Source organism: Suricata suricatta, chromosome 14, assembly GCF_006229205.1.
Source record: "Suricata suricatta isolate VVHF042 chromosome 14, meerkat_22Aug2017_6uvM2_HiC, whole genome shotgun sequence".
In the NCBI taxonomy this organism is placed as follows: Eukaryota; Metazoa; Chordata; class Mammalia; order Carnivora; family Herpestidae; genus Suricata; species Suricata suricatta.
Window position 1 is genome coordinate 44,270,886 of NC_043713.1, and position 66,507 is coordinate 44,337,392.

The 66,507-nt window shown below is 42.0% G+C and overlaps 1 long non-coding RNA gene across 1 annotated transcript; it reads left to right on the forward strand.

The window, feature by feature from the left end:
* Positions 1-36,735: 36,735 nt before the first annotated feature.
* Positions 36,736-40,577, forward strand: LOC115278437. Its single transcript, XR_003902890.1, has 3 exons — positions 36,736-36,804; positions 38,114-38,249; positions 39,979-40,577. It is a non-coding gene; the product is annotated as an uncharacterized LOC115278437 (long non-coding RNA).
* Positions 40,578-66,507: the final 25,930 nt, after the last annotated feature.

The following is a 66,507-nucleotide window of genomic DNA, read 5'->3' on the forward strand; positions in this document are numbered from 1 at the left end:
GGCACCTGGGTGGCTCAGTGGGTTAAGCCTCCGACTTCGGCACAGGTCATATCTCACGTTTGTGGGTTCGAGCCCCGCGTCAGGCTCTGTGCTGACAGCCAGCTCAGAGCCTGGAGCCTGCTTCTAGTTCTGTGTCTCCTTCTCTCTCTGCCCCTCCCCCTCTCATGCTCTGTCTCTCTCAGTATCAAAAATAAATTGAAAAAAACATTAAAAAATTTTTAATATAAATAAATAAATAAATAAATAAATAAATAAATAGAATTTTTTAGGACTCCCTACAGTACCAACTCCCCAAGAGCTGGCCTTTTGGAGGCTGAAGCTCATACAGAAGAAGCCTTATTGCCACCCGATTTATTCCTCCTCCTAGATCTTTTCTGGAGACTTTTTTTTTTTTTCCTGGACACCACTCAAGGCACTAGTCCTCCGCTCAGTGGCACCACAACACCTGGGAACTTGTCTGAAATTCAGAGACTCAAGCCTCACTCCAGACCTACTGAATCAGGAGGAACTTTTCACAAAAAGAGTATAAAAACATAGAGGAAGACAAGCCATAAGAGACTCTTCAATACGGAGAACAAACTGAGGGTGGCTGGAGGGGTGTTGGGGGGGGTGGCTTAAATGGACAGTGGGCTTTACGGAGGACACTTTCTGGGATGAGTGCTGGCTGTTACATGTAAGTGATGAGTCGCTGCATTCTGTTCCTGAACTCTTTATTCCACTGTGTGTTAACCCACTTGGATGTAAATTAAGACAAAGAAGGAGCTTTTCAACAAAAAGCTATGTACAGGCAATCTGAAGTACTGTTCTAATTCCTTTTGGAGGGTTTTCAGGACCAAATGAATTGGCCTACCCATTTGCATTAGAAAAAGACTCTGGTGATGCAAAAGTTTGTTCAAAAAGGACGAAAGTGCATAATAAACCGGAATCGCTATAGAAAGACTTTTGGAAATTGGATCCTCTTGGGTATTGCCATTGCCACTTCCTTCCAAATTCCACCACACAGAGGACCCTCTAGTCCATCTCAGTTCAAGGTTGAGTCTTGGGAAAAGCCAAGGTTGCCAACAAGCCAACCACAGCCCACCATGATGTTTGAATTAAAAAAATGTTTTTGATGTATGCATCTGTTTTTCTATGGAGCCAGAGATTAGCACAATTATTCAGCAAATATTTCTAAAACTTAGGGCCAGAAAAACAGTAAGCAGTGTGACAATGGCATTAATAACACTGGACTGGGAATCTGAAGATCTAGTTTCCAGTCCCAGCTTAGCACTGACCGGCTGTGTCATGGGGGACGTGACTTAATTGAACCAACATTTGTGGTGTTCCTATTAGATCAAAACAATGCAGGCGATAGGAAAGTGAAAGCCATCTAGTGGCTTTTGTAAAGAAGTGTACTGCTGTTGATCAGGGTTTTGTTTCCAAGAGGAACTCTTTAGAGGGAAAAAAATGTTTTGTTGAAGGCCAATAAATAGGAAAAATTTGAGCCGTTTGGTTTTGAAGCTGAAGCAGAAAGTCCTGAACCATGTGCTCAAATTCAGAAAATCAGTATCAAAAAGATAAATCCCACTAGAAAAGTAGACCAAAATGAGAGCGAGCGAGAGCGCAATGCTTCAAGGAATAGACACAAATGGATAAAGTTTAGTCAACCTCAAATTAAGCAACATTAGGATGCTATTTTTAATTTTTCAGATTAGAATAAGAATGCCAATTTGTGTTGCTGATAAGCGTTGGGGAGAGGGCATCCGTAAACACTTCTGGCATTTCTTTCTGGAGGACAGTCTGCTTTACAGCTTCGAAAATCTGCATTCTCTCATGTACAATTCTGTTTCTATGATTTTGTTACTAGAAATCAGAAATACAGGATGCAAAGATGTACAAGTGTATTCACTGCAGTACAGAAATGTTCACTGGCAAGGCAGATAAACTTGAAACGACCTAAATTTCTAACAATTTGAGAATGGTGATATCTACATTTTGCTAACCTAGTGCAACCAAATAGTATATAGTGACTAAAATGAAGTGAACAACTAATAGTCAGCATGAAAAGAAGTTTTTGCAAAAACAACGTATACATCAAGATGCTAGCTTTGAAAAACAAGTATGGTGTGCCACATGTATTTTGTAATTTTACAAATATTTTAAAAAAAATCATAGAGCCATTGTTATGAAGGGGGCCACATTCAGCTGGGGACCAAGACATTTATGTTCCTGTGTTGACTTGACTTCTAACTCACTGCATGATTTGGGGGGCAGGATCTCTTCTCTTAGTTTAGGTTTCCTCATTTCTAAAATGGCCCATGTAGTAGGCTGAATAATGGCCTTTAGAGAGATCAAGTCCTAATCTGTGGAACATGGAAATGTTACCTTACATGGAAAAAAAGTGTTTTTTTTAAAGCTTATTTATCTATTTTGAGAGAGAAGGGAGTGCAAGTGGGTGGTGGAGGAGCAGAGAGAGAGAGAGAGAGAGAGAGAGAGAGAGAGAGAGAAAGAGAGAGTCCTAAGCAGGCTCTGTGCTGTCAGTGCAGAGCCCGATGTGGGGCTCCAACTCCCAAACCTTGAGATCATGACCTGAGCCAAAGTTGACGCTTAACTGACTGAGCCACCCAAGCACCCCTGGAAAAAGAATTCGTGATAGATGTGATTAAATTAAAGATTTTGAGAAGAGAGGTTGTCCTGGATGATGCCAAATGTAGTCATACATGTCCTTGTAAGAGAGAGGCAGAGGGGGATGTCACACAGAAGAGGAAGAGGCACTGTGACCCTGGAGACAGATCTCAGTGACGCGGCACAGCTGTGGAGTGCTGGCAGGCCCCAGAGGCTGCAAGAAGCATATACAGACTCTGCCCTGCTCCTCTGGAGGGGCTCAGACCTGCCAGCACCTTGACTTTGGCCCAGGGATACTCATTTCAGATATGTGGCCTGCAGAACGGTGAGAGAGAGAATTCTGTTGGTTGTAAGCCTTGAAGTGTGTGGTCATGTGTTACAGCAACTATCAGAAACTTACACAGGCAGTTTGGAGCAAATTATTCCTAAAGTCTGTTTTGTTCCCCAAGTATTAGAATCCTATAATCTGCTTTGTTAGATGGAGAGAAATGAAGGGATAAATAGTGCCATGCAGTAATTTGGGAAGGACAGATTCTCCTTCCCCTATCTTATGTATTCTCTTTCTTTTAAAACATAAGTGAAGGAAACTAAATATTAACAAATACAAAGTTACCTATGGAAGGGAATAGCTTTATTTTATAGAGAACCAAATTGTGTGATGTTGATACCTGTTAATCATCAGGTCGACTTTATTTGCGATTACTTGTAGACCGTATTTCGCTATTTCTAGGCAGATTGGAGAGGAGCAAGAAAGCGCATAAAAGGTAGAGTGGTTTTCCGGGGTCTGTGCTCGTTCCCCACATTTCTCGTGGCAAAGAAATTCTTCACTCAGTACCACCTCAGGGGCTGCAAGTCCTTTGGAGGTGGTCCTGTAGAGCTTTGTGGCAGAACGTGAAGGCATCTGGTCATGTGGTAATGGTAGATGGAAGTCATCTTTTAATAACTATCTTTTAATAGTTTCACTAGAATTTTGTGTAGTAATAGGACCTCTCAGGCCTGTTAATCTTGGTATCAAAATGTCTTATGTATTTCTCTCTCCTTCTAGATTTACTCATACATGTATATTGTGCCTAAAAATATTGTATTAAGACAGTATAAGCCTAATGCTTACTACCACATTTTCCAGTCCTGGCTTTGTTACAGTCCAATGTAATTGTAATTATCTCAGCAGATATTGCAAAACTATTAAGAACAAGATAAGATGTTCAAAATGTGATCAGTTCTGGCTCAGGTCACAGGAAAATAGGTGCCAACTACTCCCAAGTTCCAGACTAGCAACTTGGGAATCATGAAGGGGTTGTCGGCAAACTGGTTTCATAACTCTCAGCTGTTCTAGTCTATCCAAGCTGTGGGACAGACTAACAGGAAAGTTGGGGGTGGGGGTGGGGAGGAACTTTGGGGGGAGTTTAGGAAATATTCTACAATTCCAAAGGGAAAGGAGAAGGGGTATTCATTGTCACATCATGCCTAGGGAAATATACTTCAGCAGGGCTGACACTGGTTGCTTGCTCGGACAGAATGGGGAATATTAGTTACTGGGTAGGGGACAGCCCTCACACTCAGGGCTTGTGGAGCAACAGATGCCTGATGGTTTCTCTGGAACCAATGTGGGCCACGAAAGCGTGAGAGCTGGTGTGGGATTGTCCAAGGTCCCGTGGTCCAGCTGGAGGGATAAGGAGACCTTGACTGGCAGAGGCTGGATGGATACAGCCAGATGCAGAGACTGAGGGAGGAGGTGTAAGCTCCCAGCCTAAAATGATCCTTTCTCCAACGTGTTAGAATTGCAGATAGGAGGTCCTCCATTGCCCAAGATCCCACTGAAGAGCCCAATGGGTGAAAGAGTCTGCCGTAAGTCTTCTGGAAGGCAATTTCACACTATATTGCTGTTCTTGCCTGTCTCCCCTCCCCCTCTCCTCCATGCTGAAGCATTGGCCAGTGTTGAGTATGGTCAGGGGGTGACGACAGTGCTGGATGAGTACATGATGAAGTCACCCCGTCGCCATTGTTGATGTCCAGCTGAACCAGCCCTTGCTGCAGAAGGGAAGGAAAAGTAACTTTTAGTTGGAGAATTTGACAGGTATCAGGATTGAACATTATTAATGAGCTGAGACTGTTTGGGGGACTAGGGTCATGAGAGGAACTTTTGTTGCCAGAGTATCCAGGAAAGCTATTGGAGCTGCTCTAATTTTCATCCAATGATGTAGGAAAAACTAGCTCCAGACAGGGCTGATTTAAAGAACCATAGGGAGAAAAAAAAAAAAAAAAAGAACCACAGGAAACAAATATAGTTGCTTTATCACTACTGGTCCTATTTGTTTAACTGAACAGTTTTACTTTAAAAATTTCTTAATACATTAATAGATTCTTTTTTTTAAGTCTAGAAAAGGTATTGCAAAATCAAACAACAATGGTGTGAAATTCTTTTTTTAAATTTTTAATGTTTGTTTACTTTTAAAAAGAGAGAGAGAGAGAGAGAGAGAGAGAGAGAGAGAGAGAGAGAGAGAGAGAGAGAGGGAATAAGTGGGGGAGGGGCAGAAAGAGAGGGAGACACAGAACCTGAAGCAGGCTCCAGGCTCTGAGCTAGCTGTCAGCACAGAGCCCACTGTGGGGCTTGAAGCCGTGAACCTCGAGATCATGACCTGTGCCAAAGTTGGACGCTTAACCGACTGAGCCACCGAGGTGCCGCTGTGTGAAATTCTTAAATCTTGTGAATTTTAGACTTTGTAAGCATAATAAATAGTTGCATATGTTACTAGAGGACATGTAATCTGGGTAACTTAAGAACATGCTACTGAAAATTCTCATTTTAAGTTATGGATTCCATTGTCTCCAAACTTTCCAAACCACTGACAGGTGAGTCTTTTTAAAGCTTCCGCTGGGTTACTTAGTCATATTTGAGTCATGGGAGGAAAAAAATACATTTTTTCTATAAGTGACCTGACATTTTGGGGCTTATATAACTCAAGAGCTAAAACCATAAACTTCAAACTGAATGTGAGTAGAGTTTTCATTGAGCAAGGAAAATGAAGTCAAATTAGAAAAAGAAATGGTGTCAGATTTTTTAGATGGGGCTATTAAAAATTTAGGCCTGTGTTCTTGACAGTTCACAAGGCTTTTTAGAGATATTCAGGGCTAAAACACGCCACCACTTGGATTAACTTTTAAATTTGCTTTGTTCTCTACTGAGGAGTTTTTGTACTCATAAAATTAAAGGCAAATATATATGTTAATAAAATGTTTAGATTGGGAAATGAAGCACTTTGGTTTGAAATTTTACTGAAATTGAAAATAAAAGATAGGATTGGTAATGTGGCCATATTATTTGTGTTTAATGAGTTCCTCTCATTTTAGTCTGGAGAACTTTAAGGGGATGCGGGGACCAACCCGTTCTCCTAGACATTAATGTGAAAGCTATGGACATTTTAGAAAGTGATGTTATTAAGTTTATGACAAAACTATTAATATTAAATATGGAAAACATAACCCAGGAGGTATATGCTCTTCTTGGTTTTGCCACTGGATTTTACAGACTGTGCAGTGCCAATACTTGGCCTCTTTGTTCCAATTAAATCCTCTGCAGGATATTTTTATTTATTCGGTGGTTTAGAGTTAAAAGGGGAGAGACTCATCTTTTAGAAGGAGGGATCCACTGCCTAGGGTAAAGGAGATTGAGGGACTATTCAGTGCTCCTTAAAAATGATTTGTTAAAGCAATCACCCAGTGAACCCACGGCTAAAATCCAGCTGAAGGCATTTTTGCGCTGGGACTTCTATCAGTGATGGGTGTTGCAACTTCCATTCCCATCAATTTCTTGTCCCCAAATTTCTTCTTTGTTTACCACGGTAGAGAGAGGAGAGAAATTTCTCTCTTTTAAAAGGTATTGATATCAACAATAACCAAAACATGGAAAGAGCCTAAATATCCATCACCTGACGAATGGATCAAGAAGATGTGGTATATATACACAATGGAGTACTACATGGCAATGAGAAAGAATGAAATATGGCCATTTGTAGGAAAGTGGATGGACCTCGAGGGGGTCATGCTAAGCGAAATAAGTCAGGCAGAGAAGGACAGATACCATATGTTTGCACTCATAGGTCTAACAAGAGAACAGGAGAAACCTAATGGAGGACCAGGGGGAGGGGAAGAGGGAAAGAGAGCTGGGGAGAGAGAGGGATACAAAACTTGAGAGACTATTGAATGCTGAAAGTGAAGGGGAAGGGGGAGAGAGGAAAAGAAGTCGTGGTGATTGAGGAGGGCACTTATGTGGAAGAACACTGGGTGTTGTATGGAAACCAATTTGACAATAAACTATTAAAACAATAAAATAAAAAAATAAAAGGTATTGATATTTTGGAGGGGTGATTCTTTCCTTCAATAAAAATGTTCCCCCCCTTTTTTAAAAACTTATTTATTTTTTTATTTTTGAGAGACAGAATGGGCAGGGGAGGGTCAGATACAGAGGGAGACACAGAATCTGAAGCAGGCTCCAGGCTCTGAGCTAGCTGTCAACACAGAGCCTGATTCGGGGCTCAGACCCACGAACTGTGAGATCATGACCTGAGCCAAAGCCGGACGCTCAACCGACTGAGCCACCCAGGCGCCCCTGTTTCCCCCTTTTCTGAAATAAGTAAGCTTTAGATTTTAAAATCTGTTTCTTGCTAACCTGTAAAGAACTTATATCTATGCAAAAGCCTTTTTCCGGATATCGGGCTGTGACTGTAATGATTTCTTTTCTATCTTTTTTTTTTTAACTTCCTATTGTTAGACATTTCCTTCTTGAAATAAAGCTCCTTCATACATAATTTTAGGATGAAATACCATAGTAGAGTCTTGACCTTTTAATATATTCTTCTTATAAAATACTGCTAAAGGCCATGTAGGAATGTAGGTAGTAAAATTTAATCTTATACATTTTTATTTAAAAATATTTTTATTCACTCTTTATTTTGACATCATGACAGGTTTATAGACACCTTATAAGCATAATACATAAGAATTCCTGTATGCCCTATAGTTAGATTCTCTACGTTTTTATGTTATACCACATTTGTTGTATACCTCCTCATTCCATGTGTATGTGTATATAATGCATGTCTACACACATATATGCATTTTATTAATTTTTTCTGAACTGTGTTTTTAAAAAAATTTTTTTAATGTTTGTTTATTTTTAAGAGAGGGTACAGGCTGGGGAGGAACAGAGAGAGAGGGAGACATAGAATCCGAAGCAGGCTCCAGGCTCTGTGCTGACAGTTCAGAGCCTGACACAGGACTCAAACCCACGAATCTTGAGATCATGATCTGAGCTGAAGTCAGACACTTAACCAACTGAGCCACCCAGGTGCCCCTTCTGAGCTGTGTTTTGAAGACTGTTGCAGACATGATGCTCCTTTACCCTTAAATACTTCAATGTATATTTCCTAAAGCAAGGCTCTTACATAACCACAGCCAATCATCAAAATCATACAGTTAGCATTGATGTAATACTGTTATCTAATCTGACTTATTCAACTTGCTGATTTTCCCAGTAATTTCCTTTATACCCAAAGAAAATCCCAGATGATGCATCACGTTCAACTCTCAAGTGTCTTTAATCTCCTTCAATCTGGACCAATCTCTAGTCTGTCTTTGTCATGACCTTGACATTTTGATGAGTGCAAACCAGGTATTTTGTAGAATGTCTCTCAATTTGGTTTTGCATATTTTTAAAAGTATAAAGTATTCGCTGTGGCGGAGTTGCAAAATTCTTGTTGCTCTAGAAACCCATGACTTCAAAGTTTGTTGATTACGTGAGCTCAAATATGTGAAACACCAAAGGGAGTTAATCTCAGAATTTATACATATGCTTCCTGAGCCATTTGCACATGTGAACATTCTGCAGATTCTGTACATTTTGTTCTTAAATAAAAATAACAAATGGCCAGACTTAAGATTTGAAAAATCTGTGATTCATTTTTAAGGGGAAAGTCCTAAATTTTTGATTTTAGTAAGTGTTGCTATACAATTTTTTTTCCCATTTGGGCTCTCTGTCTCATTTTGTCTTAAATAACAGAGATGAGTGGAAAGTTGTTCATGAAAGGTTCAGGAGAAGTTTAATAGATAATTGAACTAGTTTATGAAAAAAGTCTGCAAAAACATGCCATCAACTGAACGCCTTTTTTTTTGAGGGACAGCTGGCCCATTGCCATCCAGGGATTCTTTGTCTCCCTTGAAATAAAAACTTCTCTTCTTCCGTTGTGTCTTTTTTTTTTTTTTTTAATGAGTCCCTAACATTCAGGCCTGTTCGATAGACATGACTTACCACATACAACATTGCAGGATTTTTTAAATCATCAAATGAAGTTTTGGAATCTTGAGATTTCCTAGAAATACAGTGAGGGCTTGAGATCAACATTCTCTCTCCTTTGCCACAATAAATAAATGGAAGCCTGACAACTGTCTCCCGGATCATGTCTATTTCTGAACAATAGACTTTTAGTGTGGACTTGAGCAGGGGGCTGCTAGGGTAATACAGATGTTGTTATTGTTATTGTCAAAATATATGAGCATAAAGCTCTTTCCCACTGAGATTAAAAATTACCTCCTGAGATACAAGAAGTTGACCGACCCTCTCTGCCTCCCAGCTCTCACCCTTCCCCCTCCCACCTTCCCTCTCTCTTTCTTCCATTTTTTAGAAGGGCAAAAAGAAATTATGACAAATAAATTTAAAAAACACAAGTAACAAGGGACATCCAAGCACCAGATGGCTGTTGACTTTGGTAGAACTGTCAACCAGACGTCAGCAACGTTTTTGCGTTGGAACTTCCATAGGTCTCCTACCTCTATGACCATCAATTTCCTCTTCCCAAAGATTTTCCCTATAACAGCAAACAGTGTAAGAATTATTGAATAAATGTCTTGGAAAAACAATTGTAGCTCTCTTTGCCATTAAAAAGTGTGACGGAACACTTAAAATGCTGTGTTTCTGATTAAAAAAAAATAACAATAAGCCTTTGTACACACCTTTCTTTTGGATTTATTCTTCTTTGCAAGCGAAGTGATTAACATCAGAATTCTTTTAATTGGGCTCAAGCACTGCAGTGCTTTTTCTCGCAGAAAAATCAATGCAAAAAACCCAAACCCCACTCCTTTGTTCTCCTGTTAATTGCTACCACCTGCTTTCTGGAGGTGCTTGAATTATTTTGTTTTTTGGTGGTCTTAATATTTCCCTGCTTTTGAGCAACAGTAAGTTAGTTTGCCACTAATTTTATTCCCGCCACCTAATGCCATCCAGAATTTTCTTGCTGAATCAACTCTTTGTGCTCTCAACTTTCCTTTTCAATCCTCTCACCTCTGCTGCTGACCTGTCAGACTCAGGGATTGGGCTTTGTTGCACCAATGCACACTTCAAAGATGTTTTAGAATTCACACTTCAAAATTAAAATATACATTTTCTTTTCAGTGACTGAGCCATGAAACAGAGTCACATGGGATAAGGAAGTGGTAGAGTAGAACAGAAAAAAAAAAAAAAAACTACAACATAGAAGCAAGTACTTCCCAGGGAATTAACTTTCTCAAACATGTGTTTCCCAGAGCTCAGAAAACACTAATTTCTGTGTTGTTGGTATTGTTTCTTTGTTCTACTCTGCCACTTCCTGATCCCATATGATTCCATTTTATGCCTCAGTCACCAAGTAAAAAAATGTATATTTTAGGTTAGATTTTAACTTCAAGCACATTTTTGAAGTGAGCACCCCCCGCCCCCAGTCCTGACAATGGTAGCACTTGGGGTATGAGCTGGAAGCTGGGGGAGAGTATCTGAGGGGCTCCTCACAGTCAGAAAAACAGAAGCCACTGTGTTGCCTGGGGACAGAATGGCTCCTTGCTCAAGCTGTAGATGATTTAACTAGAGTCCTGGAGGGACCAGTGCGACCTTGGTGCTGAGTTGTCTGATGTCTACTACGGAAAGGTTCCATGTTTCAGAACACTGCAGAACTGTAAGGCTGTCATGGGGAGGATGTGTGCCACAGCTGTCCTGATGGGCGGCCGAGTTTCGAATGATTCCATATGGTCCCTGCCTCTTAGGGGGCTCTCCCTTTTCACCATCATCCTGAAGATGATGATTCATACTCACTCCCCGTTCTGAGAGGAGCTTGCTAACGTCCTGGACATTCGTGGGGCAAGGGTTGTTTAAAAGGACGGGTGAGGAAGAAAGACAGACAAAAGCCTCATGCCTTTATGAGATCACAGCAACCCAGAGAATGCCTGGGTGCACGGTTGGCTGCTGTCAGCTGAGGGTCCTCGAACACAGGAGCACGAGGGCGGGCCCAGTGCCCTCAGAGGTAGTGGTTTTCTTCTCTAATGCCGCCCCTCCACCCCCGTGTGGTTGCTTTTCTCCCATTCCTGGCTGAGAAAGGAACATTTTCCTCTTTCTCTTTTCTTTCTTTTCTTAAATTTAATTAGAGGGAGAGAGAGAGAGAGAGAGAGAGAGAGAGAGAGAGAGAGAGAGAGAGAGGGAGAATATACCAAGCAGGCTCCATGCTCAGCGCTGAGCCCAATGCAGGGCTCGATCCCACAATCCTGGGATCATGACCTGAACCGAAATCAAGAGTCAGACACTCAACCGACTGCACCACCCAGGCTCCCCACATTTTCTTCTAAGAACAGAGAAACCCACTTTTTTACATACGCATTTGAATCTTTCTCCTTGGATTGGAAAAAAGATGCTCCTTTTTGCCAAAAATAGTTCAGTGCCTTCATGAATCTTTTCCTATTGGTTCTATTAAAGAAAAAAAAATAGTCAATGATAATTTATAAAAGATGGCCAAGCAGACTCTGTTCCGAACCATCATTGTAGGTGTAGGTCCAGTGCACTGGCATTTTGCCGTGGGGGAGAGAGATTGGGCTCAACTTGGAATACAGCATGGGCAAGTGGCAGTTAATAGCCAAAGAGCAGGCTGGGGGCAGTGAATGGGAAGGGATGATGTTTACTGAGAGGAAACATCAGGGCAAAAGGGGAGTTCTGGCTAACCTGACCTGACAGGATGCTTGGTACAGTCAGGCCAAGGTGATCAGCCATCCCCTGCTAGGTGAAGGAGCGTGGGGAACCCAATCAGATGTCAAGGGTGATCAGATATCAAGGGTGCGGGGTTCTTGCTTAAACTAGATTTCACAAGAAGGAACGTAGATGGACCCAGGAGAAGGTTCAGGAGCCTGACTGAAGTTAGGTCAAGCAAAGAATCTTTGTCAGAGAGACTGAGAGACTTTTTGTCATGGGCTGAGGAGAAAGGAGGCTCTCAGTAATATAAAGTGGAAGAATTCAGTGGGCCTGGGGTGAGAATGGGGAGAAGCAAGGAACAATAGAGAAAATATTTAAAAACACTTTCCTTCTACACGTTCTATAACATCAGTGAGCATACAATCCCTCCTTATCCCGACTTGTCACCAGCACAGGTCTTGAATTATAAAAGATCAGCTTTCGCAACTTAAGAAGCTAATTTGAAGTATGGTAGACTCCACTGAAAGTATGAAGACCTTACCCAGGCCATTTGGTAACCCAGCAAACCCTGAACGTGACACTCGGGATTTGTAATCATGCTTGAAACGCTTGATCAGGTAGTTCAACAAACCCTCCTTGGGCTCCTCGGAAATGTTAAGCCTCTGCTAGCACTGAGGGTTACAAAGAATACAAAGAAGGGTAAACACCTCTGCCCCTGTGGAGTTTAGAGTCGAACATGAGAAATACATACATGAAATGATAGAGGCAATCCTGGAGTCTGTACAAAGTGAAGAAAAAGGGTAGAACTGGGAGTGATTTGTTTGGAGAGAGGCAATTGTCAGGGACGTGTTTCCAGAAGTGATGATGCCTGGCCTGGGTTTTGAAGGATGAATAAGATTTTGACAGATGAATAAGAGAGGGATAGGTCTATCCAACTGGAAGGGGCACATTACAAAGACATAACTCTCCATCCTGCACTGCTGGCTGTCCTTTGGATCTTTGAGACCCAGAGCAATTTAGGGAAAGAAGTTTAAAGCCCTCTGCATGTGATTTGTAGATCTAGGGGAATCTGAGGACTCAGGGTAAGAAGTAGGTTCTACATCCTCCAGAAAACTCTTGCGAAGCCAAGTTTGGCAACCAGTTGCTGGAATCCTGTCTTTCTCTGGAAGGTTTGCTTTTGGTCTCCGGAGTCCTTGTTCCTTGAGTAGCATTGGGGGCTGAGAGCTGTTACTCCTTTCTTAGTGGTGAGAAGCGAGGTAGCCCGTGGGCAGATGTCTGGTGATCAAGGATGGACCAAACCTGAGATGTCAGAGGGACAAACCAGCACCCATTGGAGGACTAGAGGAATCTGTGCTCTTGAACTTTGAGACAGACAATGAGGAAGCATCAGCAGCCCTGTCTGTCACCTGCCATTGTGGAAGTGCACCTGGTCCATTTGGGAAGCTATCCAGTGCTGCCGGTGGTGGTCAGTGGGATTCAGGGCACTTGGAGTTTGGGATGAGCCAGCAGAGAATGAGGGCTGTTTCTGCCAGAGAATTCTTTGTGATCCTGTATAGCAGCACTTGGTGGACTGGTTTGTCATACTTTGGTCAAGTGGTTGGCAGTTATTGACTGAGAATTCAGAGAACCCCTCACAGTCCTGTTGCAAATTTCCAGGCCACACAGAAGTTTATCTGTGCAAAGTGACAATAAGCAATTAAGCTTAGGACATTCAGTTTTACAAGAGTCTCTAGCACTGGACTTTCATTCCTTCCAAAAATAGGTTTCTGTAGTTAGCAGCTACAGACTTTATTCTGTGCCTTAGTGTTTTATCGAGCACTGATTTAAAGTGTTTATAAATCTACCCTTGAACATATTCTCTAAGTGTTCAGTGTCCCTCTCATAAAGCTCTATCCAATAAATACTCCTCAAAATTTAAAAAGAGAACCTTTTTAAATGAGCAAAGATCTGAATAGCCATTTTTCTGAGGAAGACATACAGATGGCCTATTGGTACACGAAAAGATGCTCAACATCATTAAGGACCAGAGAAATGCAAGCCAAAGCCACCATGAGATACCACTTCATGCCATTTAGAATGCTGTTATCAAAACAAAAAACAAAAAACAAAAAACAAGAAATAACGTGTGTTGGCAAGGATGTGGAGAGAAGGAAACCCTTTCTGCAACACTGCTGGTGGAAATATAAATTGGTGCAGCCACTGTGGAGAAGAGCATGGAGGTTCCTCGAAAAATTAAAAATAGAACTACCATATGAGTCAGCAATTTCACTTCTAGGTATTTATCTGATGAAAACAAAAACACTAATTCAGAAACATACATGTGCCTCCATGTTCACTGCAATATTATTGACAGTAGTGAAGACATGGAAACAACCTAAGGGTTCCTCGATGGATGCTTGGATAAGGAAACTGTGTGTGTGTGTGTCTGTGTGTGTGTAAAGCGGAATATTATTAAGCCACAAACAAAGAATGAAATCTCGCTATTTGTGACAGTATTGATGGACCTTAAGGGTATTATGCTAAGTGAAATGAATCAGAGAAAGACAAATGCTGTATGATCTTTCTTATATTTGGAACCTAAAAAACAAAAACAACCCACCCATAATCCCCAAAACAAAAAGCCCACAGATACAGAGAACAGACTGGCGGTTGTCAGAGGCAGAGTGTAGGGATGGAAGGAAAAAAAAGAGCTCCTAATAAACGGATATCCTTCTTTTTATCAGTTAATGAGAGCTCTGTAATCCGTGATGTTTTACATTTTGCCTTAGCTGCTACCAGGAAGCTTAGCAGTAAATATTCAATCCATTCAGTCGTTCTGATTTAGTCTTCTGTTACAAGTCACTCACTCCCATCCTTTACAAAATCCTGTTTTTCATGATAAGTGGTTTCAAATCCATTTTTATAAAGGGGAGGTATATAGAAGATAAATATGTGCAATGAAACCATAATATTTTATTAACTAGTATTGTCTTATTTTCTAATGATATGTGGTAACTTTTTGTATTAAGCGCAGCGAGGGTTCTGATAGTGGCTGTTCCTCATGTGAAAGTATTATTGACAGGAACACGCTCTCATTCCTACTGGGATGCTCTGGACGGTTCCTCTGTGGAACCTCCTAGATTAACTCACTCGTCTCCAGACACGCCTCACACTCTAAGCTCCTCTAAGCACTCCTATGTATCTGTGTCTGGGTAGCTGTAACTGTCATTAGTTATGTATTTCACAGAACATAGAAACTTAGAGCTGGAAGGAATGTAATCACCCAAATCCCATTTATCTAAAACGATAGATAGCATTTTGCAACCGCTAAGAGATTATAACAGAAGTTAGCAGGCTGTAGGTTATTGCCTGGGCTCTAGGGGACCCTCTTCCAAATGTGCAGTCTGGGCCTAAGAGATTCTGGGTGGTGTTTGCATTGTTCTTCCTTGAATGGCAAGCAGAAACTTAGCTTGGGGACTTTCTTCTTGAAAATAAATTTTCATCTAGTTATTTGTTTCTGGTTTCCATTTATCCATGATGCTCTTCTCCCCTAGAGAGGATAGTCCTTGAGGGTAGGGGCAATGTCTCGGTCACCTCTCTATCTTTTGGCACCAGCTCAGGTTCTGGCTGAAAACAAACATGGAATAAAAGTTGAGTGACTGAATGAATGAATGGCGTAGTGTCTCTTGCGGGACAGTGCATTCATCGGAGGAAGGTTTGAACCCTGCCATTTCTTTTCTGCCTTGTCAGAGGCTCTCTCACTACCAATCAGATAACTGCTCAGGCAGAGCCAGGCCAGGTGGGAAGAGTCAAATCAGTCAGTGATGAAAGGATCAGAAAGATGTGGTGAAGGATTTGCTATCTGGTGACAAATAGGGGAGCTGGAGATGATGCCAAAGTATGAGTAGTTTTTTTTGTCTGGGAAGGTAGCAATGCGACATGTGGAGATTAGGAAAGCCAAGATGGAGAAAGTTTTGCGGGAAACCAAAATCATATATGGGGGTCTGTACTGAGTTCTCAGAAGTCCTCTTCCCTAAGGAGTGGCCTTTGTCTGAGTAATCCAAAATGGTTGCTTGCACTTCATCTGCCACACTGGAGTTAGACATCACAGTGGAGAAAAGGCGAAAAGGGGGAAGGAAAAGGCCATGGGCGAAGGCCAGCTTTTAAAGAGGCTTCCTGAAAGGCACACACTTATTCCTAAATGTTATTGGCCAGAACTTTGTCACATGGCTGTATCTATCTACATGGAAGTTTTAATTAAGCACATGCCCTAAATGATATTAGGTCTTTAACTATGGAAAAAGTGAGGCTGAATACTGAGGGGCTGCTAATGGTCTGTGTATCACAAAGCTAGACATAAACTTGGGCTCTGACACCTAATTCAATGCTCTTTTAACTCTACTGCACAACTGACGGTGGGAACTCCGTATTGTGAGGGCAGAACGGGGAGCTGGGATATGCCTGAGGTTTCGTGGTCAGTGTCCTGCCTATGCTGGTTACAGGTGTCTTGGATGTGGCAGATCCTTTCTCTGAATCCTTGCCTCTGTAAAACTGTTGGATAAGATGATCTCTACATTTCTATCAGGTAAAATTTCTTATGACTAAAAAAATTAGGTAGCAAATACTGAGTAAGTGATTTGAGTCTGTAGTCCTTCACGAATGGCCCTTCTGGTTTGTGATCCATAATGGAGCTCCATGATGAGCATGGATTACAAACATCCCTCTTCTCTGCAGAGATGATTTAACCAAATAAAAGCTGAAATGGTGGCCTACTCAGCACCTATTTTCCCACCTTTTCCTTGTCAACAGGATCCCATTTTATTTGAATATTGGTCAGAAATCCAGCCGTAACTTGACTCCAAAGGTAGTTGCCATGAATTCCTTCTCTTTTTGTGCACACATGTCATTCTCCCACTGAAAAGTTGGAGGCACTAGAATCCGGGTTGGACTGATTTGATCTACAGAACATGGCTAGTTCCAGATTTGGTGTTAGAAAGCACTGGCAGTCCTGCTCCCTGTCTTCTGTGGCTGCATGTGGGAAGTTTGGGCTACTCTGCTTGACAGAGAGACCTGAAGGATCAGATACGTGAGCAAGGAAGCCATCCTGGAGAATATCCAGCCAGCTGAGCCTTCAGCAGACTCCAACCCCAGTCATTTTCTGACTGTAGCCACATGAAAGCCCCAGAAATGCCTAACCAAGTCCAGTCAGATCACAAAACAATGAGAGATAATAATAAATTGTTTTAAGCCATCAAATTTTTGGGTGGTTTGTCATATAATAATTGATAACCAGAATAAATGTGCTTAGGAAATGGTCCCTTCTCAGTCCCAGGAGGCAAATCATGATGGATTTAAGCCTGTTTTGATAATTCAGTTCTTTTGCCGAAATATTTTAGGGGGATATGTGTGACCAGTTCCAATCAGTGGGATGCTGGATAGCATTTCCTTACAGATAAAAAGAGACTTAGGGAAGAAAATGTGAGTTTTGCAGTCTGACATTGTTGTATCTACATTTGACTTCTGGAACTATGGCAAATATATTGCACCCATAAGAAAACATCTCTAAGGACCAAGCCAGAAAGCTGAGGCTGACAGAGCCAAAAAGATGGAGAGGCTTGTGCCCTTGAAGTCAGTCTCCAGAATTCATGGTAGATAATAGAAGAAATCCTTTTTGTTTAAATCATTTTGAATTGAATTTTCTACTACTTGCAGTTGATACAGTGGCGGGGGGGGGGCAGCGAATCTCTGTGCAACTACCTTCTCCTGATGGAGAAAGAAGCACATGAAATTATGAAGTCTCTTCTCTTTCTTGTATGCCATTCAGATAGTCCTTCCAGTCTTGGACAAAGTGACTTGTGGGTGAGACCTAAGGTGCTTTGCATAAGGATGAAAGGAATTGGGTTTCGAGAGAAGGGGCAGAGAACAGAGAGGAGGGGAGGATGAGTATTGAGCTTGTGTGTGTGTGTGTGTGTGTGTGTGTGTGTGTGTGTGTGTGTGCGTGCGCGTGCATGCGCTCACATGTTTGCATGCATGAACAGGGGATTGAGAAGTAGGATGGGAAGCTGAATTTCAAGGAAAAAGGTGTCTGTCCATGAAGTCCGGTAGCCTGAAGCCTTCATGAGCATGAGGATGATTTCCATGATTAGTTTGGTGCGGGGCAGGTGACGTGCAGTACAGGTGACGCGGTGAGTTAGTGGAAGAGGAAGTCAGTGCCTCAGTGGCCCTGGCAAGTTTGAACCTTCAGGATTTATAGGAATCTTGGACCTGCCCTGGGGGTAGGAAGTGGATATGTGAGTTTTAAAAAATCTTTAGTTCTGGAAGTGCCAAGTGACCTCTTCTGACCTATTGATTGAGGACTGGCTTCTTAGACAACAATTATGTGCTAAAAGCATGTTTTTCAAAGTTTTGAGTATTCAAATGCAACATGAAGGTTTTTTCAGGTCCTTGCTGCTGTTTAGCTCTTAGGCTGTATCACGCTGTTTTAGGACATGTCAAGACAGCCTGAAGCCATAGTAAATGGTCTGCGTGAATGGGAAGTAGCATGGCTCAGTGGGAATTGGGTGAAACTTTACCAGGAGGACTGGCAAGCTCTCTTACTACGTTCCGTGTCACCCTGACTGAGCAAGTTGCTCAACTTTACCATTTTTTAAATTAAAAAAATCATTTTAAAATGACCAAAGTAATACACCATTGTTATTAGAAAAAAAATATATAAGCAATAGACTGGAAGACTTGATTCTCATATTTTTAGGTCCTGACAAGAAAATAAATAGAGTTCCACATGTAGTATGTATGAATATCTAAAGATTTTATTTACTTATGTTTTAATTTTTTTGAACGTTTATTTACTTTGTGGGGGTTGTGGGCAGAAAGAGGGAGGTGGAGGATCTGAAGCTCCATGCAGTGAATGCAGAGCCTGATGTGGGGCTTGAACTCACGAACCCTGTGAAATCATGGCCTGAGCCAAAATCAAGAGTTGGCTTCTTAACCAACTGAGCCACCCAGGTGCCTCAAGATTTTAAACTGAAGTAGCAAACTACTGAGTAAAACATGTTCTATTGTAAGGACAAATGTTAAAAATAACGGGTTTGATTTTTCCTGTTAAAAATAAGGAAGAGAGGGGTCCCTGGGTCCCTGGGTGGCTTGGTCAGTTAAGTGTCTGACTCTTGATTTCGAGTCAGGTCATGATCTCATGGTTCATGAGTTCGAGCCCCATGTTGGCCTACTTGCTGTCAACTTGGAATTCTCTGTTTCTCTCTCCACCTCCCCCCCACTTGCACCCTCTCTCTCAAAATAAATAAAGAAGCTTAAAAAATGTGATCATCCAGGAAATAGCCCCCACTGTTTCTGCAGGAGGATAGGCACTTAATTTTGGTGGCCACCTTGCTCCCTGTTGGCAGGCTACCTTTTGTCATGAAGATAGTTTGTTTTTCCTTTGTATACTACCATTTAGCTAACACAAATGGTTACCCCAGTTACCAGGTGAATTTAGGATGAACCCTGTGTAATAAATGGTGCTGTCAAGTCTTCTGACCTGAGGAGTAGGTGCTGTTTATCTTGAGAACATGTAGGTAGTGAGTTGTGTCTGCCTGGCTATGTAAATGGGTGGAATTTCCTTCTGTCCCTTAGTTTCTTGGCACGGTGCCTGTGATGCAAATCCCATTCTGCTTTAATACTTATTCAGCATAAAACTCTTCTTTCTTGACTACCTTTGTGGAAAGGTTCTGGGTTAGGAGAAGACTTGGTTTTAATTACATTTCCGTAATGTAATTCCGTGGATGACCGTTGGATTTGACCTGCAACTCTTCCTTGAATCTTTGGCCTGCCAGCTTCCCCTCATAAGATTTTGAAATCACAGGACTCCACAATAACAAGACATTTCCTTAAAATACATCTCTCTCTCTCTCCACACACACACACACACACCATGCTTATTTTGTTTATTTTTAATTTAAATGGGATCTTATTGTTCTGTAGTTTCTTTATCAACTTGGTGTCATATTTCTCTGACAGCATCTATAGTTTAAGCGATAAAAAATGCAATGAAGTGTTCAGCATGGTGCTGGGCAAAATTAGCCATTGATAAATGTTAATGCATCTGTACATAGAGCACACAGGCTGTATCAGAAAGCAGTTTGTTCATTATCTCCTGACCACTTGAACTTTATTCAGCGGGGGATGTAGTTTCCCCTGCTACTGGAGAAAAGTTCTGGTAGTCCACAACTCTTTGACCATCCTTAGGTAATAAAAGATCCTGAAGTCATTTAGGGGCACCTGGGCGGCTCAGTCTGCTAGGCGTCTGACTTTGGCTCAAGTCATGATCTCACCGTTTGTGAGTTAGAGCCCCCATTGGGCTGTGTGCTGACAGCTCGGAGCCTAGAGCCTGGACCCTGGAGCCTTCTTCAGATTCTCTCTGCCCCACCCCCGCTTGCGCTCTGTCTCTGTCTCTCAAAAATGAATAAACGTTAAAAAAATTAAAAGATTCTGAAGTCATTTAAAGTTGTAAACACAGTGTCGATTGAGAAGTTAGAACGTCAGGACCTTGTGAGAAATCAACTTGCCGTACTTGCTTGCCTTCGAGCTAAACTATGAACCCTGGCCCTCATCCATCTAGGACCTGCTGTAGGTGGGAAACCACTCCTGGAAAAGGTAGGTTGAGATCAGGTTCTTTCTCCATCTTACCCTCCCAAGCTTCTTCTGGCATCTTCTGAGGCCTCCGACATTTCCAGGGCTGAGGCAGGGAGAAGTAGTGGCAACAAGGAGACAGGAAAGCTACTTCGTGGGTGGATGATTTTGTGCTTTTGGAATCTGGCAGCTTTGCACAATGGACTCTTTTCTTATGGATGTTTGTGTGGGTTCTTTGGGGATACCCAGCCACTGGGGGCTTCCCACCTATATTTCTCTTGACAAGAATGATGAACTGGCCTTCACCTGGCTGCTTTCCCACATGTGGTCCTTAGAAATACATTGCTACCTTCTGCTTCTCTGTGCTGAGACCTGCCCACCCGCCCTCTCAGGTGGCCCAGTTAGGCCCCAAAAAGACATCAGGCTGGTTGTTTCTCCCTCACAGCGCACATCTGGCCCTTGGAAATCACTAAGTCTTCCTGCTTCCGTAAACCCTGGCGTTGCAGACATCCCCAACAGCCACGTCTCCTTCAGTTCATCCGTCAGCGGCTAGACAGCCTGCCTCTCCTTTTTGATCTCTCAGACGGGATCAGACCCCACATCACTGTATCCTCCATCCTGCTAACCTCAGATGTTTCTTTCTTTCTCAGAGTACTCTTTCTGTAGCCCCTCTCCCTTAACATGAGGTACACAGTGAGCACCTTGGACCCTCCTCCCCCTTGGCGGTGCTCACTGTACACCAGTGGATTTCAGAAAGGAAGTACTCTTCAAATCCTCTTAATTTCCCATAAATTCATCCCTTTGTATCTTTGAATAGGGTGAGGAAGTTGAGTAATAGGTTTTTAAGATTATTCTTTATTGAGGGGGGCCTGGATGGCTCAGTTGGTTCAGCGTCTAACTTCTGCTTTCGGCTCAGGTCATGATCTTGGGGTTCCTGAGACTGAGCCCCGTGTAGGGCTCCGTGCTGACAGAGTGGAGCCTGCTTGGGATTCTCTGTCTCCTCTTCTCTCTGTCCCTCCCCTGCTTGCTGTCTCTCTCAAATACATAAACATTAAAAATATTATTTTTATTGAAAATTCAATTGATACTGACTTTGGTATGCTATATTTACTGCATTTTGGTGCCTTGGTTAAAACTTCCACCCTAACAGCTCTTACTTTTGTTGCTTTTATTATCTACCATTTAAAAAATGATTTCATAATGTTCCATGGTGAGACTATTACGATTTATTTAAATCTTCTTCTACTGATAGTCATCGAGGTTCTTGCTAAAGTTTTTTACATTAAAAATAATGCACAAAAAGAGATGAAGAAAGACAAATACCGTGTAATTTCACTTATATATGGAATCTGAAAAGAAAAAAACCAAATGCACAAACAAAACAGACTGGAGAGATGGGAGAAATAGGTGAAAGGGAGTAAGAGGTACAAACTTCCAGTTACAAAAAAAGTCACAAGTGTCCAGCGTAGGGAATGTGGTCAATAATACTGTCGTAACACTCTGTGGGGACAGCTGGTGACTCACCTGTCGTGGTGTGTGCTGAGCACTGTACAGAACTGTTGAATCACTGTGTTGTGCACCACAAGTTAATAACACATTGTATATCAACCATACTTCAATAGTACATTTAAAAATAAAAAGGACTGCTGGGACACCTGGGTGGCTCAGTCGGTTGAGCATCCGGCTTCGGCTCAGGTCATGATCTCATGGTTCGTGGGTTCGAGCCTCGTGTTGGGCTCTGTGCTGACAGCTAACTCAGAACCTGGAGCCTGCTTCGTATTCTGTGTCTCCCTCTCTCTCTGACCCTCCCCTGCTCGCACTGTCTCTCTCTGTCTCTCAAAAATGAATAAACATTAAAAAAAAAAAAGAAAAACAAGGAGTGCTAGCAAGTATGCTTATAACAAAAAATGTTTTAAATTGGACATGAAGTACAGTTTGGAAATGGATTGTGTTTCATGGCACTGGCATGATGTAGAACTTTCCTAAAACACCTTTATCTGACTCACTTGAAAGACTTTATACCATATTAATATGAAAATTTGTGAGGTCTATATTTTTCTTTTGTTTTAAAGTGTTTATGTACCTGACAGATACCATGCAATTTTATTTTTGGGAGAAGTAAACTGATACGTGTTTCAACAAATAGATTAAAACTTTTTTTAGCGTTTTATTTTTATTTTTAAGAGAGAGACACATAGCGTGTGAGCGAGGGAGGGTCAGAGAGAGAGGGAGACACAGAATTAGAAGCAGGCTCCAGGCTCTGAACTGTCAGCACAGAGCCTGATGCAGGGCTTGAACCTACAAGCTGTGAGATCATGACCTGAGCTGAAGTTGGGTGCTTAACTGACTGAGCCACCCAGGCGCCCCTCAACAAATAGATTTTAAAATTACAAGAAAATAATTGGTTAAATATAAACATACCTTAAAGTTAGAGCTGACTCTAAGGAAAATGTCCTCTTTTTTATTAATGTTTATTTATTTTTGAGAGAGAGAGAGGGGGGGAGAGAGAGAATGAGTGGGGGAGGGGAAGAGAGAGAGGGAGACAGAGAATCCCAAGCAGGCTCTGCACTGTCAGTGTAGAGCCTGACATGGAGTTTGAACTCACAAACTGTGAGATCATGATCTGAGCCAAAATCCAGAGCCAGATGCTTAACAGACTGAGCTGTCCAGTGCCCTGGAAAAAGTTGTTTTAAACTTGGCCTTTTGCTTATATCCCCTTTTGCCCATACGTGTTTGCAAACTTTTACAACAAGAAATACAACAAAGGTTGAAATTTGCATCTAAAGATAAAAGCACAAAGATATGTTCAAGGATGTTTATCTATGTACATGTTTGGAATTTCTGTAGAATGGATTCTTAGAAGTAATGTTTCTGGGTCACAGGCCAAATACAACTTAAGATAGGAATTGCTGCTCAATTTCCACCTCCATAACAGTGCTTTTTTTTTTTTTTACCTTCTTGATCATATAAATATTTGCACCTTACTAGTATTATGGGTGATGTGTTTTTTCTTGTTATTTCAACCTACATTTTCCTGATTAGTAGAAGGTTCATCATCTTTACATATCTTTTCCAATAAGTTACCCTTTCATAAACTTTGTGTGCTTCTCTTCCTCTCCCTCAACCCTCATTGGTTAACTTGTCATTTTTCTTGGTGCTTTCCAGGTGCTTTTAGTATATTGTGGATATTAATGCAGTCTCATGGTTTTCAAGTTGTCATCCACTAAGTCCCAACTGCCGGTGGAGCTGTGTTAGGTGTGTGTGGGTGCACTGTCTTGAAAATGAGGGGCAGAACAGACAGGGTTCTGGTTCTCTCAACTGTGTTTCAACCAGAGCAGCTCTACCTCACTCAAAAATTAGTGTCTTTACTGCTAGGAATTTACCCAAGGGGTACAGGATGCTGATGCATAGGAGCACATGTACCCCAATGTGCACAGCAGCACTGTTAACAATAGCCAGATCATGGAAACAGCCTAAATGTCCATCAACTGACGAATAGATCAAGAAGATGTGGTTTATCTATACAATGGAATACTACACGGCAATAAGAATGAAATCTGGCCATTTGCAGCAACATCGATGGAACTCGAGGGTATTATGCTAAGTGAATTAAGTCATGCAGAAAAAGACAGATACCATATGTTTTCACTCATATGTGTAAAAGGAGAAACCTAACAGAGGACCATAAGTGGGGAAGGGGGAAAAATAGTTAAGGAGAGGGAGGGAGGCAAACCATAAGAGACTTTTGTTCAAGTGAACAAACTGAGGGTTGATGGAGAAGGGGGAGCGGGGAAAATGGGTGATGGGCACGGAGGAGGGTACTTGTGATGGGCATTGGGTGTTATAGGAAACCAACCTGATAATAAACTATAATAAAAATTTTTTTAATTAAAAAAAGAAATTGGTGTCTTTAGAAGATTATGTTTTGAAAAGAAAAATCTTTTGCTAAAAATAAGTGTTTAAACCAAATCATCTTTAATATTATTGTTGCTCCAGAGTACTATGATCTTTGTTACCACAAATTAAAAAAATAATGCTGTAATTTATCAGAAACAGGAGACAGAACCAGGATTGATAGATGACCACCTTTTTCAGAGCATTATGTATTTATTCACTTACTATTATTGGGCATCTACTTTATGCTAGACACTATGCAAAATATTGACACAGTTGTATATTAGAGAGCCATGGTTCTTAGTCTCTTAGACTATTGGTTGGTGGGGAAGACAGACAATAAATAAATAATTGCAATAAAGGATGTCTAGGAGTATGAAAATCTAATATGGCGTATTATCCCAACCCAGTTTAAAGGGCAGTCATGGCAAAGTGATGTTCAACTATAACCTGACCATGACCATGACAGATGCAGGGAAAGGGGCTAGCGATTGGAGACTGGTGGGCAAAACACTGAACAATCAATAATGTAAGTAAGTTTAAATTTTCTTGAAGTATCGTCTTGATTAATGAAATGACCAAGTCTTCAAAGGAACAAATCTAGAGGGGGTTTTTATTTACTTCCTTGTGTATATGAAGTGAGTTGCCATTCCTCTCTCTGTTTTTCCCACCTTCCTCTCTTCCCCCTTCTCTGCCTTTTTTTAAAGATGAAAGCAGACTTTTACTTTCTAAGTTACAAATTAAAATTGTATTTCTCAGATGGAATATACCTAAATCAACAGCCTTCTCAATAACATAAAATGGAAATTTGAATGAGAGATGAGACTTTTGACAACATTCCAGTAACACAAAGAACCACTTGACTTGAATTCAAGTGAAACAGTTGGTCCAGAATATACAATCACTGAGACACTTCAAACAAGTTAACATGCTGTAGGTTATTATATGGGCTCTGTTGGGCTCTCTCCAAAATGAATGGACAGAGCCCATGAGAATCAGGTGGTTTTCATGTAGTTCTTACCTGGGTAGAGAACATGAATTTAGCTTTAGAATTTTGTTATTGGAAATATGCTTTCTGGACAGGGTTGTGTCATCCTGCACGCCCCCCTGCCCCCCCCCCCCCCCCCCCCCCCCCCCCCGCCCCCTTGTCTTACCTTCTTGCAATGTAGCTTTACCTCCCAGGTCTCTAAAGAGATGTTCTTGATGTTCACTAGTAACTCCCTGATTTCTAGTTCTGTATTTTGGGCTTCATTCTTCTCAAACTGTTGGCTTCCTGTAGTGTCTGGTCCATTGTTTTTCTGTTTCCCTAAACTTTCTTGAAAGCCTTGTTTGGGTGATAATGCATGATTTTCCTACTTGTGTATCTCTGACTCTCCCCCCGCTTTTTGTTTTTTCACCCCTTCGGTGACTACCCTTCCTTTTCTTCTCCTAGGGAAGTCTATTCCCAAGGCTCTCTTTCTCTGTCTTCTTTTCCCTCTGTCCTTATGGAGATGAGTCCCATATTTCTGTCTGCTGAACTGGTCAGGTTAATCTAGCATTTGCTGTTTATGCCACATCTCTTCCTGGTTCCCTCCTCCCTGCCTAGCACCCACATGTGTCCTGTTTCTGTGAATGTGCCAGGATTCTCCAAGTTACCTCGAGCTCAGCGTTATGTTTTGTTCTTTCTTCTCTTTTGATTTGTCGACTCTGGGAAATCACTAGGCTTTTGCTTTTTTTCCTTCAGAGTTCACTTTTGTCTTTCCTCCTTTGCCTTCCCGGTGGCTAGAGTGACCATACTTCCCGGTTTGCTCAGGGCAGTTGAATTTTACACGAAACACCCCCATTCCACTACTCCTCTCTCTCACTCACAAAAGCATCCTGGTTAGGACCGGAAACCAGCTGCCCTGCAGCTTCCACAACACGAGTTCAGCTCGCCAGCGGCTCTTTCACTACCTCCTGCCTGGTCTCTTCCCTCTAGGCTCTGCCTGAATGTGTGCGACTGGAAAGACTCCTCTTTTTAAAGTACTTTTTTTTTTTTTTTATAAATTTACTTGTCTGGTTTAAACTCTTGGCCAGCTCATCACTGCCTTTAACATAAAGTAAATGCCCTTCAGTCTTAATGCATGGCCCTCTGCAACTTTACTTCCACATTGTGCTTTCAGCCTTATTTCCGGCTTCTCTCTGAAAGGAAAATATGGGGCAACAAAGTACAAAGCACATTCGGACCAGCATTGCAACGTGGTTGCCAGTGTGGACCAACAGGAGATATTTTCGGGATTGCCAGAATTAGGAATGAGTCCTCTTTCTGCAATAAGCCCAACTTTGGATCGTTCAGTAGTGACAGAGACATTTCAGGACCTCACGACCCCCCATGCCTGGTTTTTGCTGCCTCTTTATTCCCAATTCAAGGCGATAGGAAGGTACTGTTGGAGGCTTCTGCCAAAGATGCAATGCTTCACTGTAGGAGCGGCCCAGGACCCTTGACCCAGCGTGGTCCCCTTGGCTGCAGGGGTGCTGGTGGAGAGCTTGCCCGCAACCCACAGCTGAGTTTTGTGGGAATAACTTGGCAAATCCTTTCAAGTTTGGGCTGATCTGACCTCTTAAGACAGATATAGAGTTTCAGGTGACCCCCTTCATTACAATGTTTTTTTAATTTTTACCTTATGTAAGACTGCCTTTTATTTATTTTTTTGTAAATTTTTTTAATGTTTGTTTATTTTTGAGAGAGAGAGAGAGAGAGAGATTGCCAACGGGGGAGGGGCAGAGAGAGAGGGAGACACAGAATCTGAAGCAGGCCCCAGGCTCCGAACTGTCAGCACAGAGCCTGACGTGGGGCTCAAACTCACAAACCGTGAGATCATGACCTGAGCCGAAGTCAGATACTCAACTGACTGAATCACCCAGGTGCCCCAATGGAAACGTTACCCAGGAAGCAAGTATAATTTCAGCACCAGGATAGACTTGGCTTCCCCCCACAAATTTTGGATCCCTTCCCTTGCTGCTGTGCATGATTTTTTCATGTACCGAGAGGGGCTTTTGTGCATAGAAAGAACTATTTGTAATATTTGAGTTTTAAAGTAAAGAATTGTACAAAATTTTAAAAAGTTGAATCTGTTATTACACTTTTAATTTTAACTTACAAATCTTGTATTCTATATAAAAGTTGATTTAAAATAAGAGCAAATAAGTCCACTGTTTCTTAGATTATTATTATTTTATTTACTTAAGTTGAAAGACCAGAAGTCCTTAAACAGCCAGTCCTGTACACAAACCTAATTTAATTAAATTCCTTAAGCATTTAAAAATTACCAACAGATTTAATATTTAATAGATTTTATATCTTTTATATCGTTTTAGATGCCAGACAGGGCGAATTATTGACTCTAACAAGAAGACCTCTCCCAAACACTTAAAAATCTCTTGTAAACCTACTACGTTAAGTTTGCAAACATAGCAAAACAAATAATAAACATAAAACATTCTCTGAATTGTCACAATATCATTTACCATGTTTTCTCTTAATCCTTTCAAAATAATTCTGAAATTATTTGCACATTTTATGTTCAAATCATAAGAAATAACCTGTCCAATTCCCAGATTCTCTTAAAAATACTTTAATACCAGATACATGCCGATTATCCTAATGATAAAACTTTCTCCTGGATGTTACACAGAATTGTTAATACTCTGGTCTTGATTTATTTCATTATATTTATATTTCATTCTAGCCTTTCCCAATCTGGAAAACACACATCCCGTTAGAAAATTCACTCTAGTGAGTGAGCTGAGGTTGGTTATTCGGTTGACAAGTCATGGCCAGGAGGTGGCCAGAGGTAGGAGATGGGCTGTGGGGCTTGAGGGCTACATGCCTCTGTGATGATTCTGTGTTACTAACCCAAGGCTTAGCTAATCTTCCAAGTTTCTGTGTCACGTGGAGAACTGCATATCCATATTTTGACCCAATCCTGGTATTTGATGTGAGTCGTTCCCTCTATCCAGATAGTTAAGTTCATTCAATTAATTTCGTTACTGCTCAGTTTAAATCAGCATCCTTTTCACTTTGGGCTCTGAAAGTATCTAGGGCAACATTGTCCAACAGAAGTATGACGGAAGCCACAGATGTGAGCCATGCATTACATTTTTTAGATAACATAAAAAACTAAATAGATACAGGTGACATTAATTTTAATAATATAGTTCACTTAATTCAGCATTTCCATGATTTTATCATTTCAACATGTACTTAATGCAAAAATTATTTTTGGTCTAAATCATTTTACTTTACTACCGAAGTCAAGAGAAATGAAGTTAGGGTCAAGGTAGGAGCTAGGTGACTGTAAACAGTGTGCTTCAGGATATATTTTAATAGAAAGTCCAGAGATTACTGCCAGGATCTGTGTGGTTAGACATTTCTCTTCTCTAGAATACTAAGTATCTGGAAGGTAGGAACCATTTTCTTGCTGCCTCCCAACACCTGATTGGTTGGCTAATAAACTTTAAATACTTCTGTTTTGAGTGAATCAGTGAAAGAAAGTAAGAGACCGATGGCTCTTCCGTCATGAAGTGGATCTCATCAAACCTGAGAGTAAGGATGCCCAAGGACAGGAAACTGCACATTACTCACGGGACCTGGGACCCATGTCCCTTTATTGGAATCAGAGGTTCAAATTGTGGGTCTTAAGGAAATTCCAGCAAAGGGTTCTTCTTTGGCACAATGACTTCTTAAATGTCACGTTCTGGTTCACTGAAGAAGAGTCTTTGAAGACCATAGATAGGAACCATTCAGATAATCGTCACAGAATGGCTAATTATGTAACTTCATTTCTTGGGGCTGTTGAATGTTGAGAAGGTAGACAGCTTATCAGTCAGTGAATAGTCACTGTGCTTGTCCTTTGACATTGTTAATTCATTTCTGAGAAAGTGACACAAAGAAGTAGAGAAAAAGGGACACTTAGGTGGCTCAGTCGGTTAAGTGTCTTACTCTTGATTTCGGCTCAGGTCGTGATCTTGCGGTGTGTGAGCCAGCTCTGAGTGTGGCTCCATGCTGTCAGCTTGGGATTCTCTCTCTCTCTCTTTCTCTCTCCCTCTCCCACTTACATTCTCTCTCTCAAACTAAATAAACTTAAAAAATGCCCAAAAAGTCTGCATTAGTAGGTTTTTGCTATATAATGAACCACTCCAAAATGAAGTAGCTTGAAATAATAACCATTTATTTGGCTCAGGAGTCTGTGGATCACTAGCATTTCTTCTTGTCTGGACCCACTCTGCTGATTTCAACAAGGTGTTTGCTCAAATCTCCGTGTTCAGTTGATGAGGTGGCTGGGGTGATCCAGGATGGCTCTGCTCACGTGTCTGGTAGTTGGCAGGTTGGCAGAAAGAATGGGAGCAGCTGGGTCGTGTGTCTGTCAACCTGACACACTAGCCTGGGCCTGTTGATACGGAGATCTGATTCCCAGGAGAGCAGGGAGCAGGCTCTAACATGCAAGCATGTGCTTACCTCAAGGTTGCTAATCTCCTGCTTGCCAAGCAAGTCTCATGGCTGACGTTGGAGTCAGAGTGGACACTCACAGTTACACGGCAAGAGGGCAGGGACACTGAAACGGGACCTGCTGGCATTTTTGCAATCAATCAACATAGGCAGTGAAAACCTTATGCATTAGGATGTTCATCACAGTGGTTTTCCTAGTGTAGTGATACATCAGTATAACTCAGATGAAAATGAAAAATAACAATAAATTAAAAAATAAAATAAAAAATCATGATACCCTGGGGCTACTATTCAGTAGCTGTCGTCCCGTCGTATTAAATTGCTTCTGAGAGGGGCGCCTGCGTGGCTCAGTCAGTTAAGCATTCGACTCTTCGATTTTGGCCCAGGTCATGATCTCCCCGTTCATGAATTGGAGCCCCGCATTGGGCTCTGCACTGATGGTTCAGAGCTTAGTTGTGATTCTGTCTCTCGTCCCTCTCTTCACCTTCAGTGCTCTCTCTGTCTCTCAAATAAACTTTAAAAAATGCTTCCGATGTACTATTAAATGGAAAAAGGACACACAATTTTAGGCACCCTGTGATAACAACTACTTAATAAACATTAGTTCAAACAAAAAATGTTAGAAGAAAATTTACAAAAATTTTAATAATTGTATTGGGGAATTGCATCATGGTTCAGTCTGCTCTTCACTAATCAAACCTTCTCGATTAAATGAGCTTCCCATGTTTATTAAGAAGAAATCACTTTGCACATTTCCAAATTATTAATATGTCATACCACAGACACTCAGAAAATGTGTTTCAATGACATTTTCTCTTGGTATAAAGGAAAACTTTTACAATTTCTTCTTCTGAAAGACTAATATGAGCCTGCAAGAGCAAGAAGTAATTTAAATATGTTCAGGGACCATTTTCATCTTCAGAATTAAGGATTATTTTAATTTTACATCATTGCCTTTTCTCTTTTACTTTCCTTTTTAGTTTTATCATTTTAGGATTCCCTATTTTTAATTTTCATACAGAGATTTCCTTAATTGATCATTATAATTAAGCATAAAGTCAGAACTTACAAAGTCATATTTTGCTGGATTCTAGAATTCTAAATTATTCATTCCACTTACCGTTTTTAGAGTAGTTTATCTGAAAATTTCCAGTTTATTGCTTTTGGTTTTTTATTTTGTATAGATAGGAAGGCAGAATAAAAAGAAGGGCATTATAAAATAGATCTTCAAGTCTGTGATCTTAAAAGTTTATATTGTTTGATGCTCTTGTGTCCTCACCAGACATCAACTTTCTCCCAGAAGCTCCTGATTTTATTTTCTACAAACCTTGATGCACTCACTGTATTCCAGCAAACCCTCACCATTTCTTCTTAGACCTTAACTTCGTAACTAATGCCATTTATTGATATACTCCTTTTTTTTCAGTGAGGTAGCAAATCAATAAATTAAAGATTAGTTCAGTGTGTCAGCTTTTCCTAAGCATTCTGGGACTCATTTACTACTTTGGTGGACATGGAGGCCAGGTGGCAGGCTCAAGCAGAAATAATGGGTTTTCCTGTCAGATGTTTCTGGAAGTTACCTTTCATACTAATTATTGAGCTCCAAACCGTTTTAAACGAGAAATTGGATGTAGATCATAACTTAATATGTACTAGGATTGCTAGTTAAAACAAATTATTTGCAGTACATTCCATTTTATATTACCCTACCAGGCTCAGATCCAGTTTCAGGATAATTCTTTGGGGAGATGTCGGTTCATTACATAAAGCAAGCCCACTGCCATGGCCTGACACAGACTGTGTATTATTTTTTCTTTATTCCTTTTTTTTTAGGGTGCACATTTCCATAAGCTTTCTTCCACAATCCTATTTATATAACTATGTGGGTGGGACATATTAGCGCTACACTGGATTTCATCAATCTTATCTCTTGGAATCGGTACAGTCCGTTTACTCTGATATTGTTCTGGTCACTCCTGCTAGCTTTTACCCAGCTTTCGTCCCTCAGAGATCCGTTCAGGGAGCGGAGCTGTTTACCCTTTAGGTCTTCCTGTTAGCATCACAGTCATTGCCGAGAACTCGCCCCTCGACTGAGAGTTTTACAATTCAAAACCTCATTACATTTTATAGAACCATATTTGGAATCTCTATCCCCAACTGTTTGAAATTGCCTTTATTTTTACTTAAGAGCATTTAGCTATCTGATCAGAAACATTTTATGTGGATGAAAAAGAACAGATTAGCCATAGAAAGTGAGGATGTGGGAACCACATTAGAATAGTGTTCAGTGATCAGATTTAAGTGTTGATGGCCAGTTTTGCCTGACAGGTTTATAAAAGACATCGTAGGAACATATTTAACTCTAATCATGCCGTTCAGTTCCTGCCTTGAAAACAAGGCTTGGAACAAGTTCTATTCCAAAAAGACGGAATATCAAAACAACGGGAAGCCTGGTGTTGGAAAATGGGGGAAAGATGTCCTTTGAAATACCACTGGTAGGAAGGTAAATTGGTATAATCTTTCTGAAAAGCAATTTTACCATATAGAGAAAGCCTCAATAATTGCCCAATCCCAATGACTCAGCAACTCAATTTATAAGATTTTTCCCAAAGGAAATAATTCTGGATTTAAGCAAGGATAAAAGGATGTTCAACGTAATTTGGCTAATGATACCAAAATGTTGGCAACAACTTAAATACCCAACAATAGGAGATGGTTGGATAATATTAGGTATATGCATTGTGTGGCATATTATATAACTTCAGAAAATTATGCTTGGAAGGATATTTAATGGTATAGAAAATGTGTGTGACATATTAAGTGAAAAAAGCTGTTCATAAAAAAGCTGTATATAGTGTAATGCTATTTTGGAGGCAAAAAGTGTATTTAGGCATAGAATACCAGATTAGATGTATATGCACCAAAATGATGAGTGTTTATCGCAGGGTTGGGGCTTATGAATGATTTTTATTTTCTTCTTTGTGCTTTCCTTTCCTTTCTAAATTTTCTATAATAAACACATAATCCATTTGCAAGTAGGGAAAATATTATTTTGGAAAATGATGGGAATCAGGAGGGCAAAAACAGCTCAAAACCTGTATATAGCACATGTATGTATACACACCCACTACAGGAATTCCCATTAACAAAGAGACATTAACATTTGCGGAGGAGTGCATGCAGGCTGCTAAAATGTGATGTGGGTATGCGTGTGCAGAACCAGTGGTCTGAAAACCCAATGATCTTTATGCAAAAAGGCATAAACAGAATTAATAATCCATATAATTTTCTTTTTTCATAGACAGATTGACTTAAGCATGTTTTAAAAGCAGAATTTGGAGGTTGGCAAAACAAACAATGCAACGCAATGTGGAACTTTAGACCTCCCAAATTATGATTTATTCCACCCACATCCTTCCTGCTTAGCCTCTCATTGAGAAGAGCTGTCAGGATTTCTGGGTGTGTCCTTGTGTATCTGCGGCCTGTGGGGATGGGGGGCGGGGGCTCTGGAACATGGGCTGGGGGAGAGCTCCAGGAGCTGACACTGCCCACCGCATGGCCCTGTGTGGAAACAGTGGAGACCAAGCAGGAGACAAACACTGACTCACTTCAGTGGGTAAAATAAAAACAAGTAAAAGACTGGTAAAAGTAATTGGCAACACTTTCTTGCTTCTGTTTCAGTTCTGTAACAAGGGATCATCAACCCGGATAGGGGGCATGCTAGCATTTCCCTCCTACGTGCTCTGCTCCCCTCAGGACACCCTGGGTGACTTTCCTTAGAGGTCAAATAGGGTAAAATGCTCTCCCCTGTCCCCAGTTTAGCATTTATTTCGCTTGGTAAACCTATTATCATTGAACGGTGGGCTGAACATGCTACTTGCCCGGCTGCTTTGTGAGCCGTGGCATTGGGGCTGCTTCTGTTCCTAAACACCTATTTTCAAATCTGGTTCATTTAGAGGAATTAGGATTAACCTTCTAATAGGCCAAGCCAAGAGGCCCTGTGATAATTTGGAGAGGCTGCAGCTCTCTCTGTAGACCTCCTCAGCCTGAGTCTTTTACGACATAACCTTGCTCAGTGGTCTGTGGGGAGATGCCCTTTGGAAAGTCGTGGCGACTGGAGATTTTCTAGGGAGGAAGGCTCTCCTGAAAGCATTCACCCTAGAAATTCAACAGCAAACTTTCTTCATTTGAGAGATCTGCATCTCTCTCAGTGAAATATTTGAGGGCACTTTTTGAGGAATTTACTGGAAGTCATTTGCATCGCGTACCACGTTTTACTTGCTCATTCTAATTCTGCTTTACTTAATTAATTAAAATGCCATCAAGAATTATATCAGTTTGGCCAAGGGGAGATGAACTGAGGCAGCCTATCCTTTATTGCTTTTTTAAATATATATACACCCTTCCTCATGCTTCCTGTAACTTCCACAAACCCATGGCGGGAAACCCCTCCTCATTTTCCAGGGGCGCCTACAAGGGCCAGTCTGAAAACGGAGGCTAATGCGCATCTCAGAACTCCGTTTATCATCAGGAATATCTCCAGTGCTTTGGCAGTAGAGGTAATCGGTGTGCATGCAAACATCATTCTAGATTGTTCTTCAGGTCACTCTGGGTGAGGCTCATCATGACATGCTGGGAAACTGTGTTTCATGTCTTGTTTTCTTGACTGGATTGGAATTTACTATTTTTGTTTCCTTCATCCTTTTTTTTTTTTTTTTTTGCTTAACATGTTGATGTTGTGCGTGACTCTGCGGTGGTGGGTTTTAGGGGGCTGGAAAACCATGGCATTTTTTTCCTCTACTTATTACTTCTTATGAAGTACTTCCTAGATTATACCTTTTTACTGTATCAATTCATTTATTTTTTTCCCCCTGTATCTTTAATTTTTCCCTTCCTCTGGCTCCCTCCCTAAAACAAATCAATGTTCACAGATCTCTCCTATTTTAAATAATTCTGTCTTTGGCCAGGACACTGCTGTCCCTCACTGGAGCTGGTTAATAGACCTCTTTCTAGAAAAGGTGTGCTGTCTGGCTTTTGTCTCTTTCCCTCTTACACTCATTCTTTAAAATCCACAACATTGTGGCTTCTGCCCCGACAAAACTACCAAACCACTTGCATTTGGGCATTTAAGTACTCCTAATTACTCACTTTCTGTTTTTGTCCTATGCGACCTCTCTGTAGCAAAGCCATGCTGTTCACTTCTTGTTTCCTGAAACTCTGCTTTCTGGGCGCCTGAGACTCCCCATCCCCCAATTCTCCTGTTCCTGACCACTGTCATTGGCTTCGATTTTGTATTCTCCAGTGTGGTTTCTTTGCCCTTGTTGCTCTAGTCTACATGATCTTCCCCTCTAGATCATCTCTTGCAAATCTGTGGCTTTGAACGCCATCTCTGCATGCCTTCCAAGCCAATAACACTAGCTCTAGTGTGTTGTGATGTCCAGAAACATCCCCTGCAGCCTCTGCCTTATTTCTTTGACTCCAGTTTCTCTCAAGTTAAACCTGCCGTTGATGCCCTATCTTGGTTGTAAACATCTAATGGCTTCCTCTTGCCCTGAAGTGAAACCAGACTCCTCAGGCTGGCCTCCGGGGACTTCAGGAGCCATCCACCATACTCCAAGAGCCAGATCTCTCCTGCAGTCCTGAACAGTGCCGATTTAGCCAGTCTGCTGGTAGTCATGGTGGCTCTCTTGAGTGTATCTGCCCTCGTCTTCATCCGTGACATTTTTCACAAGTCATAAGTGAATGAATGGAGTGTCTGCTACGGGGGAGTCTTCTCGCTCTTCTCTGCCTAGATCTTGTTCCGTGTCTCCTCCATGAAGTCTTTCCTGATCCTTTCTCTGGAAGCCTTCTCTCCTCCTTTGAGCTCCAGTGGCTTTGTTTTATTATATGAGTCCGATGCCACTTTTATACATTTTAATAGGCTCTCTACTGCTTATCACAGTCCTTTATACCTACCTGGTGCTTACTGATGGGTGGAAAACTTAATGCAGTCTCTTTAAGACTGTGTAACATGAAGCTCTTGGGGTACAAACTTTTGCCCAAACCTCACAATAAATAAATTTAAATTAAATAAAATTAAAGCTAAAATTAAAAAGTAGATCTATTTTGTGTTTTTTTCCCCTTTAACCACAGAAATGTCCCTAGAACCTACACAGTACAGATCAGTATATATGTCTGTCAAAGGAATTTCAGGATATAAAAGTTAAACCAAATAAGGTTAGGATATTGGGTTGGTTTTCCATATATTAGCAGTTGGTAATTCTCAACATAACCTGCTATTTCAAGCATGTATGTGATCATTTAATTTTTAATCTAACAACAGTCACTCTAATGTGTTAGGATATTGGAACCCTAACACAGTCAGAGGTATTATGGCCAGATTAATTTAAGGGTTAAAGAATCATATTTGACTACTATGTCATAAGCATGGTTGTTAAGAGATGTTAACCAGTCAGGACCATCTGATCCCGAATTGATACGTGTGTTATTGTGGCTTCTGCTGACGTTATTTACGTCCATCACATGAACGTGGCAGCTACTGAACAGAATTCTCTTTGCTGCTTAGCAGTGAGACACATTTCTAAGGGTCGGTTAACTTTATTTTCAATGCACATGTAATTGATCTTCATGTCAGGTGGTGACTTGGCATAAAGCCAAAGGTGAGCTATCAAGCACATAGGCAAAGTGGGGCTTGTGGACCTGGAGTAGATACAGGACAATTTGGAGAGTAAGCGATCCTGGAAGAATTGGGCAGATGTTTTTTAATCTTGGACTTTTGCTAGATTTCTGATGCCACGAATACAGAAAAACCTGCTAATGAGTAGGCCACTTGTGTAATTTTTTTTTTTTTACTTAAAGTAAAATGTAAAATGTCAGGCAACTATCCATGACTCACTCTAGGGAAAGGGAACAGCTAATGATTAGTCTTCTGTTTACAATTAAAGTCTGATTTCTTTTCCTAATTTTGGTTGACTTGCTATTGGTTCTCTGGACTCCTAATAGGCCTTGTGGATTCTAAATAGATTCTGCTTTGACTCCCAATTACCATGCAATTAAAGGACTTCCAAATGCTGCCCTTTAATTGTGTTTATGTTCATTTTGTTAAAAATAAGACAGCAGATCCAAAATGGAGTCACTTATGCTAAGCCCCATGTTACGAAACCAACAATTGATGCTTAATTACAGTTTAACCTCTCCCAGGAATGGAATCTTTAACCAGTCAATCAGGAGCTGCCTGATCAGCACTAGCGAGGTAAGGTATCTGATAGACCCTCCAACCCTCCTATACTCTGTGCCCTAAAGGAAGGTGACCTTGCCACAGCCAATCTGCTTTTTGCTAGTGTAACTTCTTTGTCCCACTCCCTTCTGACTATCAAAGCCTTCCATTCTGTATAGCTCCTCAGAGCTCCTTTCTACCTACTTGATGCAATGCTGCCCAATCCATGAATTGTTAAATAAAGCCAATCGAATTTAAAATTTACTCAGCTGATTTTTTAAAAACAATTTCCTCTAGGCTTTTATTCTGTAATCTACTTTTCATTGCCATATCAGTTCTTTACAAATTTGTATATGTTTTTAATGGTATATCAATTCACTTTTCTCATATAGCCCTTCTTTATTAAAAAAAAAAAACAATTAAGAAAATCACCAAATGACAGCCATAGACTTTGATGGAAACAAGTGATATGGAAATGAACTAAATCAGGAGAGGACTGGCTTAAGAATATGGATGTGATGGCTAGTTCCAGCCCTGGAAAGAGGAAGAGGAGATAAATGCCTCGATCTGTTTGTGCTCAGCCTCCTAGGTTTAACTGAGGAGACATTCTGTTCATTTTCTAAACTAAGGGCCTGTTTTGTACATTCTTGGGAGTCTGTGCATGAATAATGGGTGAATTCAGTCTCTGGCTGAACAAATGGATAGTCAGCCCCACCCTATCCCCAATAGGAGTAATCGGAGGATAGTCCTGAAGTTACTTACAAAACGGTGAAGGGCCGGAGTCTCTAATCCTTCCCAGGTGACAGTTGGCTAAGCTGCTAATGGGAGGAAACTAGGGGAAGACTCCCTGCGGCATGCTGGCCGCAAACATACGTTCTCCTGGTGACCTGTACAGGGCCGTGCCCCAAGCACGCTCGTGCACACCCGCCAAATCACTCCTATAGTGAATAATTAAGATTTTGTCTGGAAGCAGCGACGTTAGTATTGAGGATTGCAGGAGGGTAGAGCACCTGATGCCTGGTATGGTCTCACAAGTCACGCTTGGTCTTCTCTAGCTCCGTAGAGTGGCGGCCCTAGACCTAAAGATCTTGGAAGGTCTGAAAGGCTGCAGGCAGAAGCCCAGGGTGCGAGCCCTTAATGAAGGTCTGTTCAGCACAGTAAGCAGTAATCACCATCAGGCCTTGCAAAAAGTGCTGAGTTACTTTTCTTTCTGCTTTCTCTTGATGATTCAGGAGGGTAGAGGGGAAAAGTCACTGATATGGGTTACCCCAACCCATAAATAATTGAAGGAATATGTAATGCAAATTCAAATTCGTTTCATTTCATAACAACCCCACTTAAACAGCTCATTCAACCGTGTATACCAGGAAATGGAGTGGAATCGGAATTTACAGGAGGGGTTTCTCTTGGCTGTGCTTGAACACCCCATCTGAGATGCAGAGATGCTTTTCGGTGCAAAACAAAGAAGTCAGCAAATGAAGGTAGTCCTTTTGAGCTCCCCCACTTCTTTCTTCCCTTCCTGATGAAGCACCTAATGAAATGTGAAGTAGTTCAGGAGCCGTGGGCAGAAGAATGCCTGTGCGGAATAATGGAGACAGAGATAGCGCTATAAAGACGGGTCCGGGCTTATCGGTGATAGTGTGAAACATACTTCCCGGATGGTGATAAGCAGAGAGCAAGGCTCACGATCTGAGAACATAGGAAAATAGCCTGCAGGGAAGGCATCTTTCTGTCACTAATGTCTTCTGAGATTTACGAACAAGACAGTTCCACATCAGGTAATAGCAGATGAAAATGTGATGGTATTTACAAATATTAACTGATGTTTTTCTTTTTCTTTCTCTCCTGTTATGATTCTCCTGTTTCCCTCTACTGCCCCACCCAATCAAGTACTTCCCGTAGGGTCATTGCCTCAAGGGAGGGATGTGACCAGGTGTCAAAGAGAGACAGTGTCTTTGGTTTCTAAAACTTAAGCCCTGGGAATAATCGAGGAGATTTGGGGTATAGGTAGAGTTGGAGAAAACAGGGTTTGAGGAAGGTGGGCTTTCTCTTGAAGTAGGGGAAGATTTCTTTGCACTGGGGAGTGGAAGGGAGGGTCGGGGAAGGGAGGGAAGCAGATATGTTGGTGGGTGCTGGAGTGAATGCTCAGTGCCCTGCTTCCGGGTGACACGGGGGAGGGTCAAGACTGTTGGTCCTCAGAGACTATGCACAGCTTTGCAGAGATTCCTGAGCCACAAGATGACACCTAAAAGAGCAAAGGGTTCCTGTGCCCCAGCAGCAGGGCAGCTGTGGAGAGAGCCAAGGGCCCAAGGGGCCACAAAGGAGTAAAGAACAAACGCTTCCTATGAGGACTCAATGCATTTGCACTGTCTGAGATCTCCTTAGAATTTAAGCACAACCCTGAGGAGAGGGTGGTTTCCATATTGAGTGGGGCTGAATTTCTACCAGCCCGGAAGAATGTGGTATCGATATAGAAATTAACTGAGTTAATATAAAAATAAGGGTTTTATGAAGATGACGAGTCTTAAGCCACAATTTGTACCTGCCTTGACTGGGGCCCAATGTAGGATTTCTAAGCTTCCCAAGGGAGTTCGTGGGAGACTGATTATAATCCCTCAAGCTCGAGGGCAACCATTTTGAGACAAAGGCCATGACCCAGGTAGGGAACTGGTGGGCACAGAAGTAACCATGGAGTTTGGAGATCCAGGTGGACTGTGAAGAAGCCAAGTTTGCGAGAGACAAGCAGCTTCACGCCCCAGGGTCAGACCCAGAAAAGGTAGGGGGCAGAAGGAAAGTAAGGGCTGCTCTGGGTAGAAAGCAGAAGGAGGGAGCTTTATTTGGAGCTGCAGAAAAAATTCAAGTACATCTTCTCAGGAGACTCTACTAAAAAGGGAGGGTGAAGTGAGTTTATGATTCTAGCCCAGTTCTGACAGGGCGGGTGGGGACAGCTGGTAAGAAACCCCAAGGGCTGCTTCTCAGGCTCAGGGGGAAGGAGGAAGAATCTTCCTTCTCCAGAGCCGGCCCTACACACAACACACACAGAAGCGCACGTCTTGCTGCCTGGGGCCTGGCAGCCGGGAGGGATGTGCCATGAAGTAGAAAGGACTCCGGAGGAAGTCTGCAGAATGCTGACTCAGAAGGGCAGTGTTTTAAAGGGACTTCCACGAAGATGGGGAAACACAGATCCCTCTCTTTTTCATTTTCTTGTAGGAAAAAAAAACCTGACCTTTTCCTGGTAGGCTGTAGAGAACCAGCAATGACAGACCTCAGGATTGAGGAGGTCTTGGGAAGGGCGAGACAGATTCTTATCTTGACTCTTGGCTTCTTGACTTCGGAGACCCGGGAATCAGGCGAGAATTACTTCACCTCTTACACTGGGCACCACCCAGCCACAGCCCAGGAGGAAGGTTGCAGATTGGGCTGGAAACTCGCCACCCAGAGGATCCACCATCCTGAAGCCAAACGCGGACGGGAAGGAGGCCCAGGGAGGCTTACCTTGACATAAAATCGTCTTGCTTGTTCCCTGACCGACTCCTTCTGGTGGATGGGACTCAAAATGCTGAAGGGAGAAGCCGACGGTCTCCTAGATTAGGTGACACCCAGATAAGTGAGGCAGGAAGTTTGCTCTAAAAAGGGGCTCCTGGAACTTGGGGGAAGCTAGCACCTGCATTGCCATGGGACATTTTGCTTGAGAGAATTACTATTCCAATACACTCAGTTTGGCACAGAATGAGATACAGTGTGCGAAGGGCACTTGCGAGAAGAAAAAGTTTTCTTTTCAGGAATGCAAACATTACACTAGCACAACAAATCTGGTGAGAAAATAATTTTGTGCCAATGTTTCCTTCTCCGTCTCACACTGGCAGTCCCTCCACATCTGCCATTGACTTTGGTCTCTGGTTTTTGTGTTTCCAAAGCCTCAATCTATGCTCACACTGTCCTGAGCCAGGCTCTCCCAAGGATTCCATGACAGAGGTAATGCTGCTGATTAAGTTAGAGGAGAATTTCCTCCAAGAGGGTCAGTAAAGGACTCCCCAGAGCTGGTAGCAAGGACAAAAGAGGAGTAAAAAAGAGAAAGCCTAATTTTGCAAGGAGAGGGTGACTTGGGAGACCCACAGGAAAAGAACGAAGGATGCCCCAAATGTTTTACCCGTTGTCTTGGATGTGAGAAGCGGGGAACACTGGCTTCAATTTTTCAGGGTTTGAACTGGACCCAATGTGGCAATGCCAGTGTCTCTGTGGACACTTTCTGGTGTCCTGGTGCGTGGGCTGCGGGTTGATGTTCTGAATGATCCCAGTGCCTTTGGCTTCAGACCCTTGGAGTTCCCTTACTGTTAAATGGAATAGTCCCTTTTGTTTTATCCCGTTTATTTGCAAGGTTCTAAGCAGCGCCTAGGGGATGCTGCAGATGCATGGGCTTCCCCTCTTTCTGCTTGCTGAGGAGTATGTCTCTATATTCTTTCACGCAAAGAGCAGTGACTGAGGGACCTCCACGAGCACCAGGCACTTCTTTGATGCCGGAAATCAGATGGGAGCCCCCTCACCGCCTCATCAGGAAGACGGTCTTGGAAACTAAGAACAGGTCAGTGTGACAGGCATGACTGCAGGTGAGCACTGACGGCTCCAGGAGACAGGATTCAGCCTTTAGGGGGCGTCCCAGCTGATGAAGCTTCCTAGATGCTTTGGATTTTCTTTTTGAGGAAGTGATTTTTGCAAGAGAATCCTAGAGATAGCGACTTAACGCGTTGACACCAGTGAGAGACTGAAACAATCTCTAGAATTTCCTATCACTTATCATATGAAGTAATTAAATGTATTTATTGCTTAGACGACGTTGGGTCTTTTAGTAGCTTTCCACCAAGAGAAATCCTGACCCATAACAATGTTCTTTGCCAATTTTCCCATTAAAGCGCGTTGAGGACAAAATTGAAATGCATTGTTTTGGCTGTAATTACCATTCTTTTTTACTTGCATTGTAATTGTAATTTATGAAGGGAGAAAAGGAGGTGGTTTTTCACTGCAGGAAAATTAGAACAAATTTTCCTTTTTTTTTCTTTTCCTTCTTCTCACTCTCCCTCCTTTCCTCCCTTTTTTCTTTTCCTTTCCTTTCCTTTCCTTTTCTTTCTTTCTTTCTTTCTTTCTTTCTTTCTTTCTTTCTTTCTTTCTTTCTTTCTTTCTTTTTTTGCTATTTGCTATTTAAATATAGGACTACCTATATTTAATAATGTCAGTAAAGTAAAACTCACTGGGTTAAATATTACATTGTTGGATTAATTTAAGTTCATTTTCATGTAACAAATGAACAATGAATAAAGTTTCCTGTAACAAGCAAATAAGCATATCTTATCTCAAGATGAAAGGTTATGTAACAATAAAATATTTATGGACTAGAACCTGATAGGAGACCTTTTTGCAAACGACCCACCCAGGGTTCAATTTTATAATGACCAGACACTGATTAAGTATAAAGATCATAAGAAAGAACTTTCACTCCAACCTGGTTAGTATGTATATTCTTAATTTCTTTGAGTTTTAAATATCCTACAGTTTCTTCCTTATCTTTACCTAAGTTTTAAATAAAAGTACCTGAGTTTTACATATAAGTATCTGAGTTTTAAATATAAGCACCTGAGTTTTAAATAGAAGTATCTGAGTTTTGAATATCCTGCAGTTTCTTCCTTATCTTTATAATAATGTTCAAGTCTTGCTCAGTGATTTGTTTTCTCAAGTTTCTCTCAGTATCCTTATTATTAAAGCTTGTGACCTCTGATTTTAATTTTAATTTTGATTAAGGTTAAGTTTCAGAAATTGGGGCTTATCACTTTTGGGATCAACCGGTAGCTAGCTTTTTTCTCAGTGATTTCCAAGGGGGCTTTATACATTAAAATGTTAGCTCTCTGTCCCATATGTTGGGAACATTTTCTTCTGCATATTGTTTGTATTTTAACCTTGCGATGACCATTGCTTTAGAGAATTTTTCTGTTGTCAGACATATGATCTTTTGATTGTAAATAAAATCTTTGTATTTTATCATTTCTGGTTAAAAAAAGAGTATAAAGAAACTTCCTTCAAACCAAAATAATAAAAATGTCATACATATTTTCTTCTGTTATTCTCACAACTTCATGCATAACATTTAAATCTTTGATCCATCTGGGGGTGCCTGGGTGGCTCAGTCAGTTGAATGTCCGGCTTGGGGTCAGGTCATGATCTCACGTTTGTGGGTTCAAGCCCCATGTCAGGCTCTGTGCTGACAGCTAGCTGAGAGCCTGGAACCTGTCTTCAGATTCTGTGTCTCCCTCTCTCTCTGACCCTCCCCCTGCTCGCGCTGTCTCTCTCTCAAAAATAAAAATAAAACATTAAAAAAATTTTTTTAAATGAATCTTTGATCCATCTGGAATTTATTTTGGTATGAAAATAAGTTACGAATGCAAGCCTATTTATTTGGGAAATAGCTAACCTAATTGCTTTAATAAAATTTACTGGTTTTTTCTTGTTCCACTGCTTTGAAATGCCACCTTAATTCTGTACCACCTTTTTGTACCTTCTCGAGTCTATGCGCAGCATTTACATGCGATTTCAGTCATCTGCCTGCTTCTACACCCATGCCACCGTCTCATTTTTAAAATGACCACAACTTTAAGGACATTATAATAATCGGTAAGACAACTTCTCACATATTATTCTACTTTTTAAGGAATGTCTTGGCTCTTCTTGCATTTTTATTCTTTCAGATTGATTTTTAAAAATAGCACTTAGTGTACCAGGCATTTTGTTTATTTATTTATTTTCTGTATTGATTTTTCAGGAAAACAAATTACAAAAGTAACGTATGCTTGCTGTAACAAAGTCCAGCGATGCAGGCAGGGGAAGGAGCCCCTCCAGCCTCTCTTCTCCCCCTGTAACTGCACGTCCCAGCGGTGACTGCCGCGGGCCATTTGTTGGGCATCTATCCTTCTGAACATTCTCCTGTTCTTTTTTTTTTAAGTATGTTTATTCATTTTGAGAGAGAGAGACAGACAGACTGTGAGCAGGGGAGGGGCAGAGAGAGACACACAGAATCTGAAGCAGGCTCCGAGCTGTCAGCACAGAGCCTGATGCGGGGCTCCAACCCGTGAACTGTGAGATCATGACCTGGGCTGAATTTGGACACAAATTAGCTGAGCCACCCAGGCGCCCCCAAACACTCTCCTGTCCTAATGCATAAACATATTTCATAAAGTGCCCTTAAAATACCAGTCATGTTTTCACTACGATGTCCCAATAAATATTTGGAGAGACGTATTTTCTTTCACATTTCTGGCTTTCAAATCATGTAGTGCCTTTCGGGCTGTTTTGTTTTGTTTTGTTCTGTTTTGTTTTAACCGTATGCCGATATAACGTGACTCATCTACATCACATGAGCCATTGTGATAATAAAGCACATTTCAAATATATCTCATCTTACACCGTTTCTCAAAGCATGTTCTACAGTACATAGATTCTGCAAGCTACCCTGCAAAGGTTTTGCAAGGGTTCCCCGGGCAAATGAGTTTGGGAAACATGGGGGTGTATTTTCCCTTTGGATATGTGGAATGCAAGGGGGTATATTAGAAACTCTGTTAAGTTCTATAATAAGGGTTTAGTTTTGTCTGACTTAGTGTTTTCTAGACTTACTTGATCAGGGAACTTATGCTCCCTCTTGGACAGGACATGCCTGGAACAGCGTTTGGGAAATGTGGAGTTACGGGGACCCCCCCAGTTCCTGGCTGGGGCTGAGTAGTAGGGAGCCTGGGAGAGCGCCCCGGTCTCTGGCTTTGATAAATGGGCGGTTGCTCTTGTCACTGACTGAGAAAAGAATAGAAGTGCAGGATCAATTTTGGACATACTGAGTTTTGATGCCTCTGGGAGATTCAAGTGGAGATGTTTAGTAAGCTGAGAATTTACAGGTCTGGAATTCAGGTGAGAGGTCAGAGCTAAGGACCGGTGGCTCCGAAAGTTTGCTATGGATTAAAGCGTGTTGTCAAAAAAGGCCCATTTTAAAATGCACATATATTACCTAGGAAGGGTAAGCATTAAATTATTAATAAGTATTATATTATCATATTAGCTTACTATCACTTTCAAGCAGAGATCAGGCCCCTGAAGGAATGGAAATCAGAACTGGTGAATTCTGAGTGGAGGGTCAGCAAAGAAATAGTCTGAAGTGGTGATTTCCAACCCTTTTGAATCTGGGGCCTCTTTTTAGTGCTAAATTTCTTTTTCCCAAACCTCCCCACTTCTCTCCCCTCCCCCTCCCCCATTCTACTTTTAATATTCTTTGATTGAGAAAATACGCCCTGACCCAAACTAGTAGGAATTAACTTTGACGGAGATCAGTGCAGATTTAGGAAGACGTTTCTTTATTCACTGTAGGGACCCTGGTCCCACTCGCAAAGATTTCTGATTTTCCTGCTGCCCCCATGTTTCCCTGCAAAGACGGATTTAAGGACCCTGGCTTTCAGTTTTGAGCAAACACTCTGTCCTCTCGCTTACCCAGGCTTGTGTCAAATTAAAACAAGAAGCTGAGGGAGAGGAAGGTGCCAGTACAATTTTTAGGTCACTCATCTGCTGTCTTTCTGACCTGGGTCCATTTGAGCCAAGACTTAGCCTGGCTAACCAGGTGACCCTGGAGAAACCTCGCTGCCTCCGTTACCTTAACTATCAAAACGGGATAATAGCGATAGCTTTTCTTGCCTCCCCGGGGCCCTCGAGCTGAAGTCAGGAAGATAAATAGTTGTGAAAGTGAGTGGGAAGGTTAAAAGTGCTCTAAAATGTGAGGTATTTTCATGGCTGCATTTTAATATGGCTCCGCACCAGGTATCCTGAAGGTAGCAATTCCCTGGGAGGGGGTTTAATCATCCGGGCTCACCATAGGGTGGACTCCATTTAACCTGTGTGTTCTGGTTGATTAGGTTATTGTGTGTAGATTGCAGGAATCTCAAGCTCTCCTCCATCTTTTTCTTTTTGATATAATTTTAATGAGATTTCCCCCATTCTTTTATTGCATGGCAGGCTACTGCTAGAATAAATATAAAGAAGTTTTAAAAAAATGGAGAAAACAGGAGGGCTAGGGAGATGGAAAAACGCAGGGGGTAAGGCAGGGGACGAGAGGGGAAAGCTGTCGAGATCTGTGCGGGTCTCCTGGTGGCTTTAGAATTCCTGGGGGCACTTCCTTCTGTGTCAGGCACTGAAAGATAAAAGAGGGGCCCGACTAAGGCCACTGAGAGAAATATCTTTTTAAATCATTCTTTCCAAGGTGCTTCATCGCCAGGCCCAGGAATCCAGCACTTTTCCCTGTAAGGTACAAGCAAAGTCTGCACAGTCAGCCTCTTCCCACACCGTGGCTTCTGGCGTGTGTCTCTGAATGGGCCTGAGATACACCAGGACCTGTGAAATGATACAGGCACATTGGAAGAGCATACTTTTCATTAGACCTAGCCAGGTAGCACGCATGCGTGCATGTTGAGGTGGGGAGCGAGAGCAGTGCCTGATAGATGCCGTGCAGACTTGGGGGTGCATCATTGAGATGATTTAATCCAGTAAGCCAGGGAGGTATTAATTCCCGAATTTCAGGACAAGACTCAGAGAGATGCAGTGATTCAATCCCTGGTATTTGTGGCACGAAAGGAAGGCAGAATGGGTCACATGAGCCGTGTCTATGCCCTTCCCTGTTTAGAAGATCTCCTCCGAAAGCTTTCCGATTTTACTGTCCTAAGGTTCTTCCTGGGTGAGTCCTGAGTCTTTGAAAGAAGGAAGGGAGGGAGCAAAACATCTGTGGAGCACAGAGAGGACTCCCTAAGCCTGGCCGTCCGAGAGAAGGAGGGCCCACAGATGACCTGGACTATCCCAGCAGTTCATAAATTCTCTCATCACCCGTTGTTTTTTTAGAGATTTATTTTTATGTAGCACTGAGCATTTTTTCTGGAAGAACATTCTGGAAACCAAGTAGAGTCCCTTTTGTTAAAGCACAGCAGCCTATCCTTGAGATGAAGGTGCTGTGTTCTCTGGCCTTTGGGAATTAATGCCTCTGTAAGGGCAGCGTCTGCTCCTGTCATGCCAAGAATAGTGTGGGGTGGAGTGTGACCAAAGGAATGGGCAAAGCCTGCCATTGTAGACGCCGTTATGACACAGGAAACATAAGTGGCCTGGCTTGAACAAACTATCAATTAGGACTGATAGGTGGGAGTGTGGAAACTATCTTCACAGTGTCACGGTCTCTTTTTATTATTTGAGGACAACTTAAGCCATTTCTGTCAGGACAGGAATTATGTCCCATAATTTGACTGACGTTGCCAATTTTGCTCACTATTTACTCAGACCATTTTAGAGCTTCCAGCCCTGGACCCCCATCATCCATTTACATCCTCTTGAGGTGTTTGGGCACAAAGAATCCCATTCCCCTGGCTCCAGGCTCTAGATCAGTGCTTCTCAATCTTGATTGTACATTAGAACACCCTGAAGGGCTATCACAAATACTGATGGCTGGGCTCCATCCTAAGAGAGTTCGATTTAATTGGTCCAGGTGGGCCCCTCGCATTGGTATTTTTCAACAGCTCCCTAAGTGATCCTAACGAACAGTCAAAATTGGGAACTGCTGCTCTGGATGGTTGACTCATCCTACATAACCCGTCAGCTGAAGTCTCTCTAGCTTCTGGGGCTGTGCGAGTACATTGGTGCCTCTGTGTGATTTAGAAAAAGATGTCCTTCTGCCTGGGCACATTTCCTGTACGGAAAATGTACTACTTCTACTGGGTTGACAAAGCCCCAAGGGCGTATGGCTTGGTGAGCAGAGGGTGGTCTTCCCAGCTCTGCTCGTCAGTCCTGGTGGCTTCCCCAACCTTAGGTCTCTCTTTCAGTTTCCTGGTTTGGCAAGGTTTCTCCTCTAAGGGTCTCTTGGCCATAGACAGATTTCTGTTAAAGAAATACAGAAGGAGCACTTCCAAAGTGGCAGTTTGAGGGGCTCCACCAGTCTCAGTTCCCCAACTCTAACTCAAGAAAAGTTAAAAACAACCATTTAAAGTTTCTGGAAATCGTCCTATGGGCCTATAGCAAATGTGGAAATATTCACTTAAGGAAATCTGCTAAATCTCCATAAGAAGGAGTCTGTGACATTTGAGCCACAGGCCATCCCTACCCTCACAGCTCTGTGTGATAGAAACTCTACCGAGTGGGTGTGGCCATACATGGCTTTCAACCCCTCCCCCAACCCCCCCATTCTCAGCCTAGGGCTACAGTTTCTTCCTTGGAGGAGCAAGCTGTCAACATTTCTCCTTGCTTACCCCTAGCTTCAGGTCGAAGGAGCTCTACCCCAGGCAGGTGTAGAATACCAGAGCCTTCATTCATAAGGTCTGGGTTCTAGGTCAGGAGAGAGGCAAATCAAGAAAACCAGGGCCACTGTTCTCTTCCTGTGTCCTACTCACAGAACAGGGATGTCAGAAACATCTTGTCCCTCCCTTCATCTCCAGAGCAGGGGCACAGTTTTGCCAGACAGGCAGGCTGTAAAACAGCCCACAGCTCTTCCTAAGGGCATTGGTTTTATTTGGAAGAGAATGTGGCCAAGTTCAAATGTAAGGGTGCTCCCAAAACCAATGGGAAGTTTGGTAGTAAGCAATCGTGAGGGGGTGAATAACTTCACGGCAGCAACAAGCTAACCTGAAGGACACATAACTGAAAGATTTAGAGGAAAAGACAGCTAAAAAGAGCTCTTATGGGACTGGAACAGTCTTCAAAGACTGGCCTCCAAGGCCGTCTCTGCAAAGAGGTCTGGTTTAACTGGATCGGGTTGTGGAACAATTTATGACAAAAGGCATGGTTGAGAACAATACAGACCCCAGCTAGCAATATGCGGAGGCTAATAGCTGAGTGTGATCGAAATAGAGACACACACAGGAAGCTAAAAAAGAGACCAAGAAATGACACAGTCAGGGAGAGTCCTCAGAAAACAACTGTCACTTCAGGATGACTGTGTCTCTAACAATGTGCCTTCTGAGAAGTGACATTAGAGACTGTGCACTGTGGGGACAGCCGATTCCTTCACAGGAATAGGCCACTAAACAAATAAACAGCAATAAAAGCAAGACAGACCCAGAGAGGCGATGGTGGGAAATCAATATGCAGAGTTGCTACAGTTTGTTGTCCAAAATGTCCAGCTTTCAACAAAAAAATCCTGAAACATGCAAAGAAACAGGACAATGTGATTTGTATGCAGGAAAAAGAGCAGGCAACAGAAATAGCCTTTGAGAGGACCCAGATGTTGGACTTGGCAAAGGCTTTAAATCAACATAAATATGTTTAAAGGAGTAAAGGAGATGATACTAAAAGAAGTAGTAGAAGGGGTGATGACAAGGTCTTGTCAAAAAGTAAGCACACAAGGCACCTGGGGGGCTCAGTCGGTTGAGCATCTAGCTTCGGCTCAGATCATGATCTCATAGCTTGTGAATTCCAGTCCCAAGTTGGGCTCTGAGCTGACTGCTCAGAGAGAGGGAGACACAATTTCTCTCTGCCCCCATCCCCCACTTGCACTGTTTCTGTCTTTCAAAAATAAACATTAAAAAAGTATACACACATATTTGTATGTATGTTTATACACACACACACACACACACACACACACACACGTGCGCGTGCGTGTGCACCCCAAAGTAGGTAAAGCAAAAACTGACAACACTGAAGAGAGAATTGACAGTTCAACAATAATAGTTGGTGTCTTCAGCTCCACACTTTCAGTGGTGGGCAGGACAACAAGCAGAAGATCAGTAATGAAATGGAAGCCTTGAATAACACTGTAAGCCAACTGCTCCTAGCAGCCATCTACCCAACAACAGCAGGATGCACATTGTTCTCAAGTGCACATGGAATAGTTTTTTAAGTTTATTTCTTTATTTTGAGAGAAAGAGAGTGTGTCTGTGTGCATGCACAAGCAAGGCAGGGGTAGAGAGAGAGGAAGAGAGAATCCCAAGCAGACTCTGAGCCCCATGTTGAGTGTGACGTGGAGCTCAATCTCATGTGAGTTCGAGCCCCCCATCAGGCTCTGCACTGAAAACACAGAGCCTGCTTGGGATTCTCTCTCTCTCCCTCTCTCTGCTCCTCCCCTGCTTGCATGCTCACTTTCTCTCAAAACAAATAATATAAGCTTAAAAAAAGGAAAAAAGATTATCAGTAAAACTAAAAGGTTCTTTGAAAAGATGGACAAAAATTGGCAAAGCTCTAGCTAGAGTGACCAAGAAAAAGAGAGAAGGCTCAAATTATTAAATCTGGAATGAAAGATAGAACTTTGAAAGGATTATAAAGGAATACTATGAACAACTGTATGCCAATAAATTAGGTAATTTAGGTGAAATGTATATATTCCTGGAAAGACATACACTACTGAAAGTGATCTGAGGAAAAAAAAAAGATAATCCAAATATAGCTATGACAAGTAATGAATTATGGCAAATACAACTATGGCAAAAATTTCCCCTGAATTTCTGAGTAGTATACCCTGATAGAAAAGACAAACATAAAAAGAAAACACTATAGACCAGTATCTATATTGAATATGTTATGCCCAGATTTCAATATCAGCTCCAAAAACCAGAGGCAGCCAGGAGACCGAGTCACACATGCAAAAGCAAAGGGCTTTATTACAGGCTTAAGCTCACCGGGCCTAAGCTTGGGCTCACAGACTTTACCACGGCAGTGGATCTGTGCTGAGAGCCCTGAACAAAGGCAGGGCAGGGCCTTTATGGGTTTGGGAAGGGGGAGTTACAGGAAATTGTGACACAGGTACAGTGATCCAATCATTATCGCCTAACATCATTGTCAGTAACTTTAACCATACACATTGTCCAGAGTGTTCCTTTGGAGGGACCCAATCGCAATATTCAGAGTATTAACCAATTAAAGAGTGGACCCAGGACCCTCATGTAGGGTGTAACTAGCCTTAAGCAATAAGTGATTATCTATAGCTTCTATCTTTAGGTCTGCCCTTTGGAATGTTAAGCATTTTAGCTGGCTGCTTCTGATTGGGTGTTACTAGGGTGGTCCCTGGTGGGGAAACTTGAAGCCTGTCATGGAGTCAGTTTGATTCAGACCTGCATCCTTACAAATAGAGGCACAGCAAAATCTTAAAATACTAGTAACCCAAATTCAGCAATATAAAATAAAGGATTATATACAATGACCACGTAGGATCAATTCTGGGAAAGGAAGATGTAATGCAGTATATAAATAGAATAAAGGAAAAAACCCACATTGTTCTATTATTAGATGCAAAAAAAATAATTTGACACATTTCCATGATAGAAACATTCAACAATTTGTTTGGAAGGAAGGAATGGAAGATGACTTCCTCAACCTGGAAAGAGTATCTGTGATATGTGTGTGTGTGTACGTATATGTATAGGGAGAGAGAGGGGAGAGGGCGGGCGAGGGACAGGGAAGGCTGGAGGAAGGAGTGGAGGAGCACCGTTGATCTCTGGTGCTTATCTTGTGAGGACATTATTCTTTTCTTTTTTAATTTTTTAATGTTTATTCTTGAGAGAGAGTTTATTCTTGCGAGCAGGGGAGAGCAGAGAGAGAGAGAGGGAGACACAGAATCCGAAGCAGGCTCCAGGCTCTGAGCTGTCAGCACAGAGCCCGACGTGGGGCTCAAACCCACGAACATGAGATCATGACCTGAGCTGAAGTTGGTCACTTAACTAACTGAACCACTGAGGTGCCCTATAAGGACACTAATCTTGAATCAGGGCGCTACCTTTATGCCTACATTTAACCTTAATTATTCTCATACTCCAAATACAGCCACATTGGGGATTAAGGTTTCCACATATGAGTTTTTGGGGGATACAAGCATTAGTGCGTAAGACTGCCAAGCAAATAATCACAATTTTGCAGCTTAAAACACATCCATTTATTACCGCATAGTTTTCAAAATAACAAGTACAAACAGGTTCGACTGGATTCTCTCTACTCAGGGCCTCACAAGGCTGAAGTCTAAGGTGTTACCCTGTGGGCCTCTCATCTGGAGGCTGTGGGGAGGGGTCTCTTCAGATTCAGATCTGTGTGGCCATAAAGTGGAGGGCTTCACTTTCTTTCTGTTGCATGAGAGTGAATCTCAGCCCCTACAGGACACTTACATTCCTTGGCATGTGGCCCCTTCCATATGTAAAGCCAGCAATCACTCCTGGGCTTCAGATCTCTCCCTTCCTCATCTGCTACCAGCCAGAGAAAACGGCTTTTATTAAATTTTTTAAAATGTTTATTTTTGGAAGAGAGAGGCAGAGCATGAGCAGGGGAGGGGCAGAGAGAAAGAGGGAGACACGAATCCAAAACAGGGTCCAGGCCTAGAGCTGTTAGCATAGATCCCGAAGTGGAGCTTGAACTCCCAAACTGTGAGATCATGACCTGAACCTAAGTTGGATGCTCAACCAACTGAGCCATCTAGGAGCCCTGAGAAAACTACTTTTAAAGGTCTCATGTGATTAGGTCAGGCCCACCCAGACACTCTTCCCTTTGCTAGGCCCACCCAGACACTCTCCCCTTTGCCATATTTGATAACATCGCATCATCAAGGGAGTGATATCTCCTCACTTTCACAGATTCCTCAAAAGGGAGGTGATTGTATCAGGGTGAAGGTTATTCTTAGAATTCTGCCTACCATGCTTTCACAGAAGAAATTGTGCATTTGGATGAAGCATCAGCCCATGCCAATGAGGTTCCATCCTCTTGTGATCTTCCCTTCCTGCCTGCCAATTGAGAACTTCTGTCGGTGCCCGTGAATTTGAGTCTGCCCGTGAACTTCCCTTCCCCCACAGCCTGTGGATCTCAGACTTGCTTAGCCAACCGCACATTTGTGAAAATCAGTTTCTTATAATAAATCTCTTAGTAGCTATATACTTCTCTGTTTGAATCCTGGCTGATAGACTGCCTTTTAGGGGTATGAAGATGAAAAGAGTTAATATAGAGAAGTATATTAGAAAAGTTCTTGATTCATGGGACTTCTAGTAAGTTCCATGTAAGTGTTCCTTGATACTATTATTATTGTTAATTATTATTATCCCTCAGGTATGTTAAAATTCATCCACTTTGTTGTACATATGTACATCTAGTCTGTAGCTTCTATCTTATTCTTCACAACGTGTTTATCTGTTCCTTTAGTGAGGGATGTCCAGATGGCCACTAAGGTCCCACTACCCCCCATGTCTGTGCACGTATTCCCTGGGCTTGCAGTTTTTGCTGGGCTTTCTGGGGTTTTCCGTGAGCATGTGTGCATTCATCCTTAATGAATGGAGACTTTATTTCTGCCTTTTGTTATGCCCAGATCACAATAATGTTCCCCAAAACCAGAGACCGCCAGGGAGACTGAATCACGCATACAAAAGCAAAGGGCTTTATTATGTGCTTAAGCTCGCTGGGCCTAAGCTCGGGCTCATAGACTTTACCAGCGCAGTGGATCCGTGCTGAGAGCCCCGAACAAGGGCTGAGCAGGATTTTTATGGGTTTGGGAAGGGGGAGTTACAGGAAATTGTGACACAGGTACAGTGATCCAATCATTATTGCATAACATCATTGGCAGTAACTTTAACCATACACATTGTTTAGAGTGTCTGTTACTTTTGGCGGGACCCAATCACAACATTTAGAGAATTAACCAATTACAGAGTGGACCCAGGACCCTCACGTAGAGTGTAACTGGCAGTAAGCAATGAGTGATTATCTATAGCTTCTATCTCTAGGCCTGCCCTTAGGAGTGTTAAGCATTTTAACTGGCCGCTTCTGATTGGGTGTTACTAGAGTGGTCCCTGGTTGAGCAATCTGTGCCCTTTTATTGTCTAATGATTCTGAGAAATTGACACTTAGGCCTCCAAGGACAGAGGGGAAACTGGAAGCCTGTCATGGAGTCAGTTTGGTTCAGACCTGCATCCTTTCACTTTCTAAGCCTCTCTCACTTCAAATAGTGCCTCCTTCTAGGTTATCTGCCCCTCCTGAACCCAGGCCACCACTTCCAGCTGGTAAAGCTGAGGGTTTTCACACCTGAGCTGGGGATGCCCTGAGGCAAGAATGCCACTGAATCACCAGACTTACCCAACTCAGGGGAAGTTTTCAGGAGGAAACACCTCAAGTTTTTGTCTACCTTTGGTTATTTTCCGGTGACTTGAAATGGTTTTGGTGAGGTGGTTCGGCTTTACACTGATTTTTGTGATGGGCGCTCCCCTGACCGTCTCACACCGCCATTACTGGAAGGTGAGTCTTGGGACATTTGCCTTTGGAACCCAGTCTCTGTGCCATAAAGAAGCGTAGGGACCATGCTTTGCCGCTGAATGGCCCCCAGAGGTCCCAGACCCCGTGGAGCAGAGACGAGAAACCTCTGTTGTACCCTTGACAGACTCCTGCACTGGAGATGTAATAAATTGGTCTTTGTTACTACGTCTAAGGTGACTGGTCATGAAGCAATAGATTGAGTAGCTTAGTATGGCATTTGGTACAGTTTTTATAAAACAAAGGGCACCTGAAGATAGGATTGCAGGCTCCTTTTCCTTTAATAAGGAAATCAGATTCCGTGTGCATGTTTCTGTCACAGCATTGTCTTCAGTAGAGAACGTACTTGTCGGAATGCTGCGTAGTTACGGTGCCATTCTGGATGTTTGATTTGTAATACAAGTCCTGCTTGTTCACTACTGAAAAATCCAAAGGAAGAAAACATGTTTTCAATTATTTGTGAAACATCTTCATTTTGCTGGAAAGAATTACTCCCGAATTCAAGTCTAATTTTTGCCCCAGAAGATCTGTTGCAGTAAAGAATGTCCTGGGGCTGGGAAACCAAAAACCCTGGTCTGGAGTTTGACTCCGTGATCCTGGACCAGTCACATCAATTCCCTATGTCCAGCGCTGTACTAACGTACAAAGGGTTTTTGACTGGGAAGTTTTCAGGATCGTTCCAGGGCTAGCATTTAGGATTAGCCCTCAAAGGTCTGATAACTTTTTAAATATTCTTGCCTTTTTGACAGAACTTGGCACCATCTCCCAAAATTTAATATTAGCACAGTCTTTGGCTTAGGAGTTTCTCCTTTAGGTATCTAGCCAACAGAAATTCTTGCCTGTGTTCACCAAGGTAGTTCACGGTGTTCATTACAGGATTGTATTTGTAATAAAAACATGTTAAAAACAACCTGAAATCAGTAGGGAAATGACCCAATAAATGGTGATACGTCCAATTGTTTACTGCCACGGAACAATTAAAAAAAGGTCAAAAGAGGTCAATAGGTTCCAACACAGAAATCTTGTCAGTACATAATGTGAAGTAAAATAATTTCAGGGCAGCACATTTGGAAAGGTCTCATTTTTGTAAAGTGAAGCAAACCGAAGCCGTTTATTTGTGCATATGATGAGGGATTGGAAGGAAATCCAACAAACGTCATGAGTTGTTTTTTTGTCTTTGACCGTTTTCCAGTGATCTGAAGTCATTGGTTTTAGTAAAGCAGTCCAGTTTGATATTTAATTCTGGGGAGAGGATGCCCCCAATTTCTCCATGCTTTGTGGGGGGTGAGTGAGATGGGTGGGGGAGGGGGAGGAAAAGGTGTTCACGATTTAGGCAGTTCTGTATTGTTAAACTTTTTAAAATAGGATTGTATCCGTGTATTTCTTGTGCAATTAAACCCATGTATAAAAGTTTATCATCTGTTGTGAATTTCATTGTTACTTTCTGAAACCCAAGTTTGGTTCAGAAAAAAGAATTTCTAAACATTCATGAAGTTCCTATTTGCCTGGAAGGAACAACAAAGCAAGAGCAGCTGCCAGGGTCAGAGCATGTTGCCGGCTGAGTAAAACAGCAGGGGGGCCGGCTGGTGACCAGATTTGCCCACCCCGGTGCAGGTGCCACTGCCGTTAATAAGAATTACTATTTACTTTTTTGTAAAAAAGAAAGTTGGGAGATGGGGCACTAATATAGATCATCTGTCGGCGGTAAAAAGGAAATGAATATGACCCAGTTACCGAAATGAAACGTAGAACACTCTTCCTCTGACTTTCCCTTTTGTTGTTTGGCTTCAAGATATAAGACCTAAGCATTGCAGGGTAGGAAGAGGGAGCGATCCCGGTGCAGCTCCAGTCTGGTGTTTAATTAAACTGTAATAATGTAGTAAAATAAATTAAACATCAGTGAAATTACAAGTAACATTGAGTGTGAACTGGGATGTTTTAAAATGATGGATTCATGAGAGTATTTTATCTAGACAAACTGAAAATGTCCCAACCTCACCATTTTTAATCCTTTCTTGAAAGCACTCCAGTGCAAGCTCTCTCTGTTGAAGGTATGTTGTCAAAGATTGAGAGAGTTCAATTAAGAGTTATGGAAGCCAAAGACTGTAAATGAAAGAAGTTATAAAAACATACGTTAGAATTGGTTCTCAAATATTATATTCTAATATGGTATATTAATATATTTAATATATCATATTAAAATTATATTAATCATTTAAACATATGAAATATCTTTTACATTTTGTTACTCTCCCTTTGTGTTTTATTTCATAGTGACCTCCTTAATATAGCTGTAATGACAACACCGTGACTTATTTTTCTCCCCACCATTGTGTTTGAACTGGTCCTCATACCCAGATACTTACCACTGGCGCCCGCTAGGGGTCAGGCTGCCTACACGGGGAAGTACCGATTGTAGTACGGGTATTGTTACTGCGGCCAGCAGCAGAAAGGATCCCTCTGCATTGCTGTCATTCACATTCCTCTATAGAAGAAAAAGATAGCCCATTTTTCGTTCCGGGCTTCTGGGCTCTGAAGGGGGGAAATTATTTGAGGAATCATGAAAATATAGATTTGAGAAAGATGTCACTGGAGCCAGAAGCCTTCTGTTGTAGGGAGGCGGGGGAAAAACGGGGTCGTGTCTGAGAGCGAATATTGAATAGGCCAGTAGAAGCAAAGGGGAGACGGTGCAGTGTCTAAGAGCGCCACCTTCTGGTTGCGTTAAAATCCTGGTTCTTCCACTTGCTAACCTCTATCTCCCTCTGGGTCCCCATTTGTAGGAGGGAATCATGCTGCCTCCTTCACCGGCAGGTGTAAGAATGAAATGCTGGTCTGGTGCCCAGCACATAGTCAGGATTCAAATAGTGCGAGCTGTTGTTATTACCCAAGATAATTGCCTTCTCTTTGTAATTTCAAAGTAGTCAAATTTCTTTATTTTTTGTAAGTAGCCAAATTTCTAGGAAACATTTCTTATCATTTAGTTTCTTTTCGGTGTTCTTAAGATGAACAGATAGAAACATTTATCTTTATCCTTTACTTTTGAAAAAAATTCCCTTTGAAAGATAGTGTATTAATTAAATAAATATTTGAGCAAGAAACTTACTGTGCAAGGGACCAGGGAACAAAGGTGAAATTCGGATGGCTTCTTTCTTCTCTCAACGACGACGACAACAACAACAACAACAACAACAACACTACAACACAAACATCTGCTCCACTAAGGAAGAAAAGAAATATTTCCAGAAAGCTAGATTTAAGGCAATACGTCATCAGTATTCTGAGAGGTGTATAAGTATGAGTAACGTGACACAGATTTGTTTGGTGGAAGGCATGTGACGTAAGCCTGACGGCAAAGGTTTCATTCAGACAAGCTCTCTGAGGAAGGAGCCCTCATGCACTATGGGTGGGAATGTAAACTGGTGCAGCCACTCTGGGAAATAGTATGGAGCCTCCTCAAAAAATTAAACATGGAACCACCAAATAATCCAACAGTCCTACTTCTAGGTTATATCTAAAGGAAATGAAATCGCTATCTTGAAGAGATATCTGTACCCCCACGTTTATTGCATCATTATTCACAATACCCAAGATATGAAACACCTATGTCTCTGGATGGATGAATGGTAAAGATGTCATCTATGCATACCATGCAATATTATTCAGCCCTAAAGAAGAAAGAAATCCTGCCACCTGTGACAGCAGAGATGAACCTGGAGGACGTTATGCTGAGTGAACTAAGCCAGACACAAAAAGACAACTACTGTATAATCTCACTTCTATGTGAGATCTAAAAGTCAAACTCATAGAACCAGAAAGTAGGCTGATGGTTAACAGGGCCTGAGGGCAGAGCAAACAGGGAGATGTTGACTGAAAGGTGCAAGCTTTTGGTTAGAAGATGACTGAGTTCTGGAGACCTAAGGTATAGCATCGTGACTATAGTTAATAATGTATCGAATACTTGAAATTTGCTAAGAAAGTACATCTTGGGGCGCCTGGTGGCTCAGTCGGTTAAGCATCCAGCGTCGGCTCAGGTCAGATCTCACGGTTGTGGGTTCGAGCCCCATGTCGGGCTCTGTGCTGACAGCTCAGAGCCTGGAGCCTGCTTCGGATTCTGTGTCTCCCTCTTTCTCTGACCCTCCCCTGCTCACACTGTCTCTCTCTGTGTCTCAAAAATAAATTAAAAAAAGAAAGAAAGTACATCTCAAGTGTTCTCTCCACAAACACCAAAAAAATAATAAATATGTCAGATGATGGATATGTTAATGAGCCAGGTTGTGGTAATCATTACACAATGTACATACAAATCAAAATATTATATTGTATACCTTGAATACATATAACATATTTGTCAATCCCTGCTTCAGTAAAGCTGGGGGAAAAAAGAAGTTCTGAGAGCCTCAGTTTCTTCATCTGTTAAGTGAGGATAATAATACCTGCTCTGTGATGTTGTGTGAGGATTAAATGAAATAATTGAAAAGCAGCAAACGGAGCTGTAGTCTGTTCCCTTTCTTCATCTGAAGATCAAGGTGCGTTTTCTCTTTCTTCAAAGAGAAGGAAATGTCTTTGAAAGAGGTGTTGTTTCTCTTATTATGGGAGTTTGGAAAGAAAGTGCCTAGTCTGGAAGTTAGGAAATGCTTCACCAACGAGGTGTATTTGAATTGTGTCTTAAAGTTGGGTAGGATTTTAACAGGAAAAGCTAGAAGGAAGACTGCAGTAGGTGTGCTTATGCCATGTAAAGACTTAGAAGCCTCTTGGTTTCCCTTAGAGCCCAGACTAGTGCAGTTTGACTGGAATTATCATGTGTATAGAGCAAGGGAGTTGAATGGAAATTTAGGGACATATCATGGAAGGCCTTAAGTGTCAGCTAGGGAGTTTGACCTCTTGGTGAAGAAAGGAAAACAGACGGACATCAACAGAGAACAGAGATTTGGGATTTTGAAAGAAAATCTTTGCAGGTGGGATTAGGATGGGAATAAAACTACTCTTGTGCATGCATGTGTAGTATATAATAGATTTAATTTTTCATATATATTTATGTACTTTTCCCCTTTAGTTGCACAGAACATCTTTCATCTGAACCCTGGTCCTATAGGATTCCCGGAAACTAGACTCTGTTACTTATATGTAGTTCATATGCCAACACGTTGCCTTCTTAGGGATGATAGATTCTAGGGAGTCAGAAGCATCAGGGGTCACACCAGTGGAAAGAGCAACTGGTTCAGCTCCCACACACCTGTTCAAACTGGACGCTAGTCAGCTATTCTGTCCGGGGCAGTTACATAAGTCCTTACCGTAATACAATGTTCCTTACACACCATAAATGACTCTTCCTATCAGTTGAAATCAAGTTAAAATGACATTTCAGGGGCACCTGTGTGGCTCAGTTGGTTAAGCGTCTGACTTTGGCTCAGGTCATGATCTCATGGTTCATGAGTTTGAGCCCTGCATTGTGCTGTCTGCTGTCAGCACAGATCTGGTTTTGGATTCTCAGTCTCCCTCTTTCTCTGTGCCTCCCCCACTTGTTCCCTCTCTCTCTCTGTCTCTCCAAATAAATAAATAAACTTAAAAAAATGATATTTCAAGGGAGAGAAAAAATGCTCACATAGCCCTTCAGTCACTCGGATGTGAAAGAGTATTGTTTACTAAAAGAAAGAAGGAGACTTCCTAGTCATATGGTTTGGGGATGAATTTCAAAATCCCATTTGCACTTATTCTGCACTGTGCTCTATTTATTCTGGAGAGAAAGGAGAATGAAATTCTTGGAAGAAACTTTTTAAAATCCCACTCTGGGTTGCTGGTAGATCACAGCGCTAGAAACACCAACAAAAGTAATATGTTGATTCATAATGATTTATTCTCTGTAGTTTTGGGGGCCAAATCTGTCATCTCAGACCTCAAGAAAGGAACAGAAGAACTTAGTTATAAGACGAGGAATTCCCATACTCATTACTTCTGCCCACTGCTTTCAGTTGAATTTATAGGGACAGCTTTCCTAGGTAAACCTGCTATCAAAGAGGAAAACAGCTTTGGAGGCAATTAAAGCAGGACACCAGGTAAAAATAAAGACCTTTTTTTTTTTTTTTAAACACCAGCTATTGAATGCCTACCTTCAAATTATTAGGGTTTTCTTTATGCACTTGTGTATGTCTATGTGTGCGTTTTCTTCAAGGTAAATGAGTATCACCGCAGACGGGTATGTTATTACTTTATAACCCCCAGTGAACATGACTCAGACAGGCTATACGCCATTGCTAGAGGCAGGAGCGCAGTCTTGCGGTTGGGGGCGGGGTACAAGCCCGCGATGGACTTGAAAGGCCCCTTGATATGTGCAGCTCTTGCTGGACATTGGGTGGCATTTGGAACGGAGGCCACCGTGAAGCGGGAATAATAGCAACAATGTCAACGATATGTACGGATTGGGAGAGTTTATATAATCCCTTCACGTGCGTTACCGTGACAGCTGTACCCTTCAGTGGAGCACGCCGAAGTAGGAAAAAAAAGATGTTAAGGCACCTTGCAAGGATACCCACTAACCTGATGGCCCACTTGGGATTTTAACAATAGCTGAAGGTGTTCTCTTACTTTGAAAAAGAACAAAAGGATTTGTTGAGATCGGCAGAACCTATTCTCTGGAGTGTGCAATTTACAGTTTACCAAATAGTTCATTTAAAATTAAGTACATGTACCACAGATGAAAATTATGAGACCGTGCCGGTGAGATCAACTCCAGCCTCTCTTCACTAGGAAACTGGCAGAACTCTCCGTGGAGCAGAGCTCTGGCCAGATTCCCTCCTCCGTATTGTTTGCTGATCCTGTGTGTCTCCCATTTCCTGCAGCCCAGCCAAGTCATCTGCTTGGATGAGGGGAGATGCAAAGAGGAAATATCGAGATCTCAGGTTTTCTGGTGCCAACCACTCAAAGTTCAGAACACATGGAGAGCTTTCCTAATTATGGAATTATGAGTCTAGTGATTGTACTTCCCAGTTGGCTGGAGCGCTGGTTCATGCAACACCTCAGTAAATTCACAAGATCTCTTGACTAGAAATCTGGCGATCAGAGTTTCACTATCTTCTTCCCCCACCCACGGCGCTGGAACTATTTTCTACCTGGCCACCATGGTACTCCACATCACCAAAAGCAATGATGATGTATTTTGCAGGAATGCTAACAAGGTGGACCAAAGCCATGGCGTTCTGCATCCGTTTTACTACCTTAATCTTGAGAATTTCCAGATAAGACAAGAATCCTCTCTTGCTTCTCTACAAAAAATGGCCTATAGGTGCCAAGCCCCTGGACTACAGTAGGACGTAACACAAGTGTCGCTGCAGTCTGTCAACTGAAAGGTCCTGTGTCTGTTGCTGGTTACAGTGGATTTTGTTTGAATCGAGGAAGGCTCGGCCCAGGCTGGCTCTTTACATTCAGTAAAAGTATTAACAGTGGTCTTGAGCCTTATGAATTTAGGAAAGTTGCTTTAATAGTTTGATTTTTTAGCAAGGGAGAGTTTTAGATAATCTAGTTTTAGATTTTTTTTTTTTAAAGTAAAAGTGCAGAAACAAATCTTATTTGTTTTGGAGAGTTAAATGCATTATTGAGAACAGAGATGCTTCTGAAAGCCAGTGGGTTTACTTTCCTTCTTGGGCAATAGTCTAATCCCTCCACTCCACTAACTATTTGCTATAGAAAAACTAATTTCACTTCTGCCAATAAAGTTCTTGGACAAGTTTGATTTTCTCTTGATGAAAATTAATATTCTCTTTGTTGGCCCCTGCTTTTCTCTTTGTTAAGATACAGTAGAGGCTTAGCTTCCCTCACCCAGCTCATGATCAGGCCCTGTTTGTCCACAAAGAAACTGGAAACTCCAGGTGGGCTGACCTTTCCCTGGCATTATGCCACCGATGGGTTTACACTACGTATTTTGAATGCCTTATATTTAGTAGGTGAGACATTGTGAAGATGGATTTTTATAGACACGTAAAGATGCATTGAACAACAAAATACCAACCTTTGTTTCATTTTTCACCCTAGTCTTTGCACTAGAATTTTTTGGCTCTTGGTATAGGGAAAAAGTATTTTAACAGAATACTAAAAAAAAAAAAAAGGTGGGGGTACCCCTCATGAGACTGAGGTTTGCATTGTACTCACATTTTTGTTTTCTTTTTTATAAGAAAAGAAATAGATGTTACCTGTACTTAGTGGTGTCTGGAGCTCCAGAAATTTCAGGAGATAGTGATTCCATTTCATTTAGTGGCTGAGGCTTTTGCTTTTGTTTTTGAAAGTCATCACAACTGAAGGAGCTTTAAATTCATGCACAAGCAAAAACCAGTAGTGTTGAAGATTTTATTTGACTCACAATAGGCTACCAATTATTTACCCAAGGCTTACCAAAGGCTTACCCATTAGGATATTTGGGGGTTGTTGGTAGAGTAATACTGGGCAGCGTTTTCAGATAGATTGCACTTTTTTTTAAAATGTTATTTTTTAAATGTTTTTAAAATGTTTTTTATTTATTTTTGAGAGACAGAGAGAGACAGTGCGAGAAGGGGAGGGGAAGAGAGAGAGGGAGACACAAAATCTGAAGCAGGCTCCAGGCTCTGAGCTAGCTGTCAGCACAGAGCCCGCTGTGGGGCCCAAACCCACGAACCGTGAGATCATGACCTGAGCCAAAGACGGACGCTTAACCGACTGAGCCACCCAGGTGCCCCTTAAATGTTATTTTTGAGAGAGCACAGGAGCTAGGGCGGGGCAGAGAGAGAGAGGGAGACAGAGGATTCAAAGCAGGCTCTGTACTGACAGTAGTCCTCCACGCGGGGCTTGAACTCATGAACCATGAGATCATGAGCGGAGCCGGTTAGATGCTTAGCTGACTCAACCACCCAGGTGCCCCAATAAGATGCACTTTCTAGGGGTGCCACCCAGGGGAGCAATACAGTGAGGCGAGAGCAGACCTGAGTGTGGTCCTAGCTCAGGCACCTGCTGGCTGTATGATCTTGACATATTTTTTATTGCCGCTCACTTGCTATCCTCTTTCTCTGCTTAAATTTTTTTTTAACACTTATCACCATCTGCTATCCTGTACATTCATTTTTAAAATATGTGTTGTCTGTTTCCCCTCCATACCCTGAATTAGCTCCACGAGAGCGGGGGCTTTGCCTGTTCTGATTTTTGCAGCATTTCCAGGAACTATGAGAACATACATGTTGAATAAACATTTGTTGAATGAATGACTGTCAATTGGCAATAGCAATCCTGCTTTGCGGGAGTGGTGGGGTTAAACACAGAGTACGAACAGCAACTAGCCAAGCGGCCAGTACACAGAAGTATTTGTGAAATATGTATTCCTTTTACCATTTCTCCCAAGTCTCCCCCTGTCTGGATCCCTTTGTCCTGAAAATCCCTAACTTTTAGAGATCCAGCATTTGGGTGGCCCTTTCAAATCCTTTTCTCAGAGGAGTATTTGATAAGAAATTGGACACCTAGGGTGAATTTAAACCAAGAGATTACCCCTCCCAAGGAAATAAACTTTTTAAACCTTTTTCTAATTGTGGAATAAAGTGAGCTGATCCCTGTTAAAAGAATCCCGGGTATTACTAGTCAAATGGATGGAAGAGGGCAGAAGATGGCTGGAAACGCTCGGTATCCCAGAAATCATATGGCCTTGGCAGTCTCCTCCTCTGCCTGTGAGCAAGGATGGCCCAGAGGGAGTCTCAAAATTGTTGGCTGGTCTCAGCGTCAACGATAAGATCAGGTGAGCCTGCCTCATGCTGACATGGATTCAGTACCGTGGGAAAAGCTCTTAAGTGCGAATGGGGAGACTTGTGTTGTAGTCTTAAGTCTTCCATGAATCAGCCTGGACACATCCGCATGCTTCATTCGGCAGAACGTGTGTCTGGAAGGGAGAAGCAGGGACCATCTCACGGCCTTCAGCTCAGACTGGCAGCACGACTGTGTGCTTCATCTGTTTCCACTGGGTTATACGGTTTAGTCATGACTTGACCCAAATCTAGATGGTGTTTTGCTGCAGGTAAACTGATTTTTTAAAAACTATAATTGCGGCGCCCAGGTGGCTCAGTAGGTTAAGTGTCTGACTTCGGCTCAGGTCATGATCTCACGGTTCGTGGGTGTGAGGCCTCTGCTGTCAGCTCAGAGCCTGGAGGCTGCTTTGGATTCTGTGTCTCCCTCTCTTTCTGCCTCTCCCCCTCTCATGCTTGGTCTCTCTCTCTCTCAAAAATTAGTAAACATTAAAAAATTTTAAATATAACTTATTGTCAAATTGGTTTCCATACAACACCCAGTGCTCATCCCAACAAGTGTCCTGCTCAGTGCCCATCACCCACTTTCCCCTCCCCCATCAACCCTGTTTGTTCTCGGTAAAACGATTGTTTTTAATGACTTTTTGGTGTGATGATAATTAGTAAGACGTGCTTATTTGAGGAGATTTGGAAAATAAAGAGAAGTATAGCAAAAATAATAAAAATTACTTACAATCCCACCATCAAGTTATAACCATTATGAACATTTCTGTGTCTTTCATTCCACTTTTCCCCTCTATTTCTATCTCTAACCTATGTCTGTATCTATACCTATGTTTATATAGATCGGAAATATCAATGTGTTTTTTCCCCACTTAATATATTATGAATATTTTCTTGTATAATAATTGTTCTTCAGAATCGTGATTTTCAAGGAGAACATAGCTTATGTTTATACCATTATTTATTTAATCATTGCAATTGCTGTATAGCTTTTAAAGTTTGTTCCTGATTTTTGCTGTTACAAATAATGTTAACGTGGAATCCTGGATTTGCCACCAAATCAAGACTTCCTTAGAAAATGGTGTCATCATTTCTTCAGCTGCTCAAATCAGACATTCTTTCCCTCATTTAAACTCCATTTCTTGCCCATCACTAGTTATCACTAGTTCCAGCTCCAAAATGTATCATTGGCCCGTCTCTACTCCCTGTCTCCATGGACCCAACCCTGGGCTTGCACCTGCTCTACTGAAGCAATTGCTTACTGGCTCTCCTGACTGCTCCCATGTCCCTTCCCGTCCATTTTCCATGTGGTCTTTGAAACACATAAATTAGGTCATGCTAGTTCCCTGCTTTGCAACCTTCAGTGGCTTTTTACGGTATTTGCATACAATTCAAAGTCCTCCAAGCCCTCTAGGTCTGACGTGACCTGACTCCTGGCCCCCCTTCCAACCTGACTTGACTGCATGCCATTCTATTTCTCTTTACTGTTTCCTTGCCATATTAGCCTTCCATCATTTCCCAGGCACGTCAGGGGCTGCTCTTCATTCTTCAAGGATGTTGCACCTGCTGCTCCCTTTCCTAGAAGGCCCTCAGTCTTGCTCTTTCCTTGACTGGCCACCTTTTATATGTCATGTTTGTACTCTGCTGTCATTTCCTGAGGTGGAACTCTTCAAACTCACATGGTCTCCAGCACTATACAATGCTGCTTTCCTTCATAGACCTTTTTGAAATTGATATTTACTTATTTATTTTTCGTCACCCCAGTCTCCAGTAGAATTAATAAACTATACAACTACAGGGGCCATATCTGCTTTATACACTTTTATGGCCCCAGGGCATAGCATGATGCCTAGGGACTGGTAGGCTCTCAAATACTTACAAATGCAAGACCTCATTTAATAATCTCCCAGACTAGAAGTTAAAAAAAAAACAGAACAGGCAATGACAGATACGCCCAGTGTTGGTAAGGGTGTAGAGAAATGCACATTTTAATAAATTGGTACGAGGTGAAAATTGCCACAACATTTCTGGAAGGTAATTTTGCCATATGTACCAAAATTTTAAAAGTTGACAATTGCCCGCATGAGGATATTTACTAGTATTATTTCTGGTAATGAAGAAAGAGAAATAATCGACAGCTCTAATAAAAGGACAAATCCATGAAGGTAAACCAGGATGGGATGTCCATGTAGGAGAACCCTGTACTGCGCTTCAAAATGAGGGAGTAAATCTGTCCTCACTGACTTTGCGGGACCTCCCCACCATGTTGTTAAGGGGGAGAAGTAGGGGACGAAACAAGAGCTTAATTCCATTTGGGCACCAGGTTAATATGTATATAGATAGGCACAGCAATCTTTTTTTTAAAATTATTTTTAAAATTTATTTTTCTTCCCCCTACCCCTGCTTTTTTCTTTTATATATGGTTTCCATATAACACCCAGTGCTCATCCCAACAAGTGTCCTTCTCCATGCCCATCACCCCCCTTCCACCCTCCCCCTCCCCCATCAGCCCTCAGTCTGTTCTCAGTATTCAAGAGTCTCTCATGGTTTGCCTTCCTCTCTCTCCCCAACTATTTTCCCCCTTCCCCTCCCCCATGGTCCTCTGTTAAGTTTCTCCTGTTCCACTTATGAGTGAAAACATATGGTATCTGTCCTTCTCTGCTGATTTATTTTGCTTAGTATGACACCCTCAAGGTCCATCCACTTTGCTACAAATGGCCAGATT